This window comes from Euprymna scolopes, chromosome 29 (genome assembly GCF_053919585.1).
Source record: "Euprymna scolopes isolate OS-2025 chromosome 29, ASM5391958v1, whole genome shotgun sequence".
Taxonomy (NCBI): domain Eukaryota; kingdom Metazoa; phylum Mollusca; class Cephalopoda; order Sepiida; family Sepiolidae; genus Euprymna; species Euprymna scolopes.
In genome coordinates, this window is record NC_136510.1 from 87850684 (window position 1) to 87922772 (window position 72089).

At 32.6% G+C, this 72089-nt stretch overlaps 1 long non-coding RNA gene and 2 other non-coding genes across 6 annotated transcripts; all 3 read right to left on the reverse strand.

Moving 5' to 3' along the window:
• Nucleotides 1–9472: 9472 nt before the first annotated feature.
• LOC145252777 (uncharacterized) lies at nucleotides 9473–39302 on the reverse strand. 4 transcript variants are annotated; one of them, XR_013863673.1, is made up of 3 exons: nucleotides 39059–39302; nucleotides 15643–15917; nucleotides 9473–10958 (listed from the first exon to the last, which is right to left on the reverse strand). It is a non-coding gene; the product is annotated as an uncharacterized LOC145252777 (long non-coding RNA). The 4 variants fall into 4 exon arrangements; XR_013863671.1 differs by having other exon boundaries at nucleotides 15853–15917; nucleotides 39059–39290; XR_013863672.1 differs by lacking the exon at nucleotides 39059–39302 and adding an exon at nucleotides 28123–28301 and having other exon boundaries at nucleotides 15853–15917.
• On the reverse strand, nucleotides 11462–11657 carry LOC145252947 (U2 spliceosomal RNA). Its single transcript, XR_013863695.1, has one exon. It is a non-coding gene; the product is annotated as a U2 spliceosomal RNA (small nuclear RNA).
• Nucleotides 39303–57080: 17778 nt separating the features above from the next.
• On the reverse strand, nucleotides 57081–57152 carry Trnad-guc (transfer RNA aspartic acid (anticodon GUC)). The gene has a single exon. It is a non-coding gene; the product is annotated as a tRNA-Asp (tRNA).
• Nucleotides 57153–72089: the final 14937 nt, after the last annotated feature.

Below are 72089 nucleotides of genomic sequence, written 5' to 3' on the forward strand. Positions count from 1 at the left end.
TGCTTTAAATGGCGAATGACTGCTGAGTTGTTGACCTCGAGTTCAACAGCAACTTCTCGTGTGGTTTTGTAAGGATCAGCTTCAATTAAGGCTTTCAAATGTTCGTTATAAACCGCATTCGGCTGCCCGCGACCATCTTCATCTTTGAGGCTCTCGTTACCATTGTGAAATTTCTTGAACCACCATTGTGCCACATGTTTGTTAGTGGTTCGTGGGCCAAATGCATTATTGCTATCATGAGCTGTATCGGAAGCTTTTCGTAAGAGTTTGAACTGGAATAAGAAAATCGTGCAGATTTTAATTTTGTCCATGCTGTTGAAAAGCCTGCAAAAAAATGAATGAAGAGATTGAGGACAGTAGCAAATAATATGATTCGATAGAGGGAAAGCCGCATACCTAATACTTCTCCTCGGAAAGCTTGCTCTGTCTAGGATACTGAGCACGGTTTGATTACTTTACTATGTACCAATTACCCGATAATATATAGCATTATTATCATTATGTTTCCTGACCATGCCGAGCAAATTTTGTTGTATAAAATCCGCTAATAAAGTGAATGAGATTGTTTTTTTTTTTCTGGGCAATGTGGGCCTTTTAACACATCTGCTCTACCCAGACTATTGAGTACTTTGGATTACTTGACATATACGATAGTTTTATTATAACATCTGGGTAACACTATCTATTTTGTCTGGTATACAACATCAAAAAGGCAAAGAAGTTTCTTTATCTCGAACAAACAACCAGATATGATATTGGATTATTGATATTATAAATACCATGCAATGCAGAGTAGATTTTGTTGTATTAAACAGTTTGTTTTCCCTGGGCAGTGCGCCCTTTAAACATACCTGCTCTACCCAGGATATTAAGCAGTTTGGATTACATGATGTATACTATTTACCATATATAATCTAAATATTAATTTACTTGTCTGACGTCCATCTAGCGTCACAAAAAAATCACTGCAAACATTAAGAAACAAATTACCTCTCTTTATAGTGGCTCTTTATCCATTAAAAATCGTTAAAACCATTCCCTCCCAAAATTTTCTAAACAAAAGAATGTTATCTCCTACCATTATCATCTTGAACATCCCTTACATTGAAAAATGAAATATTCCAAATTGCTCCAACTGTTATAATGCTTAATTGCCTTAGAATGAAAATGGATTAAAAAATCCCAATAAACAATAGGGCAGGTCGATTTGCAACTTTTTTCAGAAAATCAACATGGCACTGGTGATGATAGTTGGGGTTTGATGTGATAAAGAACATATACCAAAAATTAGATTCCCATCTTGAACAGAAAATTGAGCATTTGATTTTAAAAATTGTGTAGAAAAATGCTGAAAAATGCTTCATTTTCATTGTATTTTTCACAACACTTTGAAATTTCACTATTTTTATAAAATATTCAATTAAAATTGATATATTTATATGAAATACATTGAAAGAAAAATAAATACATGAATTATAATTTTAATTATGAATCACAACTAGCAAAATATCTCAACTTTTACTGCATTGATTAAACAAAAATTGTAAAAAAAAGCTAATTAGCAACTAAGTCTTTTAAATTTCACAATTCAAAAAGATATGTGGAGATGTATGACACAATATAACAACTTGATACAAGTTACAGAACCATGTATTTTAATTTTTTATTAGAGGCAATAATATAAACTTAAAGAACTAAATTGTTCTATATAATTTCCTTTTGAGGAAAATGAAGGCCTAATTTGCTGGCACAATGACTTTGTAATAATGTGTCTGTGTCTTGCTTCCTGCCCATATACAACTTTTTGAGAAAAATCAATCAAATTTGATCAGTGTTTGGCTGCAAAATTGATTTTTTTTTTTTTTTTAGTTGTTCACTATTTCTGGAAAAACAGCACAAAAACAAAACAACTATTTGAAAACACTTTTTTTTTAAAAATATTTTTGCGACATAATTAACTATTGTTTGGGTAAATTAAGAAAACTAATAAAATTTAATGGATTTATTTACCTAACGGACAAAATCGTTTGAATGCCCTCTTCTCTCACATCATCTGAGTTTATCATCGATATTATATTTTCTGGAAGTAGTGCAAAAGCACTATATTTTGAACAGTTTAAAACAGTGATTTGGATTTCAGTTAACTGTTTTGTTCTCTGGTTGGTTTAAAAAAAAATATTGTCGGTTTTGATCTCAAACTGCATACACTTGGATGATAAATTTGACCAGAATGTTTAATTTATCAGTGTTTGAGGATAGACAACTAGTCCATAAACACATGCTTCTTGGGACTTATGTTAGCCATCTTCCTTGATTCAAGGGCCCAATTTTCTAAGTTAACTTCTCCACAAAAAATGCCAACAGCATACTCAAAAAGTAGCCTCTGGTCTTCACACTTAAATTATTTGTTTCTTCTGCTGTCAGATAATGATGATCGGGAGGGACACTATTCTTTTAGGATTCTACTTGAGGCAAATCTTGATAATTATTGATACAAAGTTTCCCAAAGGACCAGTAAATGTCGTTAGGCTTTTTGTTGTTCCATCAATTAATTTAAAAATTGCTGTAAATAGCAGTTCTAGTTGAACCTGAAAATTAGAAAATTTGCATGTTTAATAATAGAGCCAGATTACATAATAAATACCAATGTATTATTTTATTTTCCACAAAAAAGAAACATAATTGCAGGTGAATCTATAGAATTAATTTTATCTCCTTGTTAGGAGGACAAGTGCAGATTATGTGCCTTGTTTGACAATTTTCAGTCCTACACTTTACTGCAAAGTCATCACATCTGAAGACAGAAAGTTTACAGCTACAAGAAAATATATCAAACAGTCTGTCTAGCTGTTCCTTCATTCTTTTCACTTTGATTGCTGCAAGAGATTTCCTGTCAATCTGTTTGGCCCTCTTATAGCAAAATATATTGACCTTCTGTCCTATATAATGTTACCTTAACAAGGGTACTTGTGGATTAACTGTTTGTCGAATACTAATTATTTCCTGGCCAATTAACTTAGAAATCACACTATTTTTTAAGTTGGATAACTTTTCAAGGAAATAACTAAACTGGATGACTTGTGAAGTTGGGGTGCTGTTTCATCCAAATGACAAGGTGGACCAGCAAATTTTGTGAACCATGGGTTAAAACTGAATGTCGTGCTTTTATTGACATTCTAATCTGAAAAGTAAAATAAATAAATGGATTATAGCTGAAGGAAACTGTTTTAGGCTATGTTCCAGTTTCATACGTAAAAAATAAGTGCTAGTTATAAGAAATAATGAAAAACTTTGTAGGGTTGAATTAGATGTATTGAAGAGAGAGGACCAAACCAAATCAGAGGCATAGTAGTGTTTAGTTTAGACATTTTCAGCAGATTTCAGCTCCTCCTTCGATAACATGAATTCATCCATAAAGAGATTTATTCTTGCTGTGCCATTTTAAACGAGTGTTTAGAGTTAGAAAAACCAGTGCTTGTGCATTTATGTTACTATGCTATTTTTAATAGTATTTTCAAGTTAAATTTAATTTTTATGATATTTTTGTTTATTAAATTTCTAGGTGAAAGTACAGAATAGTTACAATACAACCTCCTTCCCATATTAAGAATGGCTTTCTAAAAGTTATTTTAGCACAATAACATAGATGCACAAATAACGAAAACCCTTTAAAGGAGTTTCCTTATTTACTCATATTAATCTTTGTGGGTTATCTGATTTTAAAACTATAATTTTAGAAAAACACTGCTTAAAAACAATTACTCCTTAAAAATAAAAGAAATTAAAATTTGATACTAATTTTCTGCAAAGTATTTTTTTATTAAGTAGAAAAACTTGAAAATTTACGTGGTTATGTTTCGTAAAGAATGTGTAGAATAAAATTGTATGGACCATTTTTTTTCATAAATATAAAACTGGAGTATTACCATATTTTAATAAAAATTTCAAATAGAATTTCTATTAGGTTGGTGCAAAAATAATGTTTTTGACATTCATTTGAACGTCAAAAAATGCCATTATTTTTGCACCAACCTAATAGAAAAACAAATTAAAAAAGATAAAACAAATATGTTTAAATTCACTGCAGACACTTGAAATATAATACATATTTTAAAGTCTTTTTCGTTTTTCCTTTCGAAATAATTTAGCCTAAATTGTAATGTTTTCAAATTAAATAATAAACAAACGTTAATTTTCAATATCAATAACGAGCGTGTTTGCGACAATGAAATCTAAAATGTTTCCACTCCAAAAAAGTTCCTGAAATGAAAAAGCGAACTTTGGTAGTTATTTAAAAAAACATAATTTTGCCTTTACACTTAATATTTTATTAATTCATTATCCTTACTCATTTTATTTAAAAATGTAGTTTAAAACATATTGCAAATAATAATTCCATTTTCTTAACAGTACGGATTGTTTTGATGATGGGACGTTCGTAACAATTCACCAAAAAACTTTAAATCGCTTCAATTTTTCAACTTTTAAAGTCATTTCCTTAAGCAAAGATAACGATTTTGAAAAAAATATTTCGTGTGGGTCTTTTCTATGTCAACCCCCAACTATCATCACCATTGCCTCACCAGGGTTCCAAAACAGACCCGTCCTAATAAACAATTGTTTAAGATTGACTAGCTATCTCCAGCATTGCTTGGTTGCTGCAGACCACCACCACATCACATGTACATAACATAAAATTAACGCATTTTGGGTGATAACATTATTACCTATTTAAGTGCCATGCAAAAAATAAAATTAGGTGCTGGTGTAGACTGTGGATCTTTTAACCCAACGCATTTCAGGTGAAAACATTATGATGTATCATGTTGAAATTAGTATAAATTTTAATATTTTTGGAAAATGAATCAATAGAAAAATATAGGAAAACCATTAAGTGCTCACTCGCGACAATTATAGCCGATTTTGTCTCTTAACTGCTCAACCCCTTTTGGCGATATTGTACAAGATAATTACGGTTGACACCTGACCCAAAGAGCCTGACGCCTTATTCCGCCTGACGTAATCGTATTTAAACATTATGCAACAATTATTGCAATTTCCGTTTTTTGTCATATGGTTTGACCTTATTTTTTCTTCAGCAGCTCTTCTAACACGAGCACTCTTTGTTCACTTATTACTTCTCTAATTTTCGCTATTTTCAAAGCTACTTTCATTCATACACCCGAACCATCCAAACTCCAGTTACTAACTTCTGATTGCTAAATTACGTTCCATATCCGCAAAGTTTAATTTGTTGTATGTTTTCGTTTGGCAGCTTTTGGACTGTCTCCAGACAACTTCATAATCTATATCCACAATTTCTGAATCAGGGGATTATAAATACCTTAAACACTTAGTGGACACTTATCTTTCTACCACATATACTCCTTACTGATGCATTCCATTTTCTAAGCATTATGAAAAAATTGCAAAACGTTGACACATAACATGTATCTTATTACTTAGATGCCCAATTGTCAGATTATCAAGTAAAGATGGTGACATACTTATTACTGATTTACAAGTCATTCTGATTAAATTATAATCTCTACAAAAGAAGTGATGGCTTGATGTTCTATTTCTTATATCTCAAGCAGTTCTCCAGATTTGGCTACAAAAATATTTATTTTTTGATTCATGGTTTAACCTCAACTGATATTGCACTGATTATTCTTTTAAAAGACATTCTATTTGCTTATGTGATGTTTTCAACTACTATGGAATTTCCACAGGTTCTGCTAGTGCTGTATTATTACTCTTATGGCAACAATATCTGCTTCGGAGGACAACGTTACTTTTAAACACACCTGCTCTACCATGAGTATTGAGAACCATTTTATTACTTTATACCAGATATGATCCTGTATTATTTTTTACTATGAACTCCAGGCAACACCAAAGTTTTCTTGTATAAAATAACAAAACATGGTGATGTGTTTTTTCTGGGTAATGCAGCTTTTTAACGTACTTGCTCTACCCAAGACATTGAGCAATGACATAGGAACAAAGAATTTATTTCATCGGAACAACACTTCATTTAAACACATCAAATCTATCTAGGGTATTGAGCACTATTTTCATGCCAAGTAGATTTTCTTTCACAAACGAGAAAATATTTATAATATAAATATACCTGCTCTATCTAAGATACTGAGCACATTGTATTCATTAATGTATACCATTTATGAAACTAATAATAATTTCTATTATTTTTTTTCTTAGAAATATCAAGCCCGAACGCAGACCCCACAATTTCATAAAAATGTATTAACGTTAATTCCTTATATTGTCCAGATTTAATCGTCCACTTCAAAACTAAGACTGTCTTTAGCTCTCATAACCATAATCCACTGTATCATCATTTCTCTTCATGCAACGCATGTCCTCGACCCTCATTGGTCAAGTTTCACTTCCATAAATTATCACACTGAATACACATTCTCAATAGACGGTTCCCTTGGTAGAAAGGAAGACAACCCATTTGGTGAAAACTGTTATAATCTAGTTTAATGTTCGGAATGAAATATTTGAAGACATTTTTTTTTTCTCTTAAGAGGATAAAATTGTATTTATTGTGATACTTTTCTTTCTGAAGTTGCTATAATACACAAAGTCACCATAAAATTGAGTGTATTTGGTCAGCTTGATATTAACAAAGATATGATAAAGTATCAAACTTGGATTTGCTAACAACTTTAAAAACTGCAGTCAAAGGGGAGATAACTTACCTGTCAACAAGTTAACACTGTTGGTCAGAATCTTTATACATTAAGCAAACATTTTGGTTAATTGGTTTCTAAATCTAAGTTTCAATTAACTTCTTGCTGTATATCTACAAATTCAACCTTTCTCCAAAATAAAAATACAGAAAAATCTTTAATATATGTACCAGTCACAGGACAAAGATGTCATATTCTAAAATTCATACATTGATAAAATATTTTTAAGAAAGAAAGAAAAAAAAAAAAAAAAATTCATATTTAATAATGAGCGAGAGGAACCCATGTTTTTTTTTTTCAGAATGTCTTAGAAATCGAGGAATACAATTCAACTACTGAGATTTTTCTTTTAAATAATAAAATAAAATTTTGATAGTACATTATTCAAAATAATTAAAACTGTGTGTGTGTGTGTATATATATATATATACACACACACACAGCCATGGTCAAAATTATGGAGCACAAATGAAAAATCGAAATTATGATTCAAACTTATATATTTCAAGGTAAAGAATAGTGGAGTAAACGTTAATAAATCTATTTTAACAACAATCAATATTTGGTATGTCCTACTTTTGCCTTTATAACAGCTTTTATTCGTTTTTGCAAAATATCGGCTAAAGTGTTGCAGGTGGTAAGGTTCATTTTCTCCCGCTTTTCATGAAATTCGGCTTCTAATTCTTTTTTTTTATGAACATTTGTGCATTCTCACTCTTTTCTCTAGATGGGACCACAAAGTTTCAATCGGAACCCGTTTTTTTCTCATACCAACTCATTCAAACTTGACGTATGACATGGAGTAGTCTTGTTGAAAGATTACATCACTTGAAATGTTATTAAATATTTTAGTCATAGCGGTTTGGTAAACCTGGTCCAGCATGTTAGTATAAATTGTGCAGTTCATTATGCCCTCGCATGTGTACAACAGTCAATGCCTGAAGAAGTCATGCAACCCCAAACCATTATGCCTTCTCCTTCAAATCTGAAACTTGGAGCTACACAATCAGGATGAAATGTCTCTCCTTGCCTACAACAAACAAACCGCTCCAGGGTGTCAAAAATCTGATGGAAAAAAAAACAAAAAAAAAAAAACAGAATTTGCAACAACTTTTTAATAGGCGTTATGGATGAGTATTCACATAAAAATTTCAATTGTTCTTTTTAAAATTTAGAAAATAGAAGCTATTAACTTACCTCAAAGTTACCAAACAATTTTGTCTCAATCATCAGGTGTTTAATTTTCATGTTTATTTTGAGGTTGGTTTTTTGCAAATTCCAGTTGTTTTTTCTTGTTGGTCTGAGATAAATGTCTTTTTCTTTACATCCTTTTAATCCCACTTCTAATACCTTCATCTCACTGTTCGAGCCGATATGGTTTTGTTTGCATCCTCACTATGTTCAGCAGCCAACTCTGAAGAACTTTTCTTCCTATCTGCAAGGGTTGCTGTTTTCAAAGATCTGTCTTCCCTGGCAGTTGTAGACTTATGGTCTTGCCTTTTTCCGTTTTTGAAAGACTGTTTCCATTGTACCTTTTAATCGTTTGAATTTCCTTCCTTGAACATTCCATTTTCCTGACAATTTCTACCTGAGAATATCTTTCACCAGATGAAGCAACAATTTGTGCCCTTTTAATCTCTGCTCCTTTGGAGGCGTTTTCAATTAAATATACTATTATAGCAATGGCAGGAATCAAATATTACTTGAAAAATAAGAAACAACCTTTAGTATAACAATGAATCATTTTGAATATTTAAATGAATTTATGAAACTTAGCTAAAACTCTTCAAAGATGCTTTAAAGCAAATAAATACTACAATCTACTGTTAAATATTTTACATTTATTCTCAACTGTTCATTGTACAATTCTTAACATGTTTAAATTATCTAAGTTTTTTTATATAGGTGATCCATAATTTTGATCATGGCTCTATATATAAATTAAAAACAGAATAAGTAAAATAAAAATATATTTAGAAAACCAACATTAAAAATTCTTAGAATATTTCTGATATACGTTTGCACTTGTGTAGTTTACAGACAAATTTTTGGGGGCAGAATTTTCATTTTTGTTGAGAAAGTCTGTCTTAAGGTTATTTCAGCAAGGTCTGTAAACTGCACAAACACTAAAAATCTTGGGGGAAAAAACACGTACATACAATATAATACAAAATAAAATAACGTGATAGGTTTAAAACATACATTTTCAGAAACAATATTTGTACAAAGGCCATTTTATAAAACTAAACACAAAGGGGGATAAATTTCTTAGTTATCTGGAAATAAACGTTGAAATTTTTTAAAACTTTTGCTGCCACATAAATTCAGCCAAGAATGAATCTACCACATATATACACATACCAAACTCCCATTTTATTTCTTTTCTGCCTCTGACCACATTCGCTCTACATGGTTCATAGTGATATCTGTTCTTGGGTTCACAAAGGTATTTGTGGTTGATGCACAAATCGTTTTACTTTTTGGTACCCAGTTTATCACGAGCGTGCAAAAAAATTAGATACTATCATTGTGCAAGAACGATAAACTTATTACAGGTAATAGTAGCAACTGTTAGGGGGGGGGGGAATTTGGTCGAGTGTTCATATCTTCCAAAAACATGCAATTATTTTTGTCTAAACCGAGGTCAGAAGTCAAACATGAGAAGATCATAGCTCACACATGGAAAAGCGATGATCAAAAGAATAGACCATCAACCGCATATAAGAACAAAGAATTAAAACATGTTAAAAAACTTTAAGCGTTAAAAACATTTAATTTTCAAAAAGGAGACACAAATTAAGCGGATTGTCATAATATATAAGGGCACTTACAGAGTTTGAGACAATTTTCATTTTTAGTTCCAGGACTATGCCCTTGTGGAGACAAGATTTTTTTTTTTTTTTTTTTTTTTTTTTACTTGAAATTGTTTCATTGTTCCGGCAATTATTTTAGCATTTTAAATTATCTCCCACAAAAATATATATTTTTTGCTTAGTTGATGCATACATAATCGTCTCAAACTCCGTAAGTTTCTATAAAAGACATTCTATAATTTCCTTGATTGCTTATGAGAGCACACATGCGCAGAGGTTTACCTAAATATCAGATGGCATGAGGAAATCTTTAACACCTATAACTAAATGCATAGTAGGTAATAAATAGCTTTTAATCAGACAAAATGAAATTATTTGGATTATTCGCACAACTCTTATCTTGGATGTTATTCACACAATGTTTCGACCAGTGTAACCTCTGACCTTTTTGAAATCAAGAAATTTACACAGAATTTCTAACAGAACTCTTTATTTAATCTAAGGGAGTAGCATGCTCTTGTTCTGTCAGCCATTACTGGGTAGAAGTCACAAGTAATTCACAATTATATTTTTGAGTATTGCCCCCACTGAAGATTGAACCTTCAACCTCCAGAAGAGTAATTTTACAACTGAATTTTATCAAATATTTTATCCACTACGCCAAGATCTGTGGCATAGTGGATAAAGTATGTAGGACTTCTGTGGATTAAATAAAGGGCGCCGTTCAAAACACTCCATACGAGACCAGTAGTCCGGAATAATCGAAATAATCAATCCTTATTTCAAAAATTCAGAAATGGAGAAAAAAATTTTTTTATATGGCAGGGGCGCATCAGAAAAATTAACACAAATGAACCATAATAGTTGATTTATGATCAAATTTTAATTCAAACTAGAAATTACTGATTGATCCTTTAAAAGTTTCAAATCTTGAAAGGTTACAATAATAAGCAAATGTCGAGTAAACTTTGTATTTTATCCTAATCTACCTCACATTCTATTAGTAATGCTTATGACAAAGGAGGAAGAATTGCTGTTTTCTGTGTCAGTTGTCATTTTTGAAGGAGTCTGACAAGATTTTTAATCTTCATCAACCTTAGTTACAATCAGTTACGTGCCCAAAAGAACAACCTCTAAATAAAAGCTCTGAAAACCCAGCAGTTGTGTTTTCGTGCATGAGTTTTTAGTCTTAAGTTCAAAAGATTAACAACCATGACATTACAGCCCACACGTGTGCATTTATTATGTGGTGACATAAACGATGATGTGCTTTGTCTTGTTTAATGCAAAAATGCTATGGTTTCCTGTATTTATCTGTGATTAGAGTCCCCTGCACTGCCACTGGTTACTCTTGTTATTCAACTGAGCTTGAAGCTGCTATCCATAATAGCATTGAATGAAACCAACTTTCATCCATAATGGCGCACTGAAAAAAAAAATAAATAAATAAAAAAGTAAATAAATCATAAAATATAACTTAATTAAAACAATTTTTTTTCTTTTCTAAATAAAATCGCTTCTTCTGAACACTATATCTGATACAAACAAAAAATAATTCTTAGGAATTTCAAGAATTTTTGGTTATTTTTTGACATTTTGTATATTTGACAAAAAATAGAATTGCATTTTCACGATGAGTGTGTGGGAAGTTTAAAATTTTTACTATTGCCTTTCAAGTGTAAATTTTACAAAATAGATCAAATCTAATTAAAACTGAATCATTTTATAAAATCTTATTTCTGGAAAAGTTTTATAAATTTTTGCCATGATTGAAATGACAGTTTATAAGAATTTGCATTATTTATTTCTAAAAATAAAAACATTTTTACAAGATGTTCTGTTTTTAAAAGAAACGGTGGGGAGGGGGTGGGGAGAAAAAAAAAGGGAGAAGATAGTCTGTTTTTAGATTTAATTATTGTTTCCCTGGTGGGAAACTGGGCTGATAATCCTGGAGGTACTGCAATACCAGGCCAACCCGTGGCAAAGGTGGAGCAAGCCCCTAACTCTTCGCCATGTTGCAAAAATCAGTTTAATATCGTAGTCCCCAAATCGGGGACGTATCAGATATTAAGCTGATAAGAACAGATACTACACTTTGATCTTAGCCAAAAGGCCGAGAAGCGATACCACATCAAAATTTCTCTGCCATTTAAAGAACCCTCAGAAAACTTTGTGTAGCTCCTGACAAAAAAAAAGATGTACAAACAAAATTCTATCTGTAAATATTTTACTTGTAATTTATTCAAATTAATTTTCTACAGTATGGGAAGAGTTTTTATATGGAAACAATTTCATATTTTGCTCTAAACATTAAAATAATTGAAATAAACAACAATCTCTCGGCTTTTTCACGAGTGTGACGTCAGACACAATCGCAGTTCAATCAAGAGGGTAAACAAACTATAAAATCGTCATGTAATTTGTAAAAGTAAAAAAAAAAATATATATATATTTAATAATTTGGAGAAAATTCTTGCTTTAAGCAATAATTGGCCAAAGTTTTTATTCGATCGAAGATTTCTAATTTTTGTAAAACAAAAAAAAAGTAAACAATGCCAAGGTCGTTTGTTTTTTCAAGTGTAAAATCCGGTGTTAACCCAAAAATGTTCCTACAAAAAGCAATACAAACGTTAAATGTTTTATTTATTCTTTTATTAGTTTTCTTTAAATTTAGGTTCATAAAATTAAGGTTTATATAAATTATTTAATGAAAATAAAAAGAAATCAAATAAAAAAAACGTGTCAACCACGACAGTTTTTTTGTTTTTTTTCTTAGGGTGAAGACATCAATCGTTTGTTTTGTTGAGTCGTTTGTGGTATAATAAATAAATAAAGTAATAAATTAGTAAATAAATTAAATAAATTAATAAATAATAAATAAAGTAATAAATTAGTAAATAAATTAAATAAATTAATAAATAATGAAGTAATAAATAACATACTATAAAATATTCGTTAGTTTTCGTTCGCTTAATTTGTTTTTCGTTATTAATTATCGTCAACTTAGATCGTTAGTTTAAAAATCGTCATGAAGAGTTGTTTCCCTTGGACCAGGAAAAATTGACACAAAGCAATTCTAAGTAGAATTTTTGTTTTTGTTTTATTTAAAAGAGCCAATTTACCGAGATTGAACCAAGAAAACGGAAAAATTTAGAAGTTATAAATGCTGCTTCGTCAACGAACATATGGAGTGCCCCCCCTCTCCCGCCGCCCCCAACAATCTCGGCATGTTGATATTTGTTGCGCTTTCACAAATGACAGTTATTTGCAAATTTTCACTTTGGACAAAAATATATATATTTAACAATATATATATATATATATATATATATATATATATATATATATATAATATAACAAATATAACATTCTCTTCAAATTCTAAGGAAAATCTAAAAGAAATCTTATACAATTGTATAAACATACAAGTATGACAAGCTAGACTGAAACATTTGTGGAGATGGAGAAAGTTTTTACGTAACTTGCTGTAGGTATATTATATTACTACTAAATCATCACCTTATTAAAGTAAATACTGAAAATTAAGAATTTTTTTCACTTTTATTGTACATGAAAAAAAAAGCAACAAAAAAACTAAGCTTTCTCAACATCAGATTGGAAATTATAAATGTATTTAAAAATGAACTTATATTTAATTTGCATATATTAGACTTCTTAGCCTATTAAAAACTTGCTAAACCATGGAATTAAGGATTGGTGGTTGAATATGGTTAAATTTCTGCTCAAGTTTGCATTAATCTAAGTGTGAATTAAAAAGATACTGTAATACTTAGTTTGTTGCACCTTATAACTAAAGTCTATAAAAAAATTTCAGCCAGATTGGCCCAATAGTTTCCGATAGTTTGAGAAAAAGTGGAATGGACTGACGGAAATATTGGGAGAAAAACTGCATAAAAAAAAGAACACACGTAAATAAATTATCAACAAATTGGGACTGGTTGGCCAAAACATAGTAAGACAACAACTATGAGAGGCAGTAATTGATTCAGCCTTCCTATCCTGTTGCAGTTAACACCCGGTCAGAGGAACAGTTGGCCGAAATGTCGTGGGACAACATGATGAGAATAATAGTACGCAAATAAATAAAATGTATAAATTACTCCTCTTAAAAAAAAAAAAAAAAAAAAAAAAAAAAAAAAAAAAAAAAAAAATTCCAATAAGTAAATATAAAAAAAAAACTTCAATATTTTAGAAAATATCCATTAGATCTGTCCATTCTCCAACCGTGTGGTAAATATCAGCTTTATTATGTAGGGAAGGAAGAAAAAAATCTTTGGCAAAGCATGTCCTTGATAATGGTCTTGTTGTTGGGTTAAGACGTGGCTTCAGAGAGTAAAGAAGGCCGATGCACATGACAGCGTAACATCACTTCCTGATTAACTTGTAGGTATAGACAGTTTCCGGTATTCAACCATGTGGTCACGCTAACAGGCATAAAAAAATATGGCTACCGATTGTTCATGTATGTTCTAACGAGAAAGAACAAGTCTCCATTTGGATAATAATTATTATAATTGCACATTGGGATAATTTTAATCTAACAAAATATAGTAAGTGAACTAGTTTTTGAACCTTTAATTTCGATCGGAGAAAGTAAAAAAATTTTTTTTTTTTTTTTTCACTGTAAAACAAACAATTTTTATATAATATTTTTCATTTCGTTCTTTTAATAAATAAAACTTTTCACTGAGTATTTCAAATATTTTAAAGTTAGCATTTTTCACGGCAGTTTTTTTTTTTTTTTTTATAAACAATCTGTGAATTTTCAATATCTTAGCACCGGGCGTAATTTATTTCTTTGAAATATATTTAAAACTTCAAGTTTTTGTTTTTTTATAACATTTTAACTGTAAATAATTTACATGACGAGTTTGTTTTACTGTACAGATTCGAAAAAGTTGCCAAAAAACAAATATATAACAAATAAAATATATCGATCAACATTGTATGATTTTCAAAGTAATTACACGTTTTAAAGTGAGTAAAACCACTAAAAACCTTTCCAGATAGATGTCTTGCCTTTGATAACATCTATTTGGTACATATTTGATTTTTGACCACTTTTTCGAATCGATGTGTATAGTAATATACAAACCCCTAAAAACATATCCAATTAGGTAGAAAAGTAATTTATCTTTGATGTTATATATTTGTTTTTTGAATCTATGTGTACAGTAATACAAACCCAAAATTTAATTTAATTTCGAAATAATATTTAAAATACACATGCGTACATTGCACAAGCACTCTTATTATTATCATAATAATAGTAATAATAAAAAACTGGTGTAGATGACATCAACTGGCGCCACACCAACTAGTTGTGAAGGGTCAGGGAGGATGGAAAGACCGAGGTGGGAGAGTTACTAACCAAATCTCCACTGGAAGTGTGCACTTCAAATCTGGTTCCAACGAGAAATCAGTGACAATGGCTGTTGCGATAACATACAATCATCTGCACAAGAGGTCAAAAGGTGGAGAACACTGGAAATCTGGAGAGACTTGTCACTTGGTCTCCAGGGAACACCACAAGTTACTGCCAGTGAGGGATCACTGATGATGGCCTGTGAGACAATACGTTACACATTTTGAAGAAAAACATGGGGGAAAGAATGGATATAGAAGAACAGAAAACCAAAACTTTAAATATAATTTCTGTATTTAAAGTAATAGTTATTTAAATATTTCAACATAATCTTGTGGGCAAAATCCAGCTTCCCAATAAGGGGCACTCTGGATAGGAACAAAAATAATCTGTCATAAAAGATTTCTCTTCCACTGACCGAGGACAGAAAAGATTAAGTGTAGCATCAAAAAAGATACTACACTGATTTTGTTCCGAAGGCCAAAAAATATGTTTAATATTTCTTTAATTGTTTGTTCTCTAAATTCATAATTCAGTTTTATCAGTATTAAATTGTATATTGCTTTAAAATTACTTAATTTTACATAGATATTATTTATATTTTATATTGAATAAAGTTCAGTTTAAGTATTAATCGAACTGTATTCCTTTTTCTCATTAAAAATGTTTTATTGCTCTTTTTCAAATGGGCCTCATATAGTACTGACAGTCTGACAAATCTTACCTACATTGCCTGCAGACATTTTTCAGTTAACAGGCCTTCTTACTCTTGGTGGCCGTGGTTAAGGTAGGGTTCTGTTTAATCCTAGACACTCCCAGCTTTACCTTCTTAGATAAAGAGTTAGTTTATTTCTGATTGACCGAAGTAACCCAACCGATGAATGCCAACAGGACTGCTCAGGTATTTTTTGTAGACAAGAGTGCAGTTGTTTACCTGGTGTAAAACCGCACTTTATCTTGTGTGTAACCTCCTGCAGAGGTAAATAAAGTTCTGTAAATCTGAAAAACAAAACAAAAATTAAAATGTTTTATTATAAATGGTTTACTTGCAAAAAAAAAAAAAAAAAAAAAATACAAGCCTACAAGAAACCACGTTAAAAAACCTAAATGTGAATGAAATTAACCAATCACACATTGAATTTCTTTAGCAATTGGTTGTTGTCTATGTCATGATATCCTGGGAAATAAACGGTTCCATGATTGTTTCATTGAAGTTTTTTTTTTTTTTTTTTTTTACAAAGGAGGCACCAGTTATCAAGATCCGGAGGCCACTCGAGGATAAGGGTTAATTAGTGTACAGTGGTCAAGAAGAACATGTCAGTCATTGTTAGTAGTGAAAATTTGATAAATTGGATTAAGGGAATGGCTCATCAAGAATTTGTTCACGTTGGACTTGCAGACAACCATATTGTAGTCAGTTGGAAAACAGTTCTAAGAAAGAAGCTTTGTTCATGGAATCTATATTTAGGTTTAGACACAGATAAAGAGTGGGGGAAATTATTGATAATGGTTTCAACTAGATGAGTATTTTTTTTTTTTTTGTCAAGGCAGAATAAGTCACTTCTAGCAGCTCCTGCCCAGGTGTGGCAAGAAAACGCCATCCTTGGACGCACCTGGCTCTTATACATGTAGAGAATATTTCATCAGGAGTGAGATATCTACTGAAACGGTAGAACGGTCCCACCATTTTCCCAGCAGTGCTGGCAACGGATTTGATGTGCGTGTTCCATTTCAGATAAGGAGTAACGGTCAACCCCGGAAGTTTGTCTAAACATGGAGCCTCTTCAAGATGAGAACCATTCATTTTAATTGATGCCAGACGGGGATCAGTGTTGATGATGGAAAGATAGAAGTTTGGTCTTAGTTGCATTAAAAGTAACCAGCCACCTCTTTCCCCATTGTATCACATGCTTAAGATCAGAGGAGAGAAAATCAGAGGGACTTCAGTCGTTTACGGCCTCTAAAGTGTTGCCACAGATGGTAGTGCCCTCAGCATAAATGCCTACAAAGTCACTGAGGAGATTATTTTTGCTGAGGTGGTTGAATACTTCTATTTAACACAGATTCTAGCAACTTACTCATGACACAGGAGGCCGATTGGTCTATATTGAGAGGGAGATAAGCGATCACCTGAATTTTTAAATATGGAGCATACTGATGAGGTTTTCCAGGGTGTTGGGAAGCAATTCTCCTTAAGACAACGCTTAAATAGCTTTCTAAGTATGGGAGCTAGTTCTGGTTGAAGCTTTTTTAGCACTATAATAGAAATGCGGTCAAGGCCAGTTGCTTTATTGGAATTGAGGGTTTTTTTATTAGCTTGGCAACATTATGCACAGATATTTGTATGTCGCATAGGGGTGTCAAAAATTCTGGCACACCTACCTAACAAAAAACTGCGAATAAAATATCAAAAAAACTTGTAATTTCTCTTTTTAAAGTGGGTTGTTTATTTTCTTTATGGAATATACTTCCAAAATAAACTATTAAAGTTGTTTAAAAAATAAATATTTTTGATTTTTTCAAAAATAGTGTTTACAAAGTGCCTGCGCGCCTTCATGCAGCCATTTTGTTTACGTAATGAAATCAATTGAATTTTACAAGTTCATTTTTTTCTCCAATTTTTTCACTTTAAAAATTTATCAAAATTCTCCGATTGGTTCAATTTTTATATTTTCAAGTTCAATGTAAAATTTTATGCTCTTTCCAATAAACTGAATATAATAGTCTAGAAAAGTTTTTTTTTTTAAAAAGTCACCCCCCCCATTTTGAAATGTCTATTAAAATGTAAATAATTTTCTCACCTCAAATTTATATATCACAAATTGAAGATAAAAGATCAATAAATAAAATAAGCTAATTTAAAACAAAAAAAAAAAGTTATTTGCAAATTTACCTGTAAACTCCAAAGTTTTAAACTTTTTTAAAAAACCACGTTGAATTTTTTTTTTTTATATAATCTTATACTGCACAGAAAGTTTTGTTTAAATTATTTTTTTTTTATTCAATATTTTCTTTTTTTTATATATTAAAAAAAAAAAAATAAAAAAATCAATTGTTAAACTTTAAAAATCTCAAAATTTTTCTATTGGTTTTATTTTTATGATATCTGCAGGGTCAATGTGAAATTTTATACTCTCTCCAATAAGCCAAATATAATATTTTAGACAAACGTTTTTTTTAAATTCACCCCCCCCCATTTTGAAATGTCTATTAAAATTTAAATAATTTACATACCAAAGTTTTATACATCACAAATTTAAGATAAGATCAAAATAAAATATTATAATTTAAAACAAAAACAGTTTTTTTTTTTTTAAATTTACCTTTAAAGTCCAAAGTGTAAAACCTTTTTTTTTTTTAAACCATGTTGATTTTTTTTTTTTGAGTGGAAGCTTATGTTATGCTTAGAATGTCAAATAAATATCTGACGCTTACGACAATTTTTTCTATTTCATTCAATGTTTTTTTTAAATATAAAAAATTCACTCGATAAAGAAGTATTAGAATATATCAATCAAAAACTCATGTATTAAGAGACAAAAAAAAAAAAATAAATAAATAAATAAAAATCGGTCGACTTGTTTTTATGTTTAACGGCAAAACTTATAAATGAATGTGTTTATTTTTCACATAAGGAGGCCCAAAAATACTAATTTTGGTTTACAGCACGCAATAGAAAGAGACATTAATTATGTCTTAGAAATCATCGAAAGATAAACGTGAAGAACATCAGATATTTGTCTCCCTTTATTTGAACAGTGAAAAAAATTTGCGTTTTTCTTTATCCTTGTTTAAAAAAGTATTTTATTTAAAAAGGACATGGAATATAAGTATAAATATGGATAAATTCTTAATGAACAATGGAACTACTCATTGGATAGTATTTTTTATAGGCAAGTGATTTTTTGGAATTTATATATATTTTTTATAATCGAAGCAAGTAAAATTTTGTTCTTTCTTTAAATCTTTTGAGCTGAATAAACATGTTACATTAAATAAAAACACTAAACATACCCAGGTAGGTAGAAAACTTCTCTTGCCTTTGATAACATTTGTTTATTTAACAAATGTCATCAAGGGCAACATAAATTGCTATTCTTACTATTCCTTATGTTAACACTGGTGGCAATTTCTGTACGTGAAAGCGCACATTTTTTACCACTTTTTTGTACCAATGTGTATAGTAAAACAAACTAAAAAAATAAAAAGTTGGCGGAGTTGTACAACAATCAACCCCCATGCATATTTCTTTTTTCACTGGATTATTATTGATAGGACACTAATTAACCAGATTATGAAAAAAAAAAAAAAAAAAAAAAAAAATTATTTCAACATTTGAAAGGAGTGCTCACATTTTAGTTACAGCGTTCTGATAAATCAGTCACCCATTTTGTAACCAATAAAAACGTGGGTATATCAAAACCATAGAAAGTAAAAATGACATGAGCTTCTACCGCATTTGTAAGTCAGAAATATTTTTGTTTCTCCAAAAATAGAACGAACATGAAATTTTTTTGTTTTTATGAAAATTGAGTTTTTTTTTTTTTTTTTAACTTGTTTATTTTTTTATTACTGTACACATAAATTCGAAAATGTCAAATATAACAAATAAAGGTTATCAAAGGCAATAACAGTTACTTTTCTACCTAACTGGATATGTTTTTAGTGTTTTTATTCAATGTAGCAGGCTTTTTCTTTTAAATTTTTAAGTATTATAAATTTTTATAAATTTCACTAACATGCTGGAGAAATGTTTCATAATTTTCCATCCTGTTGTCAATTTTCATATTGTACGCCTCTCGATACATTGCTTTGTCATCATGGGACCATTTCATATCTTCAGAATATTTTATTGGAAAGAGCATAAATTTTCAAATTGACCCTGAAAATATCGTAAAAATTGAACCAATAGAAAATTTTTTTTATAGATTTTTAAAGTTTAAAACTTGAAAAATATTTAACTCGTAAAATTTCATTACGTAAAAAAAAAAAAAAAAAAAAAATGGCTGCATGAAGGCGCGCTGGCACTTTGTAAACACTTAAAAAATAATATTTGTATTAATTTTTAAACAACTTTAATACTTTATTTTGGAAGGATGTTCCATACAGAAAATAAACACATTTTAAAAAGAGAAATTACGAGTTTTTTTAATATTTTATTCACAATTTTGTGTTAGGGGTGTCAAAAAACCCTCAAAATTCTGATACACCTACCCTTAGTATGCGCACGTAACTTTACTTACGTTACGTTTCGCACTTCGAACATTTATTTACGTTTACTTAACTCTTTTCATGAATAAAAAAAAAAAGTAATTAAACCATTTATTGATAATTTGTCACTTTTACAAACATTTATTTATTCACGTTGGCATAACTCTTTTCATGAATATTGAAAAAAGTTTCTAAATAATTTCTCACTTTTACAAACAATTTGTAATTCATTTATTTACTTACGTTTGCTTAACTTAGACACCACCAAAAATGGCTGAAAAATCAAGCTGTTTTTTAAAACGAAATTACATTTATTAAAATCCATTATTTCTGAGTAACTTTTTTTTTTTTCCAGAAAGATAAAACCCTGAATTTTATCATAGAAAACAGAAACTTTTTCTACTATTTTTAATTAAATTTTAAAAGTTAAATTTTCCCAAAAAGTTAATTGACATTCGTTGTCTTGCACAAAAAACGTACATAAATATTTAAAAAAAAAAGGTTTTTGAAATAATTTATTTATTTGTTGTCTAAGGGTGATTTTCTATGAGAATATGCAAAAATTTAATATAAGTCCCTGGATTTCAAATAATTCCACTTATTCATATCGGCAACCAGTTACTTCGCGTCGATCTAGACAATGTTTACGTTTGTACGTGACCATTTGTATGAGTTTGGTTTTTAATGTGTATGTGTGTGGGGGCCAGGCTCCCCAAAATGCGGAGAGGGGGGGGGGGACAATTTAAAGCAGAATAAAAAAAAAAATTATTTCAGCGCGTTTGGTCCACCGTAGTCGAAAGGCGGCAAACGTTTTCAAACGGGATCGAAAAAAATGCTATTTTTAAAATAAAGGGCACAATATTTATCAAATTTTTTTTTTTGTATCGATTCTTCAAAGCATGGCCTGTTTATGCATTATTCGGCTCGCTAAAAAAAAAAAAAAAAAAAAAATTGTTAATTTATTTATCAAAAATTTTAAAATGGCTTTTTTCGTAATAAATATTAAAAAAAATTTTTTTTTGTTTAACTTAAATTAATTATTTTACTTAACATATTCACTGAAATTCACACTTCAAAACTCAAAAGCGGGATAATTAAACACAATCGAAGTTCTGATATTCAGACGTCAAAATAAGGTATGCAAACAAGTGTTTTTTTTTTAATCTATAATTCTGTCCCTTACAACAACACAATATGTTGTGTTCAGTTTCAGATGATTATTTTAAGCATATTTGTACCCCCCTCAAAACAAGGGGGGGGGGTTGTAAGCAAACAAAAAAAAAAGAAAAAATATATACATAAATATCGTTTATGAAAAATAAGTACACTGTTAGAAAGTTCATCCTTTTCTTAATAACTGCTGAAAATTTCGTATTGATCGGATAATTACCTGATTTTTGGTAGATTTTTAAATAGACGGTCCGTCAAAAAGTACTAACCTGCCCCCTCCCCCAGTTTTGGCGGTGCCTTAGCTTAACTCTTTTCATGAATATATATATATATATATATATATATATATATATATATATATACACATAAGAACTAAACCATTTGATAATTTCTCACTTTTACAAACATTTTTAGTTTACATCAGCGGATAACTTTTTGGTGAATATTTATTTACATTTAGGTCCACCTCCAGAATTTTCTTTTTAAATGACTTATTGATAAGTAAATCTACGGTACACCTTGGGCGTTGAGTTCCATGGCGACCAGCAGAAAAATTTAATCGTCGCTCCGGCTCCGCATGCGCACGTAACATTTATTTACTGACGTTGCCGTAGTAACTAAACGATTATTTGTCACTTTTCCAAACATTTATTTTGAAAAAAAGTTTTACTCTTTATGAGTATAAAATATGAAGAATTGCTCCATCCTCGAAAATTCCTTTAAAATTACCACTCTTATAGGTTTTCGGGGTCGCTGAAAACGAAAATAACGTTTAAAATTACGGCAAACGAGTAGTTTCCAAGATATGAAATGTTAGCATTTAAAAAGTTGGGGAACGAAAGCCCCCCCCCCCCCCCGGAAAAATCGTGGCCACAAAGTGGGTGCTCATTTTACGTTAAATTAATATAGAAAAGTGATCAGACTTTAAGGGTTTGTATTACTGTACACAGATTCGAAAAAGTTGTCAAAAAACAAATATATAACAAATAAATTATAAAAGGCAAGATAAGTTACTTTTCTACCCAACTGGATATATTTTTCATTCATCACTCCCTCTTTAGCACGGTAAGTTTGAGAAAAGGTGTTATAAATACAAAACTAGACAAAATACTATCAAAAACCCGCCGAATATATGTCAACCTATGTCACGGTACGGGTAACATATATTGAACGAGTTTTAACAGTATTTTATCCAATTTTTTTTATTTATAACACCTTTTCCCAAACTTACCGTGTTAAAGAGAGAGTCAGACGCCATCTTAAATTTTCCAATACATCGGTAAACACTGTATGGTTTGAGCTGAATAAACATGTTACATTGAATAAAAACATGAAAAATATATCCAGTTTGGTAGAAAAGTAGGCACCGCCAAAACTGTTGGGGGGGGGGGGCACGTCAGTACTTTTTGACAGACCGTCTTTTTAAAAATCTACCAAAAATCAGGTAATTATCCGATCAATACGAAATTTTCAGCGATTATTAGAAGAATGAACTTTATAACAGTGTACTTATTTTTCATAAACGATATTTATATATATATATATATATATATTTTATTTTACTTACAACCCCCCCCCCCTTGTTTTGAAGTGGGAACAAATATGCTTAAAATAATCATCTAAAACTTAACACAAGATATTGTGTTGTTGTAAGGGACAGAATTATAGATTAAAAAAAAAAAAATTGTGGTACTAGTGCATGAGTCATGCACTAGTACCACAATTTTGCATGACTCATGCACTGCATGAGCTGGCGGCCTGGGCGTGGCTTCACTCGCTCGGATTTCTCCGTAAAATGACGTCACATGCTGCCATCTAACGAAGAAAATGGACGAGGGGGGGGGGGCTTACAGAGAGAGAAAAACCCGGAAAAAAAAATGGACGCGGGTAGGGGGGCTTACAGTGAAAAGGTCATTCCTTTTCTTATTTCTTATGAAAAGTTCTTATTCATGCACTAGTACCAAAACTTGTAATGTTTTCAAGGTGAAAAGCTAAACAAATTTGTTTTTTTTTGTCAAATAAATTAAGTTGAAAAATTTATTTCTTCTTTCACAAAATTTAATTTAATTTTTTTCAAATAAAATACTTTTTTGAATGTCTTTTTCAAAAATAATTTAAAGCAAAGTTCAACGTTTTTTTTTTGTAAAATGAATAAGAACTTTTACAAATATTTTTAATTTACATACGCGGATTGTTGAATGGTGCAAAAACAAAGCGTTTTTGTAATAAACTTCGGGTTTGTTTTACTGTACATTCGAAAAAGAGAAACAAAAATACAACAAATAAATGTTATAAAAGTCAAGAGAAGTTACGTTTTTAATTGGATAAGTTTTTGTGGGTTTGTATTACTGTACACAGATTCGAAAAAGTTGTCAAAAAACAAATATATAACAAATAAATGTTATCAACCCAGATAAAATACTGTTAAAAACTCGCTCAATATATTACCGTGACAATGTGACATAGGTTGACATATATTCGGCGGGTTTTTAATAGTATTTTGTATAGTTTTTTTTTTATTTATAACACCTTTTCCCCAAACTTACCGTGTTAAAGAGAGAATCAGACGCCATCTTGAATCTTCCAATACATTGGTAAACACTGTTTTTCGAGCTGAATAAATATGTTACATTGAATAAAAACACGAAAAATATATCCAGTTTGGTAGAAAAGTAACTTATCTTGCCTTTGATAACATTTATTTATATATTTTTTTGACAACTTTTTCGAATCTATGTGTACAGTAATTACAAACCCGAAATTTTTTCACTCGACTATTATTGATTGGACACTAAATAACTAGATTATGGAAAAAAAAAAAAAAAAAAAAAAAAATCATAGTTACAACGTTCTGGTAAATCAGTAACCCATTTTTTAAATTTTTTCTTCTAAACACGGAAGATATGAAATGGTCCCATGGCGACCAAGCAATGTATCTTAGGCGTACGATATGAAAAAATTAAAAAAAAAAAAATGCTACATTAAATAAAAACACTAAAAACATATCCAGTTAGGTAGAAAAGTAACTTATATTGCTTTTGATAACATTTGTTTTTTGACAACTTTTTCGGATCTGTATACAGTAATACAAACCCAAAAAACTAAATAAGTAAAAAAAAAAACAAAAAAAAAAAAAAAAAAAAAAAAAAAAAACAACAACTCGAAACTTTATTTTCATAAAAAACAATGGTGCTAATGCACTTACTGATCCGCGCTATTTTTTTTAAATCGTATTTCTAAGTTTAAAGCTTTTTTAATTCAATTGTAAGGTTTTTAAAACACCCCATGTTAAGAATGGCTTTTTAAATAATAACGTTATCAGCACGGATCAGTAAGTGCATGAGTACCAAAACAAGTCATGTTCATTCTTTTTCTTTGAGAAACAAATATTTCGGTATTATTTTACTTTAAGGCCAGTCTCACGTTCGTATATAACATTTTTGTGTAGATTTCGGTGTGCTGAAAACCGTTCCCGTCGCAAAAAAAATATTCATGATATGAAGAAATTTCTCTTTCGAAAAGCGGGTTATCACTTTTCCATGTAAATTTAACTTAAAATGAACACCCACTTTCTGACGACCTGAGAGAGGAAGCATTTTTTGTGTTTATTGGCTAAAAAGTTCTTGGTTTCTTTTGCATGGTATTAACCCCCTGAACTCTGGAACTATTTTCCATTTCACAGCCTATCCTTCGTTTACGCTACGCGCGAGCATAAACGAAGGCTGTTAAATGTGCACTCGCGTACCAAACTGCTTTGTCACAGTGTAGTATTGGCGAAAAATTAAAATTAGACGAAAAACTAGTTTTCTGAATATTAAACGATGTATTTCTGTTATCACGGGTGGCCATTTTAATTTCCTCGTGTCTTTATTGAAAGATGAAAACAAAAAAATCAATGTTTTGGCCAATAAACACTAAAATGCCACTCTCGGATGGCCAGAAAATGGGTACTCATTTTAAGTTAAGTTTAGATAGAAAAGTGATCACCCACTTTTCGAAAAAGAAATTTCATATCATGGAAACTTTTTTTGCGACGAAAATGGTTTTCAGATTCGTTTTTAGCACACCAAAATCTACAAAAAATATTTCGTTATATACGAACGCGAGACGGGCCTTAATGTAAAAATTTTACCAATATTTCTGACATGCGGTAAGCTAGATGTATCAGAATTTTTGTAGGAATTTGACACCCCTAACACGAAACTGCGAATAAAATATAAAAATATTTTATTTATGGATTATATTTCCAAAATAAACTATTAAAGTTGTTTTAAAAGTAATAGAAATATTTTTATTTAAAAAACAGTAATGAATTTTACGAACTCAATATTTTTTCAATTTTTAAACTTTAAAAATCTATCAATTTTTCTATTGATTCTATTTTTACGATATTTTCAGGGTCAATGTGAAATTTTATGCTCTTTCCAATAAACCGATTATAATATTTTAGACAAACGTTTTTTTTTTTAATTCACGCCCCCCCCCCATTTTCAAGTGTCTATTAAAAAGTAAATAATTTACTCACCAAAGTTTTATATATCACAAATTGAAGAGAAAAGGTCAATAAATAATATATTAAAATTAAAAAAAAAAAAAAAAAAAAAACGCTTTTTTTTTTTTTTTTTTTTTTTTTTTTTTTTTTTTTTTTTTTTTTTTTTTAGAAATTTACCTGTAAAGTCCGAAGTTTAAAACTTAAAAAAAAAAAAAGCGTTTTTTTTTTTTTTTAAAAATGAAACCTTGGTCCTTGCTCCTTTAATTGAAAAAAAAATTAGGGCTTGAATTATATTTTTCGAGGAGTTATAAGCTTAGAAAGACGGTGGAATTCACTATTTTTCACGAAATTTCTGACACCTTGCGGTCGCTGGTAGGCTTGTCATTTTTACTTTGTATGGTTTTGATATACCCGCGTACAAAATGGGTGACTGATTTACCAAAACGTAACTAAAAAGTGAGCACCCCTTTCAAATGTCGAAATGATTTTTTTTTCATAATCTGGTTAGTGTCCAAGGTATTTTTTTTTTATTAGGTCCACCTCCACAATATTTTAAATGACAACTTTTTCGACTATGCTGAATACGGAAATCGCATTGAAATTTTGCAGAAATAAGTAGTTAACGAGATATAAAAAGTTGTATTATGCATTGTATTCTTTGGCAGACATTTTTGTTACGCACGTAGATTTGTTTATAGCGCGCACGCGTGTAACAAAGATGGCCGCCAAAGAATACAATGCATAATACAACATTTGGGTTTGTATTACTGTACACAGATTCGAAAAAGTTGTCAAAAAACAAATATAGAACAAATGTTATCAAAGGCAAGATAAGTTACTTTTCTACCAAACTGGATATATTTTTTGTGTTTTTATTCAGTGTAACATGTTTATTCAGCTCGAAAAACATGCAGTGTTTACCGATGTATTGGAAAATTCAAAATGGCAGCCGACTCTCTCTCGGAGAGGGTACGTTTGGGAAAAGATATTATAAATAATAAACTAGACAAAATACTGTTAGAAAACAACCGAATACATGTCAACTTATGTCACGGTAACATATATTGAGCGAATTTCTAACAGTATTTTGTCTAGTTTATTATTTATGATACCTTTTCCCAAACGTACCCTCTCCGAGAGAGAGTCGGCTGCCATTTTGAATTTTCCAATACATCGGTAAACACTGCATGTTTTTCGAGCTGAATAAACACATTACACTGAATAAAAACACAAAAAATATATCCAGTTAGGTAGAAAAGTAACTTATCTTGCCTTTGATAACATTTATTTGTTCTATATTTGTTTTTTGACAACTTTTTCGAATCTATGTGTACAGTAATACAAACCCCGATTTCCGTATTCAGCATAGTCGAAAACCTAATAAATCATTTAAAAGAAAATTGTGGAGGTGAACTTAATCTAATTATTTACCCCAATCAATAATAATCCAGTGAAAAAATTTCAAAAACCTTACGCAGAGGGGGGGGGAGGGTGATGGTTATACAACACCGCCAATAATTCTGCTGGTCGCCATGGAACTCAACGTCCGAGGAGTACCAAGTTCTGGATAAGAACACGCACATTTTTATTTAATACGCCAACTTCTAGGATTAAAAATTTCTGGCAATGAACCCAACAAAAGTAATGGAAAAATCTATACTCACATATAGACAAAAAAAGGGCCCGTCAATTAAAAAGTAGAAGTTTGAAGTTGTTAGTTCAATGCAAAACAAATCCACGGGTCAAGTTATTCTTCTGAAAATATCTCCTCAAATATGAAGTAACAACTCCACTCCCGCCATCTCTCATCTCCTCCCACAGCCATCCATCTCCTCTCCCTCCGTCTTATCGTCACCCCCCCCCCCCGTCTAATAGAAGGGAAATAACTTTGATAAACTTTAGTTGAGTGTGAGGAAGCAATTTGTAGTTTTAGTTTATTAAATTTATTAAACGTATAAATTTCGACGGTTTCGTCAATAAGACCAGATCTCATAATGCTTATTTATATTCATACTGACGGCGATAAACAAAAATGATTTTTCTAAAAAAATTTTATTTGAAAAAAATATTTTCTGAAAAAAAGACGACTTTATTAATTGGTTTGGTGCAAATATAGTTGAACGTCAAAAACATTTTTGCGCCAATCTAATAAATGTTGTTCGGTTTTTAAATATTACGTTACGATTATTTTTTCCGACATTAAAAAAAAAAATTAAACTGAAAATCGGTTGTCTGCTCTTGATTCTACTATAGCCGTTACTCCCCCCCCTCATCGACACTAGAAAATGTTATTTTCTTGAAAATAAAAAAAAAACTACTGAGTCAACTTACGTGATTTTTGGAATATGTCATTTTTTTCCGTGACTTATGTAATTATACAGACTTATTTTTTTTTACTTTGAACTGCCACCATCAGTGCAAAGTAGAATAAGTACCGTCATACGTGTATACAAAACTGAGGTACTCCTTGGGCGTTGAGTTCCATAGCGACCAACAGATAAAATAATGGTCGCTCCCTTAGTCCCCCCTCCCGCACGTAAGATTTATTTACTTACGTTGTCGTAGTAATTAAACGATTATTTGTCACTTTTACAACCATTTATTTTATTTTGAAAAGTTTTACTCTTTATGAATATTAAAATAAAAGTTATTAAACATTAGTTTCTCACTTTTACAAACATTTGTTTTTAAATTTCTTTCTCAATGACTTATCGGCATTTTTTTTTTTCTTTAATATTTGCGGATGGGTATAACATTTATTTATATTTTTATGTAACATCTTTTTCGAATCTGTACAGTAAAACAAACCCGAAGTTTATTACAAAACGCTTTGAGGTGTGTACTGTACTGTATTACTGTACACAGATTCGAAAAGGTTGTCAAAAAAAAACAAATACATAAATAACTGTTATCAAAGGCAAGATAAGTTACTTTTCTACCAAACTGGATATATTTTTCGTGTTTTTATTCAATTTAACATGTTTATTCAGCTCGAAAACCATAGTGTTTACCAATATATTGGAAAATTCAAGATGGCGTCTGACTCCCTCTTTAACACGGTAAGTTTAGGAAAAGGTTATAAATAAAAAACTAGACAAAATACTATTAAAAACCCGCCGAATATATGTCAACCTATGTCACGGTAACATATTGAGCGAGTTTTTAACAGTATTTTATATGGGTTTTTATTTATAACACCTTTCCCAAACTTACTGTGTTAAAGAGGGAGTCAGACGCCATTTTGAATTTTCCAATACATCGGTAAACACTAGGCACCGCCAAAACTGGGGGGGGGGCAGGTAAGTACTTTTTGACAGGCCGTCTTTTTAAAAATCTACCAAAAATCAGATAATTATCCGATTAATACGAAATTTTCAGCGATTATTAAGAGAAGAATGAACTTTATAACTGTACTTTTCATAAACGATATATATATATATTTGCTTACAACCCCCCTTGTTTTGAGGGGGAACAAATATGCTTAAAATAATCATCTGAAACTGAACACATTGTGTTGTTGTAAGGGACAGAATTATAGATTAAAAAAAAAAAAAAAACACTTGTTTGCATACCTTATTTTGACGTCTGAATATCAGAACTTCGATTGTGTTTAATTATCCCGCTTTTGAGTTTTGAAGTGTGAATTTCGGTGAATATGTTAAGTAAAATAATTAATTTAAGTTAAGCAAAACAAAAAAAAAATTTTTTAATATACGAAAAAAGCCATTTTTGGCGGTGCATACAAACTGTCTTTACAACTGTTTTCAAATTCTATTTTTATTTTCTTTAATAAATATTTCTTACCTTATCGATTTTCGTAATTTTTTGATATAATACGAGGAATACGTAGATACTATTGTTTATGTGAAATTCAGTTTTACGATTTCCGAAATTTCGTCCCAATAGTGCAGAAGCGCCAATTTTTTTTTCTCGCCAAATTGTTCATGTGATGTTATCGGGAGGACGATGTTATACACTAGCTCAACAATTGTTGCTTTATAAGATAAAGATAAACGTATTGATATTAAAATTAATTTGTATGTCTAGGCGGGTTTGTATTACTGTAAACAGATTCGAAAAAGTTATCAAATATAGAACAAATAAATGTTATCAAAGGCAAGATGAGTTTATTTTCTACTTGGATGTTTTTCGTGCTTTTATTTAATGTAGGTACAGGCAAAATGAATGCCGATGCTCAAAATGTATAAACATTTTGACCCCCTCCCTTTACTTAAAAATTCACTAAAGATCAGGAAATGAACCAATTTTAATGTAATTTTCAGTATTTATCAAATAATGATCGCGGAATGCACTGATTATTTTTTTTTATTTAATCTTAGTGAAAATGTATTTGTTTAAACAAAAAATACCATACTAAAATTATGGTTTTCAGTAGTAAATAAAAAACGCAAGAATTTATTTGTGCTTTTAATATAATAAAGCATCGTAATTTGTAACAATAAAATAAAAAAAAAATTTACATGAACATTACGAAAAAAGCCCCTTAAGTCCGTATTAATGAATTCGATATAACTCGAAGAAAAATGAATTTTTCGAACTACCAATATTATTGAATTCAGCATTGTTTATTTAATATTTTCACAACAAAAAAAGGTAAATGTTTCGTTTAGGTCCACCTCCACAATTTTCTTTAAAATGACGACATTTATAGGTTTTCGACTATGCTGAATACGAAAATCGCATTGAAATGTTGCAGAGATAAGTAGTTATCAAGATAGGAAAAAATGCATTATGCACGGTAATTTTGGCGGCCATTTTGGGTTTTTTCCTTCGTGTAAAATTTTGATTGCTTAGGGCGCGCGCATGCGCGTAAAAAAATGGCCGCTAAAATTACCGTGCATAATGCATTTTTTTTCTATCTTGATAAATACTTATCTCTGCAACATTTCAATGCGATTTTCGTATTCAGCATAGTCGAAAACCTATAAATGTCGTCATTTTAAAGAAAATTGTGGAGGTGGACCTAAACGAAACATTTACCCAAAAAAATTATAATTCCAAAAATTATTTCTACTTTTTTTTTTTTTTTACGCTTACATTTTTAATGTAACATTTACATGTAAGATTCTAATATTTCCATTGCACGCAAGAACGTATAATTATCAACGTAAAATAATGTTCATATAATCTTGGAAAATCAAGTAAAAAAAAAAATTAAATTGAAAAACAGGAACATAAAAAAATAATTTAATTAAAAAATGGCACAATTTATACTAACGTTCCAATGCGCAGAGTTGAAAAGAAAACCAGTCTGTTTTGCCCATACTCCTCCTCTTTTCAATTACATGCCTGTTTGTGTTTATCAACTTTAGATTTAACTTAACCATTATGATAAATTTTGACGTAAGTCTGTATTTTTTTTTGTGTGTAATTTTTTTCAATAATTATAAATTGTTTTCTTAACAAATTTTAATTCTGTAATATTAATAAATGGTGCTAACTTTTTTTTCAAAGAATAAATTGTCGGTAGTATAATTAATGAATTGAACTTTTATGCATTAAATGAAGGAGGGTCCGACTAAAAAAAAAAAAACGTGCTCGGTATGCCGAAATAAATTATGTCTAATTTGTCCTTCCATACATATTTCGGGTTTGTATTACTGTATATATTTTTTGTGTTTTTATTCAGTGTAACATGTTTATTCAGCTCGAAAAACATGCAGTGTTTACCGATGTATTGGAAAATTCAAAATGGCAGCCGACTCTCTCTCTCGGAGAGGGTACGTTTGGGAAAAGGTATTATAAATAATAAACTAGACACAATACTGTTAGAAAACAACCGAATATATGTCAACTTATGTCACGGTAACATATATTGAGCGAATTTCTAACAGTATTTTATCTAGTTTATTATTTATAATACCTTTTCTCAAACTTACCCTCTCCGAGAGAGAGAGTCGGCTGCCATTTTGAATTTTCCAATACATCGGTAAACACTGCGTGGTGCATGTTTTTCGAGCTGAATAAACATGTTACACTGAATAAAAACACAAAAAATATATCCAGTTAGGTAGAAAAGTAACTTATCTTGCCTTTGATAACATTTATTTGTTCTATATTTGTTTTTTGACAACTTTTTTGAATCTATGTGTACAGTAATACAAACCCCATATTTCAATTTTGCCGCCAGTGTTTATTTTGATACGATGAACGAGTCTCGTTGCTACCAGTGATAAATTTTTTGATAATTATTACTTTTAGCAAAAGTTAAGTACATTTATTGTAATAATTCATTATCTTAAGACTTTAACTAAATACTTAACTTGGAAATAATTCCAGAAAAATGTAAACGCGATTTTTTTCAATGAATTTTTTACGTGAAATGTAGGGTTTTCAGATTTGAGATAAAATTATTCCAAGTATTTTTTATTTCACACTTTTTATTGTAGTTTAACTTTAAACTATAATCTTTCAAATATAATAAAAGTACTCGAAAATTTTAAATTAACCGGCGTTAAAACCCCTACCCCCCCCCTACCGAAGAAGCAGTCATTAATTGCCCGTATTTAATTTAATGTAACATGTTTATTTAGCTCGAAAAACAGTGTTTACCGATGTATTGGAAATTTTAAAATGGCGCCCGACTCTTTGACACGGAAATTTGGGAAAAGGGGTTAAGAATAAAAAACTAGATTTTTTAACTCCTTTTCCTAAATTTACCGTGTTCATCAGAGAACGTGCAGGCATCGTCGTGCGCCATTTTTGATTTTCAATACATCGGTAAAGTTTTTCGAGCTAAATGAACATGTTACATCAAATAAAAACACTAAACACATATCCAGTTAGGTAGAAAAGTAACTTCTCTTGCCTTTGATAACATTTATTTGTTCTATATTTGTTTTTTGACAACTTTTTCGAATCTGTGTACAGTAATGTAAACCCGTATTTTTATATATTTTCATAAATTTTTTGGTTAATATATTTTTCAAACATATTTAGGTTTTGTTTTTAACCCCCCCCCCCCCCATAGTTAGTTTTATTACGTAAACCTGCGTAATCTATTCGTACTTATTTTGTTTGAATTTAATGTTTTATTTTAACATGTGAAATATTCACATTTTAAAACTTAAACTATTTTCTGTTGCACGTTCACCTTTTTTTAAACTGTTAAAACTTAACTTAAAACTGACAAATGTGACAATTTTCATGTTTCTGTAAATAAATATGTTTAAAATTAAATAGTCTGACAATATATAACACTAACTTTTATAAAGTTATTTTAAGATATGCGATTAAAAATTTTAAAAAATTGAGGTACTTATACAGTTTAATGACGACATTAAAAAATGGAAATATTGAAAAAAAATTTTTTTTGTACATACCTGTTATAGACTGAAGTTCTTCGAAAAAAAATTTCACTTCATTTGATCAAGTAGTTTTTTTTTTTACAGCGAAAAACAATTATTTATCACGGCGACGTCAAGGTGGCCATTTTGGAAATGTTATTGCAGCGCCCAGGAATTCCCCAAGGGCAGGTAACTTTCCCCAAGGGCCGGTAACTGCCCTACGTAGCAGAATACCTCCATTTTAGGCCAATCTAGCCATTTTTTTTTTCCACCAGAATGAGAATTTTTTTTTTTTTTTTTTGAAGACAGATGCCATTTTTGGAGTGTTTTTTTTTTTTTTAATTTGTAACAGAAGAAAATAAAAAGAATAAAATATTAGAAAAATTAGAAATATGCAACCGAAATTTTCGAATTAAAAAAAAACAAACTTAGGGTTTGTATTACTGTATATGGATATGTTTTTAGTGTTTTTATTCAATGTAACATGTTTATTCAGCTCGAAAAGCATACAGTGTTTACCGATGTATTGGAAAATTCAAAATGGCGCCAGTCTCTCTTTAACACAGTAACTTCAGGAAAGACGTTATAAATAATAAACTAGACAAAGTACTGTTAGAAATTCGCTCAATATATATTACCGTGACATAAGTTGACATATATTCGGTGTTTTTTAAATAGTATTTTGTGTAGTTTATTATTTATAACACCTTTTCCCAAACTTACCATGTTAAAGAGAGTGTCGGGCACCATTTTAAATTTTCCAATACATCGGTAAACACTAACTGCGCATGTTTCGAAAATAATCGCGTAAAAAATTCTTCAGTTCTTTGCATTCTTCAATTTCTTGGCATATTCAATAGTATTCTGCTTTAAAAAAAAAAAAAAAAAAAACGGAAAAAAATTGCAGATGTGATGTGCGCATCTCATTCTGGCGAAAAAAAAAAGGCTAGATTGCGAAATCTGGCCTAAAATGGAGGTATTCTGCTATTCAAACGTAATAGATGTATGGAAACTAAAGCCGTTTTCAGGACTGCCAGCAACCATTGTAAGAAAGTAATAAGGAACGCAAGAGAGTTGTATGCTCAATCTGTTAAGTCCAAAGTAGCTGAGCAGCGGCTTGGTTCCCACCAGTTTTGGCAAATAGCAAACAGAATCCTGAACAGAAGCGTGTGCTCCATCCCAACTATTATCAATGGATCTGAGGTAATCTCGTCAGCATCAGACAAAGCCAAACTCTTTGTCAAGAACTTTGCAGCTAATTCTACCCTTTGCGACCAAGACCGCCAACCCCCAATATTTCCTCTTGTATCAGAAAACACGCTATGTGATATACGTATATCTGTACGTGATGTTGCCAAACTAATCAAAAACCTTGATTCCAGTAAAGCAACTGGCCCTGATGGTATTCCAATTATAGTACTCAAAAAACTTCAACCTGAACTAGCGCCCATACTTACAAAACTGTTTAAACGTTGTCTTAAGGAGAATAGTTTCCCATCTCCCTGGAAAATCTCATCAGTATGCCCTGTATTTAAGAATTCAGGTGATCGCTCATCCCCCTCTCAGTACAGGCCAATAAGTCTCCTGTGCGTCATGAGTAAGTTGCTAGAATCTGTATTAAATACAGAAGTAATCAAACATCTCAATAAAAATAACCTTCTTAGTGACACTCAATATGGTTTCCGTTCTGCTAGATCTACAGCAGATGTCCTTACAGTTATATCGCATAGGATTAGCAAATCTCTCGACGGTGGCAATCTTTCTAGGGCAATTGCTCTTGACATATCTAAAGCCTTTGATAGGGTATGGCATAAAGGTTTACTTCATAAGATCGCTAGCTATGGTATAGCTGGAAAAGTCTTCTCAATTATTAAATCATTTCTTTCTGATAGATTCATAAGAGTAGTAGTTGAGGGGCAAAAATCAGAAGCTCACAATATTAATGCCGGTGTCCCTCAGGGATCCATCCTGGGCCTAACTCTTTTCCTGATCTACATTAATGATCTTCCAAATCATATCCTTACATCATTTGTAGACATTTATGCTGACGACACTACCATTTATGGTACCACATCTAAGACAGTAAACGAGCAAGTTCTCTCCAATTCTCTCTCCTCTGATCTTGAGCACGTAGTACAATGGGGAAAGGAGTGGCTGGTTACTTTTAATGCATCTAAAACCAAGCTTCTCTCTTTACATCATCAACATTCTAATCCACATTTGTCATCAATTGAAATGAATGGCTCTCGTCTTCAGGAGGCCTCAAGTTTTGACAAGCTTCTGGGCTTGACCATTACTCCTGATCTTAAATGGAACACGTATATCAAATCTGTTGCCAAGGCCGCTGGAAAAATGGTGGGATCTTTCTATCGATCCAGTAGATATCTCACTGCTGATGCTATTCTCTATCTATATAAGAGCCAGGTACGTCCAAGGATGGAATACTGTTGCCACATCTGGGCAGGAGCTGCTAGAAAGAACTTGTCCTGCCTTGATAGAGTTCAAAATAGACTTCGTAGCCTCGTAGGAGATGTCCTTTTCTCCTCCTTGCAACCTCTATCTCACAGAAGAGATGTTGCGAGTTTGTCTCTGATGTATCGTTATTTTCATGGAAAGTGTTCAACTGAGCTTCAATCTATGGTCCCCCCTCGCCAAACTTTCACAAGAAACACTCGTCTAGCTGTAAACACTATCAATAATTTCCCCCACTCTTTATCTGTGCCTAAACCTAAACGTAGATTCCATGAACAAAGCTTCTTTCTTAGAACTGCACGCCTGTGGAATTGTCTTCCGTTTTCCTGCTTTCCGGCTGACTACAATATGGTTTTGTTCAAGTCTAAAGTAAATAAGTTCTTGATGAGCCGTTCCATATAAGTTATTAAATTTACCAAATTTTCATTACTAATGATTACTAAATTGACCAACTTCTACTGTACACTCTTTAACCCTTATCCTTGAGTGGCCTCTGGGCCTTGATAATGTGGTGATGCCTTTGTAAAAAAAAAAAAAAAAAAAAAAAAAAAAAAAAAAGGTACATTTCCAAAATGGGCACGTTGACGTCGTCGTGATAAATAATTGTTTTTCGCTGTAAAAAAAAAAAAAAACTACTTGATCAAATGAAGTGAAATTTTTTTTCGAAGAACTTCAGTCTATAACAGGTACGTACAAAAAAATTTTTTTTCAATATTTCCATTTTTTAATGTCGTCATTAAACTGTATAAGTACCAAAATTGATAATATATCGTAATAGATTACGCAGGTTTAATAAAAAAATAAAAAAAACGGTACTCCTGCAGTATTTTACCCACCGATTTCACGATCTTAGCCGAGCGTTGACGAACGCTTTCGGCGTTAACGCCGACGAAAGCCGAGAATTCGGATCTACTACGGTGCAAGAACGCTAAAAGTATGTGAATAGCAACAACATTACAAGGAAAAGATATTACACACACACACAACAAAATGGATAAAATTAATACAAAAAATTTGGATAAAATAAATCACAAACACTTACCGTAAGTTTTTTTAAAGTAAAATAAATTTATTTTGTTGAATATATTTTTTTTTTTTTTTGGTTCATTTTGTTTTCCGATAGCTTTTTTTTTTGGGGGGGGGGGTAAGCAACAGTAATAAACACTTCAATGTTTTTTTTTTGTGTTTTTAACAAAACGTTATTAAACAGTAACAACAATGTTTTTTTTTTTTTTTTTTCAGTAATGTTTGTAGGGGGGGGGGACAACAATTACTGTTTATCTTTAGTTCCGACTGGAAGATTTTCTACTGACTGTAGAGAGGCAAAGTAGGGAGCAAAGGGTTTTCAGAGGATGTGGAAAGAAGCTCCTTCCCAAACCGGGTAGCCTTCCGCGATTTGATTTATTATGGAGACAAAAGAAGGGTTGTGTCCAAATTTTTGTCTCCACATAAATTCGCATAAATATGTTTCCAACAGCTCCCGTTTTTTTTTGTTTTTTTTTTATCGCTAAATTAAATAGCTGAAATGAAAGGCTGTGTATTTTTACTTTGAACAATAAAATAACTGAAATGAAACGCTATGTGTGTAATTTCAATGAAAATTATTCGTCTGCTGCGCGTTCGTTTGAAGCGCCCTGATTGGCTGATAGAGTATCGTACCGCTCGCCATGTTCCGGCGTTTTCCGACGGATGTCGATCAACGCTCGGCTAAGATCGTGAAATCGGTGGGTAAAATACTGCAGGAGTACCAAAAAAACTAACTATATTAGAAAAAAAAAACTTTGAAAAATATTAACATAAAATATATAAAAATAGAAACTTTATCAGTTTTTTTAAATCGCACAGCTTTTTAACTGTTAAATTAAGTTAAAAAATAAACATAAAATATAATCATAAATTTATCGAATATTCTGTGCTTTTAAATTGAGACGCGTGTGCCAACTTCCGGTGTTTAAAAGTTAGTGTCTCCTTTTATGCACTTATAAAAGCATATTTTTACACTTTTTCGAATCTCTGGATTATAATCCACAAACCAACACTAAACCAAACACTATTTAGTAATTTTTTTAATGTATGCTAATTTCAGCTTCGAATGACTCGTAAGTATGTCATGTTTTCACCTGAAATGCGTTCGTTTAAAAATCACTAATCTACACCAAGGAAGTTCACTCAATATAGTTCCCTCACTTTAGTGAATTTATCATGACCTTAGAGACCGGGAAAATATTACCCACCACCCGCTCTGCCGCCTTAAAAAATATCAGTTTTTCACACCATTCTCCCAAAAGGATCGGCGCCGGCCAGTCTTTAAAAGGGCGATCAGATGAAAGGTCATAAACGTCCGTACTAAACCAGGAACCACCGGCGAGCCTTCGTCTCCTTCAGAACATTTTATAACCATTTTTAATAGCTTCTTGCGAATGTGCGGTCTTTTATTTTAAATCTCATTTTAGGCGCTTCCCAATGCCTCCCCACCTAATTCTATATATTGGTATTTATTTGTTTGCTCACGAAAATGTGACGGAAAATCAGCTGCCTTAAAAGGAGCACTCTTGAAGTAGACAAAAGTAAATTTTTACGACGTGCCCTAGCGTATTAGCGCATTATAAACACCTCAACCTCCCCTTGTTAAGAACGGCTTTTGGAATAAACACCCAAATTCGAAAGCCGTTCTTAAGTGTATTACGTTGGGGCAGATCGTTAAAAAATACCGACAAAAATGAAATTTGGGGTTTGTTTTACTGTACACAGATTCGAAAAAGTTGTCAAAAAACAAATATATAACAAATAAATGTTATCAAAGGCAAGATAAGTTACTTTTCTACCTAACTGGATATATTTTTTGTGTTTTTATTCAGTGTAACATGTTTATTCAGCTCGAAAAACATGCAGTGTTTACCGATGTATTGGAAAATTCAAAATGGCGCCCGACTGTCTCTTTAAGTTTGGGAAAAGATATTATAAATAATAAACTAGACAAAATACTATTAAAAAACAATGTCACAGTAACATATATTGAGCGAATTTCTAACAGTATTTTGTCTAGTTTATTATTTATAATACCTTTTCCCAAACTTACCCTCTCCGAGAGAGAGTCGGGCGCCATTTTGAATTTTCCAATGCATCGGTAAACATTGCATGTTTTTCGAGCTGAATAAACATGTTACACTGAATAAAAACACAAAAAATATATCCAGTTAGGTAGAAAAGTAACTTATCTTGCCTTTGATAACATTTATTTGTTATATATTTGTTTTTTGACAACTTTTTCGAATCTGTGTGTACAGTAATACAAACCCACACTTTCTTTAATTTCCGAGTTTTGAGCGATTGTTGAGGGTTAATGTGGCTTTAATAAAACCGCCGTTTTTTTTTTTAACTCAACAGATAAATGTCACCAAATTCAGTTCAATTACATTTGAGTTGTGCTAATGGTTAAAACTAAAATTGGATTTTAACAATAAAAAAAATAAAGAATTAATACTTACGTTTTTTTATGAACAATGACATTAAATTTTCGAAAAAAAAAAATACGTGTTTTAGTTATAAGAAATCATGCCATGCAAATTAACGAATTAAAGTAGAATTTTGAATTTTTTTTTTTTCCAAAAATGATCCAAATGAAGGAGAACGCGCTTAGAACCACCCTCCTCCCCTCTCATTCTCTTTACTTTCAATCACCTCCTTTTTCACTTCTCCTCCTCCTCCTTCCCCTCGTCTCCATTTCCTTACATGCTTATGCACCTCCTACTCCCATGATCAAAGGGAAAGAACTCTGATACATTTGAGAATTTTTTTCTAAATAGAATTTTTATAAAACTATAAAAGAAAAAAGGAGCTTGTGTAGATAGTGATCTTTTAAACTAACGCATTTCAGGTGAAAACATTACATACTTATGTGTCGTGTTCAAAGCGAAAATTCCAAAAAATGATGGAGTAGAAATTTTTTTTTTTTTTTTTTTGACATGGGGGTCACCGCTTATCAAGGCCCAGAGGCCACTCGAGGATAAGGGTTAATAGGTATACATTAGTCATTGTGATTTTAGCGTAGTAAACATTAGTGGGAATTTTGTAACTTGGATTACTTAGGGGGATGGTTCAATAAGAACTTGTTCACGTTGGACTTGAAGACAACCATATTGTAGTCAGCTGGAAAGCAGGTAAACGGAATAGTTCCATAGGCGAGCAGAAAGAAGCCCTGTTCATAGAATCTACGTTTAGGTGTAGGCACGGATAGTGTGGGTAATTGTTGATAGTGGTTCTGGCAAGACAAGTGTTTTTCGTGAAAATCTGGCGAGGGGGGGGGACTATAGATCGAAGTTCAGGTGAGCACCTGGCATGAAAATAACGATAAAGCAGGCACTGGCTTGCTACGTCTCTTCTGTGGTGAAAGAGGTTGCAGGGAAGAAAAAAGGGTATCCCCACTAAGCCACGAAGTCTATTTTGAAATTTGTCAAGACGGGATAAGCTGCTTCTAGCAGCTCCTGCCCTGATGTGGCAACAGTATTCCATTGTTGGCCGAACCTGGCTTTTATATATGTAAAGAATTGCATCAGGAGTGAGATATCTACTGGAGTGGTAGAAGGATCCCACCATCTTTCCAGCGACTTTGGCAATTGATTTGATATATGTGTTCCATTTCAGATTGGGAGTAAAGATCAAGCCCAGAAGCTTGTCAAAACATGAAGCCTCCCTCAAGATGAGAGCCATTCATTTCGATTGATGGCAGCCGGGCAGCAGGGCATTGATGTAAAGATAGAAGCTTGGTTTTAGATGCATTAAAAGTAACCAGCCACTTCTTTCCCCATTGTACCACGTGCTCAAGATCAGAGGAGTCACAACTTGGTTGTTTACGGTCTTCGAAATGCTTCTAAAGATGGTAGTGTCATCAGCATAAATGTCTACGAATGATCTAAGGATGTGGTCTGGAAGATCATTGATGTAGATCAGGAAGAGAGTTGGACCCAGGATGGATCCTTGAGGGACTCCAGCATTAATACTGAGAGCCTTTCATTTCTGCCCATCAACCACTACTCTTAAGAACCTATCAGAGAGAAATGATTTAATAGTTGAGAAGACATTTCCGGCTATACCATGACTGGAGATCTTGTGAAGTAGGCCTTTATGCCATACCTTATCAAAGGCCTTTGATATGTCAAGAGCAATTGCTCTAGAGAGGAAGCCTCCATCACAAGTAAAAATAAAATGGCGTTTCTACACTGTTGTAAAGAAATTTGAGTTGATAAATGGAGTTTTCAGATAAAAAAAAATGGTTTCAGCTGATTTCTTTTTTTTTTTTTGTCAATTCTAATAAGTTATAATGGTAGCTTTCCAATTATGCAGTCGAAATTACTTGAATTTTATCTGAATTATTAAAAAAAAAAAAACTTTAATCGTGGTTACAGGTGAGAAATTACTGCAATCTTGTTTAAATCGAAACGGAAAATTACCTCCCCTTTAAACTCTGTGTCTTATGATCGTTTTCATAAAATTCTATTTTTTATTTTGAATTTTCTACCTTATCGATTTTCGTAATTTTTGGATATAATCATCTTAAAAATACGAATATGTAGATATTGTTTTCATGTGAAATTAAGTATTACAATTTCCAAATTTTCGTCCGAATAGTGTAGGAACCGCCAGTAAAATTTAGCGAGTGTTATCGTATGTTTTTGTTTTTTACATAGAAGTCATCACTTAAGGCCCGAAGGCCACTCGAGGATTAATGAGTGTACGGTAGTCACTGAAACAACAGTGTATCAATAGTGGTGGAAATCAGTGTTGCAAACTGATTTTAAAACCCTGCTAGATCAGGGAAAAGAAATCCCCAGAAAATCGCTAGATCAGGGAAAAGAAATCCCCAGAAAATCGCTAGATCAGGGAAAAGAAATCCCCAGAAAATCGCTAGATTTTTAACTTTCGCCATCTGAAATTTTCACAAATCGCTAATTAAAAAAAAATAAATAAAAAAAAAAAAATGAAAACACTATATTTTAACTTCCTACCCTACATAAAAATATGATGAATACACAAACCATTCCGTATTTTCTCACTATATGTGCTTGGAATTATATTGAAGTGGTTAGCTCCCTAGAAGGCTTCCAAATTTTATCGGCTAATTCTATCATAAAATCAAACAGTGTTTATAATAAAAGTTAAATCAAAATGTTACAAATTAAGCATCACAATAATGGCGTACCTATATATTGAATATTGCCGGATAAATTCTCCACAATTATCAGAAAAAATTATGGCATTTCTGCATTATTCGCATGGCGATAACCCAGTTTCTTCTTGGTTCAAACAGCACAGCAAATAACGAACAAGTTTTTTTTCTGAACAGAAAATTATTTGAAAATAAAAATATTGTATAAAAATGTATCATTATATAATTGTAAAAACATTTGTTGAAAAGTCTGTAAGAAAATATAATTTTAATAAAACAATTTTTGAATTAAATCAACATTAGATTTTTTTTTTCCGAAACATTGTTTGATTTGAAGAGAAAGTGTCACTGTAACAAAATAGTTTTAATTTTTATAAAAACATTCATTGAAGTCTGCGTTAGAAAATATAATTTATAATAAAATAATTTTTTTTAATTAAAGCAACATTGGATTTCTATAAAATAAAATCGTTTTTTTTTTTTTTGTTTTTAAACAATTTAATAATTTAAATGAAAGAATTTCCCCAAAAGTATGAGTTATCATTCATGCTACGTATAACCAAACCTCCACTACTGCTTTCCCTAGCCCTCTCCCCTTTGTACATAACTCTCCTATAAAAAGAGGACTTCTCATTTGGAAGATGGCCGCTCAATGAAGCTGCAATTACACTTAGTTTTGTGTCGTGTTCATTCTGATACTAACCTGTAGCAGCTGAAACTCGCTACAATCACAGGCAGGAGCTAATTCTCGCTACTCGAGATTTGAAATCCATTTTCTCCCTGGCTTGTCCAATCACAAGCCAGCTCTCAATCATGTGACCGAGTACATAAAAGGTAAAATCTGAAACTATTAACCCTCTTTCTCACTTACTCCAGCTGGCAGCAGACTTCGCCTAGAGCTTTGACCCCAGGCTGAACGTGAGTACAACAAACTAAAATGGCGACCTTTTAACTCCCATTTGTTTCCACGTGCAGTACCCAAACAAACATTCTTTATCATGCTAAAGAACATACACCAACACACACACACCCTTTGTCCTATCTCTGCTATTGGACGCACGCTCCTACAAACGTAAATACACTGAACACCTGTCTCTTTCTGTTTCAACAGGCCTGACTAATTCTAATCTTCGTCTCCACATCAGAAACTCTTTTCACCACTACTATAATACAAGCACGCATGAACGCTGGATTCTTCTACTAATCTGTTCCTCTCTTGTACACGCTACTAAGGAGGATGACAAATAAAGTTGTTTATTAAATGTTAAAGTGAGACTTCCTTTCTCTTGTCTTCATTTTTTTAACTAAAAACCATGCATGTAACATGGAAGCAGCGCGTTTACAGAATTCATACCATCCAAGAATAACAGATCGTCAAATGTGTAAGCAGTATTCCTTTCTTTTTTTTTTTTTTTTTTAAATCACTCGGTTGCTCCCACGTTGATATATTAATGATGTTCTCTCACCTCATGGTCCTCGATTTTCGTTATACACGTTCAGAAAATTTGCAAACATGAAACAATATCACCAGGCAATAGCACAAACAAATGGTGCTGCCAAAGCAGCAGTAAAAATCATCAAATGCCCCTTCTACAAATGCAAAGCATCAAAAGAAGATCCATTCTTAGGGCTGTTGAACCTACGCAATACGCCAATCGAAGGACTAAGTAGCAGCCTACACAAAAACTCTTTGGTAGAAGGACAAGGTCAACAGTGCCAGCTGTTGAATTAAAACTTAAGCTCCTCTACCCACATTCAACTGATGAAGCAACTAATGGAGAAAACAGAAGAGGAGACTTAGACACCATGGGAAAGAGATGAAAGACCTCAATGTCGCTGACAATGTCCGAGTCCAGCCATCAAATTCCTATACAATAGTGGTGGGAAGCAACAGTCCGAAAATTAATGACTGGTAGGTCCTATGAAGTAGAAGCAAGAGACAAACAACTATACCATTGAAATAGGCGATTCCTGCACAAAACACTCCTTCCCAGGACACCATCAAACTACATGCACAGCTGATGCTCAGCCTCAGTCCCAAGTACAGCCTGACAAACCCATCCTACAAAGAAAAAGGATTGCACAGGAAAACAATTCGGCTGAAGAAAGCATTTATGAAAGGAATGACGGCCAACAGCTGACTATGCGTTCAGGATACATTATTCAAAAACCTGCAAGCTACAACTAATGAACAATCCACCCTCCCCCATGTTGCCAATGAAAACCTGTCCCTATACCTTCCATCAAAGAAAACAATGAACAAACACCCTCCCTAACGGGGGGGGGGAGAGGGAGATGTTCCGTATAACAAAACCCCACCACTGCCCTCCCTAGCCCTCTCCTATAAAAAAGGAAGACTTCTCATTTGTAAGATGGCCACTCAATAAAGCTGCGATTACACTTAGTTCTGTGTCATCTTCATTCCGATACTAACCCATGAACATAACAGTCCCTGTTCTTTGATCGAGAAGTGCCACCTGGAGGCAGTTTGGTGAAATGCACCAAAAAAAAACAAAAAAACAAATTGCCACTGTGCGTATAATGCAGAAGTACCAAAATAATATTTGCAAAATAAAAGTTAAAAAAGAAATCCGCAAAATGGAGGCACCAAATTTATACATGAATTAATTTATAGATTTTAGAAGCATTTTGAAGAGGAGATTGGGGAGGTTAGGTAAAAATGGCACAATTGTATAAATGGGAAAAACAGCACAAAATGCAAGTCTTTGCGAATAAATAAATATATATATATATATATATATATATATATATATATATATATATATATATATATATAAGTGAAAACATTAAGAGGTTTGTCAGGGCCCTTAGCTATTCATCTCCACAAAATGAGATTCTTGTTTTTTAGTAGATTACGTGTGCATATTCCGAGAAATTATTTTAGAATTTAAAGTGGAGGATCATTTTTTTTTTTTTTCATATAAATTTATTAAAATGATCCCTCATTTCTAGGAAATTCTAACTTTTGGGGACAGGTAACTAATCTTTAATATCTGTCTAACCCTTAATCTGAGTCGCAATGTTGTAAATCACCTTAAAAAAAATAAAAGCATGCAGAATTTTTCTCCCGTAAAAAAAAAAAGGAAAAAATGCTTAAGTCCTAAACCGTTTTAAAAACCTTGGAAATAAGGATGTTACTTTAGATTAAATTGGGCAGCACTGTTCTTGCCTATTTACAATTTGGCAGCACTTTTTCATGTATATTTTAGTCTGTTTTGAATATTTTAAAAATGGAGAAAAAAAAATTACCATTTAAATATTTCCTAATTTTACAATAACTTTTTATTTTCCGTTTATTCGTATTTTATTTTTCTAATGATTTTTGATACTATACTTTATTTTTTCTGTCTTTGGTTAATGAACGAGAAATAAATCTTTTGAGATTAAGTATAAAAAAAGAAAATTTGCCCCAATCCCGAGTGCTTTTTTTGGAGAGTAGCAAGGTTTTCATTACATTAAAAACCAACCTTGTGTCTAACTTTGCCATCGTAGGAAGGCAAGTAAATGTATCTTATCACATGTGAAAAACTCTTTCTGTTTTTAATGTTTGCTCAAAAATAAATGCAATAAACTTCAGTGAGGTGTTAATAGTTTTTGCCTTTGTAATTTCAAACGATTTTTTAAATTTTGAGTTTTTTCAAGGTTTGTGGAAAAAAATTTGGAAGATTCAGACTTAAAGCTTCTTATGAATAAACATAAGCTTAATAATAAAAAAAAAAAACATTTAATTGATACCGTTTTTGAATAGTGTATAAATAAAAAAATATTTAGGCATCAAACGTGAATAACTTTTTCTACAGATGGCCGATGACGCAGTAGTCTGTACTTTGCTGATAAAAATCGTAGCGTTACTCATTTCTTTTGTCAGAACAAAAATATAATTTCTAAACAGAGTAACTGAAACAATTATGATTTAAGAGTTAATTAAATTTCTTTGTGCATGACACGTTTTATAATCTGTTAATATTAAATAAAAACGTGACTTTTAGTTTATGTCCATACAAAAATTCCAATAAAGTTAATTAAAGAATTTAAGGTTTAAAGATTGGGGCACATTTTTAGGAATTAAAAATTGATATTTCCTAGAGGAATTTAATAAAAATAATTTAAATATTACTTTTTTTTCTTTTTTTCGAGCTACAAATTATGATATTGAAAATTAATATTAAAGTAAATTCTGTCAGTTAACGGGTTCCATATCAAACCAGAAGTTAATAGTTTTAGGTATTGTCTGTTTAAAATATAACATTTTTCTTGATATACATAGCTATATATCTTTTTCATAATATTTCAAACCAAAGGTAAGTTTTTTACTTTTATATTTCACTCAAATAATAATTGAACAAAAACTGTAAAAAGATATAATGGTAAACTTGTCTATTATCTAGCTTTGTAGTAAATTTTTTCCCCTATATTTTTAATGTTTTATAAGACCTGTGTTTTGTATATCTGCGACACCATTGTTAATTTCTTTTTTTTTTTTTTTAATGTTTTGGTTATTTTGTGACGTTCAAATCAAATTTCATCCATTTTCTTCAGTGTAAAATAAAGAATTTTATATGCGATTTAAACACTGATCCGTCTTCTTCAATATGTTGCGTTATCTAACATGAACGGCACCCATGTAAACGAGTGTATACGTTTCGTGTTTATTTGTGACGTGTCCTAAATGTGTTACTAAATGTCTATTAGTGGTTCTTCACTTTCTGAACCCATTATTTTCCGTGATCGTCTAATGTTCATATGCGTGCGTGTGGGTGTCATATGTGTATCTTAGACATAGCTTTATTTTCTCTGCTCACTAAACCTGGTCCATCTTGACTTCATCTTGTTCTTGGAGGGGGCTGGAACCTTTTGGACGAAACACATTGACAATGATTGGTTTTCATATTAGTTTTTATTTCACTTTCCAAGATGTCGCGCAGAAGAATAGAAAGTGAGTTTCTTTGCTTGTGGTCTTAACAGTCTACATTGAGAGATACATCACTCCCTCCCAAGAGGGACGAGAGACAACCGTAAAACCCAACCACTATACTTCAATCCCAAGTTCCAACTCCTCTGATCTCCAGCTAACCTGATCACATGACTCACACAAATTCGATCAGTTGACTAGACCTTCTGGTAAACTTGTCTATGATTTAGCTTTGTTATATTTTGACAGTTTTTTTTATTTTTTTTAATTGCAATTTCACCCCCAACAAGGCACATTGCCACTTTGCTGTAGGGGGCTACTATCAGGGACATAAGCTACAAAGGTACTATGTGGAGAGTTGGGCAGCAAGATGTTGGTTCACGTTACACTTGAACTTCTGCATGTCAGTAAAGTTGGGGAAGCAGGAACTCTGAAGGGAATTCCAAAGTCCAGCGTTTCTGGGGAAGAAACTACTGGAGTAGAAGGCTCTCTTACATCTAGGGATCTCAACTGAAGGGGTGGGATTTTGTTGCTTGTTGGGTTTGTCGGGGGTACTTATGTCTAGGGGCATAAGTGCTTGCAGTTCGTCAGAGCATTCACCATTGAAATACTTGTAGAAGAGGCAGAGGGATGCTACATTATGTCGATGGGACAGAGGCTGAAGCTTAGATGACAGTTCAGGACTTATTAGGTTGGCGACTCTTTTGAACCCTGTCCAGGAGTGAAAGACTAGTAGCAGATGTGACAACAATACTCCATACATGGGCGAATGTTGGCCTTATAGAGGTACAGGATACTTTCGGGTGTTAGTAGCTTTCTAGCACGGTAGAGAGAACCTACCTTTTTCGCAGCGTTTCTGACAATGCTTTCAATGTAATTTTTCCAACTCCTATTTCCTGTGAACGTTAGGCCGAGGAGTTTAAAAGATGTACTTTCAGATAGTCTTTGGCCATTGCTAGTGGTTGTCGAGAAGGTTTCTTGTAGTTATTGAAGGAAACAAGTTTAGTTTTAGCAGCATTGAATGTGACCATCCATTTTTGTCCCATTCCACTACAGATCGGAGGTCATCCTCTAGTGTTTTTGCCATTTCTCTAGATATGTGTTCATTTGTTTTCCTGTCATGTCGGTTATAGAGAGTGGTGTCATCAGCATATATACCCATCTCAGACAATTTTGTCAGGGAGGTCATTTATGAATATTAGGAATAATAAAGGTTTAAGGATAGACCCCTGAGGCACTCCCACATTTATATCATATTGTTTGGATGTACGACCAGCGATGACAACCTGGATTTTTCTCTTATCTAAGGATTTAATTATGTTAAAGATTCTTCCAGTGATACCGTATGAGCTGATTTTCCTGAGAATACATTCATGCCATACCCTGTCAAACGCCTTAGGTATATCTCTACCCTCCCTGCTTTGTCAAGTGAATGGTATATACGCTCAGATTAGTTAGGATGTCTACCATGGAATGGGCTTGCCTAAATCCGTATTGTTGGTTGGTCAGAAGTTTAGCATCTGTAAGGTGATGGATTAAAGCTTGGTTAATAATGGACTCAAATATTTTGGCGAAAAGTGGGAGGAGACTAATGGGGCGGTAATTTACTGGGTCAGTTCTTTCACCAGAATTCTTGAAAACTGGTACCACAGAAGCAGTTTTCCAGCAGGCAGGAAAGCAAGATTCCTTAAGGCATTTGTTGTAAAGTTTGGAGAGAATTGGCGCTACTTCGGCAGAGCACTTTTTTAATAGCACAGCCAGGATGAGGTCAGGTCCACATGCTTTTGAAGTGTCAAGATTTTTTTATAATGGCATACACCTGAGATGGGGTGATTTCCAGATCGTCTAGTGTGGCGTCTGTCCGCAAAGGAAAGTCAGGGAGGAGGTGGTTTGCAGGGTCCAGTGGAGTTGGAGGCGAACTGACTGGCAAGCATGTTAGCCTTCTCGGTTGCTGAGCAAACAACCTCGTGATTGTTGGATAGTGGGGGAATTGTTGATTGCCCATTATTTACTAAACTGTTGTAGATTTTTTATAAATATTCATCATATCCATCTCTTGTCTACCTCTCCAGTTAGATAGATATATAGATAGATAGATAGATAGATAGATCATGATGGACAGATAGCTAGATCGATGGATTTATTCTGTTCTACCTATTTTATAACAAATATAGAGTAAAAATTATAATGAATTAATTTCCTTTTACTAGTTTTTACTTGTATTTTTTGTTATGGGTGTCGACAATTAGTATAATACCTAAGTAAAATCATGAATGTTGGCTCTTTGAGGAGGCAAGTAAGTAGGAACAACAGTCATTCGTTAAAGTGTAGAATAGTTAACAGAAACTGTAAACAATAACAAAAATTAACAAATACCTAATACCAAATGCAGTAAAATTAAAATTTCTTTACTGGCTGCATGTTATTTAACCGTTGGGGACTTCATTCTTGAAAAATTACATATAAAAACATCTATTGCTACCACTAACTTTTAATTTGGTAGTGCAACTCGAACTTAGGATTAGTGGTAGAATAAGTTATTTGTTTACAACTTTTCATTTTAATTTTTACAGAAAAATTAATCTCATAAGGTGCAGATCTGCAACTGCTTTTGTTTGAAGTCATTCAACACAATCCTGCAGCTAAAACACTAAAATTAGACCTACCTGAAAAGGAAGCATTTGCCAAAATAAGACATCCTTGCCGAAATATCTGCATTGACATACCTTGATTCAAATACCAGACATTACCACCAAATCACAGATAGCTCCAATTATGCGTAGGTGCAAATAATAAATAGTGACTGGATCCCTATCAGTTTCTACTCATGGAAACTATCAGAGAGCCTAAAATAATGATCCCCCTTTAACAGGGAAGTATTAGTGACATGCCAGGCAATCTTGCATTTCAAACCACAAATAGAAGACAAAAATATCACCCTGTTCTTCAATCATAAACCACTGTCCCTAGCATTTCAGAAAAAGACACCAATGAAATCAGATATACAACATAAATATCTATCATGGAATATATCGTAGATCTGCAGTTTATCAGAGCGAAAGACAACATTGTTGCTGACTGTCAATCTCGGCCAGTATGTACAGTCAATATAGATCCCTGTGTTTTACCAGCCATCTTGCAAATCCATGAAATGCAAGGGTCATCCATGTTGTGTGACTTATCAAGACCTACTCCCAGACCTTACGTACCTGAACCGCTACGCAGAAGAATCTTGACATGTTTCACAACATCTCACATCCAGGACCTACACCAACAACCAAATTATTAAAATCCAGATATTTTTGGCTAGATATAGGCAGAAATGTATAACTTGAGCAAAAGGCACGCTTTGATGTCCATAATGTAAAATTTCTAGGCCCACCAAAACAGAAACTACACCATTCCCTTTACCATCTGGGAGATTTGAAACAGTTCATATTGACATCATGTGCCCATTACCACCCACCACTACATATGACAGTGCACACTAGTCTAGAAGTGTAAGCCATGTTTAGTTTCAGAACAGTTTCAGATGATTCGTTGTTCTAAACAAGTCTTGAAAGGTGACTGGTTTGCAGTAGACAGAACAGTTTCCGATGGTTCGTTGTTACACACAAGTCCTGAGAGGTGACTTGTTTGCAGTAGACAGTTCCACAGAGCAAAATATTCTTACCGTGTCGAGACGGAAAAAAACATGTGAAATTGGTACAGAAAAGGTTTAATATTTATGCAGCAATTCTGGTTTCTGATTGGTTGGTAGCAGAACGTGAATTAATTTGATTCGTCAGTTCCTAGCAGCATCGTTTATAAATAGAATCGTCCGACTGTGTGGGATCATACCCCATTATAATTCCTTTATGATGGGATGTGTCTCCTAGCGGCTTCGGCTGCAGGGAGACAGGGTAGTACATGTCAAGGATTCGTCACTTGACACTCAGCCCAACAGGTGAGGGGCCGGGAACCGGCCCAGCACCTGTTGAACTGAGGTACACCGCCTGGGTAATACCTAGGAGGTCCACCCTCCCAGGCCTTGCCACCGGGCTTTCCGGTGGGGCAAGTTTATTGCTTGCTGCCTGAGGCGCCCCGACCGGGGAATGCCGACGGGGTTACTCAGGCAATTTTTAAAATTGCAGGAGTGCCCCTCCTTTAGGGGAGCCTGTGGGGTTCCCACTTTCCGGCCTTGTGCCACATAATGCTGAGGTGGGCAGCATTTAAATAACTACCCCATTATACTTCCAAAATATTGCAACACATCTCAAGCTAGATATATACTTATATGTATTAATAAAGCAACAAGATGGGTGGAAGCCGCATCTCTACAGAACACATCTGTCTCCACCATCGCATTAGCCTTCCTAGACACATAGATCTCCTGATTTGAAGTTCCAGTAGACATGGTAACAAATTGAGGAAGCCAGTTTGAAAGTGAAAACTATATGATAATTGGATCCATAGGCTCCATATAATGGCATACGATCTTAAAATGGACAAAATTATTGAAAGGCTTTTTTTTTTTTTTACACAGTGATCACCACTTATCAAGGCCCGGAGGCCACTCAGGGATAAGGGTTATTGCAAGTACATTACGTTAGTGTGGAGATTTGATGAAGTGTTTACTTAAGGGGGCGGTTCATTAGGAATTTGTTAACGTTGGACTTGAAGACATCCAAGTTGTAGTCCGGTGGGAAGCAGGCAGACGGAACAGATTTTGGGATTTGTGGAATAGGTCGGCATACTTGGTTAGGCAGTACAGAGAGGGAAAGTAATACTTGGTTTGGCAGTACAGAGAGGGAAAGTAAGAGAGAAAAAGACAGGAATTTTTTTTTTTTTTTTTTCATTTTTGTAGCACACAAAAAGGTAAAGCCGTAACAATTACCCACTAGTATGGCATCGAGAGGCCCCACCAGAGACTGCACGAAACCTTAAAGATTGCAATCATGGCACGAAAGCAAAGTTGGCTGGATGTGCTACCACTAGTACTATTTGGGATTAGAAATATGCCCAATGACCAACGATTTTCCCCAGCTGCCACAGTTACATCTATTCTATTTCCAAAGCTCACATTGGACCAAAATATTCAGATTTAAATAGAAATTGACAAAGAAATTGACAAAGAAATGCAAGAGTTATGTATAGCTCTACTCTCACAAGGATATCTACACACAACACAGAAAGCATTTATACCAGAAGATTTAAAATCAGCAAGCCAGATAGAACTCAAAAACCACTGGAAGCTTCATACTCAGTGTCACATAAGGGCATCCAAAGACAAAGCAAACATTTCCAAATAGAAACACCATTCGAAGAAAAACAAACACTCTAAATAGAAAGGCTAAAACTGGTTAGATTCACCAGTGTCAATAATAACAGTAACTTTTATGGCAAAAACACTAAACAAAGAACAGCAGATGACAATGCATCCAGAGACGCGTCATCTCAAATGTAGAATGCACAAGGCACCCCACAAGAACCTACTATTACATGTTCAGGAAGATGTGTTCGCTTAGGGAAGCACAATGACCATGTTTACTACAGATAAAGACGGAAAGAACAAAATCTTATATTTTTTTTCTTTTACAAAATGTTCACATCTTAACTTTACAAGAAAAGCATTTCACAAAAAGTTTAGGAAATAATAACAATAATAAAAATAACAATAATAATAATAATAACAATAATAAAAACCTTAACACACCCCAATAGTTACTAACATTTGTTGTCTATTAAGCTAGGCAACGCCAGAATTGTCACTGATTGTGCACACACAGTGGATTCTTGACAAAAATTCCAAAAACCAGGAAACCTTCCATTCAGAAATCAAAACGGTGCAAAGAATGTGCAGGCATTGAGAAATCAATATTCTTGACATTGACCAATATTTAAAACAATCTACAATCAGGATGTTTTGGTCGGTTGGGAAAATTGTATGAATTCCTGACGGGAGTATTGTCAATATAAACAAATGCCAAACCAGGGTAAAACAAAGAGAATGAAAAGAGGACAAGAGGAGCTGACTGATTTGTCATTTGTAGTCACTAAGCCACTTCTGCCCTACACCTCTCTCTCTCTGCGCTGAGCCATTGATGAAATAAACAAAGTTTTGTATAAACAACTTGTCAGCCTATTTCTTTTGTAAAAAATAAGTTGATTATCGATGTATATCTCCATGCACTTTGGCACTCAAGCTAACAGAATTATATAAACTACACGATCACCCAGAAAAGTGCAGCAATAACGCAACACATTTTCAACAGATATTCTTACAATTGCGAGTGGCGATGTATTGTGGGGACTAATAAGTCATTTATTTTGTTGTTTGGCTTACATTTCTTTTTTTCTCCACATCTTTTGTAGTTCAACTTTCTGAAATGTGTGAGAACTAGTAAATAAAAGTACACTCGCAATCGGATGTTTAAATGTTTAAAAATGTTGGTACAGACAGGCTCTGTGCATTATTCTGATCAAACAGAAATGTTATAAAATTAATTTCAAGCCAATAAAGTTTTCACGCCTAAAATAAACAAATGGATTTTTCTTCCGAACCTAGAGATTGATAAAAAAAATGCAACTATGAGTTGTAGACGAAACACGTCAGTGGATAATTATATTTTAAACACATATATATATCTTTGATTGAGCACTATCAACGACCTTTGTTGGAAGTCAATGATTCTAATGTTTTGAATGTTTTCAACCTGGGATAAATATATATATATATATATATGAAATAAAATGGAGGTGGAAGGACCTGGATACTCAACGTTTCGCCCGATTTATGCGGGCTTCTTCAAGAGGGATGGTCATATTTTATTTCATATCGTCGGATTTAATCCAGCTCAACAATCATATATATATATATATATATATATATATATATATATATATATATATATATATATATATATATATCCAAAGTCCTTATTCCAGTTTCAAAGAATGCTATCCTTGTTATTCCTATCAGGACATAAAGAAATCAGCAAATTATATTTGTAGCAATGCTAGAATTTGGTAGTTATGATATTAAGTGAAACCGCAATTTATTGTTATAAATTGCCAAGAAAAGAAGTGAAAAAATGTTGGATATGTAAAAAAATATAAAAACAAACCTTCTTTAATATTAAAGGTGTAAGTTCTGAGTGTGTGTAATCTTACATCCACTTTGGTTGATGTATTAGTCATCTTTATCTTGATATGACTCTTATAGGAGTTGTTCGATTTGATGCTTCTAAATTTAGAAGCATCAAATCATATGGTTGATGAATCTGATTGGATAAACTGATTGTGTCAGAGTAAGGTTATGATGCTGGCATCTTTGAAGAAGATACTGACAGTAAGCGTCGGCAGTTTTGATATATTTTGTTATTATCCATTAGCACCAAGTATGATTTGAGTACAATTATCTATCACTCTGCTTATCCTGAACAAAGTTTTCTTCATTTTGTCTTATCCTCAGTGGAACTAGATCTCACTGATTGCTACTATTTTTTTATTTTTTTTTTTACTTTCTGTTTGATATTTGAGGATTATTTGCCAGTATCAAGAGCATATTTTCTCATAATTGGTAACAGTGTTCTTAGTTCATGGTCCATTGCTGGTGAAAGAGTTATATTTGCCAGGTGTTGTATGCAAAGTTAGTACTGAAAGGTATGGATAATCTGTTTTGGAAGCATTTGTGCAATGTCTTTTTTTTTCTTTTTTTTTTTATAGTTTGAATTGTCCTATCCACTAGGCCATTAGATTGTGGATACTGTTGGTGCATGGGAAAAGTCCCATTTTGTTGCAAATTTTTTGCCTTCATGGGACTTTAATTGGGGGCCATTATTGAAGATTACCAGTTTAGGTATTCCAAGCCTGGAGAAAATGTTATGTCCGGCTTATCACTGTTTGTGCAGTTGTGTTGGTAAGTTATGTTGGTAAGTTGGATGAATTCAAAATATTTGGAGTAGTAATCCACTACCATTAGATAATCATTCTCCAGCAGACTGAAGAGGTTTGCGCCAATCCTCTGCCAAAGTTGGTCAAGTACATCATGCGACTTCAGTAGTTCTGAACTTTGTTGATTGTTATAAGGTTGGCATCTCTCTTTCTTTGATGGAATGGTCATTACTGACCAGCCGTGGCACGTTTCACGAATCGTTGCCATTGACTCCAGTTCTGTGACATTCTGAGCAACTCAGCCATGCTAATGTTTACAAGGTTGGCATAAATCAGTTTTTAAAATCATATCTTCTATTTCTTTGTTAACAAAAATAAAAAGCTTGCCTGGACTTATTTTTGTTTCAATTCCCAGATGTGTCTGATGCAAGATCTTATGTATTTCTACTCGTATATTGGTTGGTACAATGTTTTGGCTTTTTAATATTTTGGTATGATAGGTCATTTCAATGATTAGAGTAAGGATGGAGACTGACATTTAGGTTATGCCGGTGATCTGGCCATCTGACCATAAATTTGTTGTTCCAATGTTTCATCATTGGATGTTTTAGCTGTTGGCTGTTGTCAGCATTTGTCACTAATGGATATTGAAGACATTACATTGCCTTGAGAAATACACCCTTTAAATACAGGGTGAGTCACAGGAAACGGATGTTTTTAGAACATGCCTTGCTCTCTGTGAGTAAGGGATAGGGAGTGAGGAAGGTAGTCTTTAAACCTGCTTTAGATGCCGTTTAGTTTGACGTTGGTATTTGTGTATCTTTTATGTTAAATTTTATTTTAGTTATTGATTTTGCATTGGTTTTTTCTCTTCAGTTCATTGCCCTCATGTTGCCGTGGACTTGTGAACACCGTGTGTTGGTTTATGACACTTATGTGAAAAATGGTGAATCAGTGATAAAAACCCAACGTCTCTTCAAACGAAAATTCAACAGCGGTTGTCAGGGTAATGTACCAAGCCGCAATACCACTTAGATGGGTTAGTGCACTAAGAACGACTGGTTCATTATTGAAAACCAAACCATCTGGCCTTGCCTTAACCGCCAGAACACCAGGAAATGTGGATCGAGTGAAAGAGGCAATCACCTGAAATCCCATGCGTTCTGCTAGGTGACATTCTGCAGAACTGGGAATAAGTCAAAACACTGTGCAGCGAATCTTACATAAAGTCTTAAGCTTTCAGCCACACAAAATTATGATCGGCCAACAATTGAATCCGTGGGATTACCAACAATGTTTGTTTTTTTGCCAAACAATGTTCAAAATTTTTGAAGAAAACCAAGATTTGATCCTAATAAGTGATGAAGCCCATTTTCATCTCAATGGTTCAGTTAACAAGCAAAGCCTTTGATACTGCGCTTTAGACAATCCTTGTGAATTACATCAACAACCACTATACAGCCCAAAAGTGACTGTTTAGTGCGGTCTGAGAAAGTGCAGGATTTTTGGTCCATTCTTCTTCTTTGAAGAAGAAACAGCAATGGTTACTTCAGACTGCTATATTCAAATGTTTGAAAACAATTTCCTTCCTGAAAAGAGGAATCAATGTGGTTTCAACAAGATAGGCCACTGCTCATACAGTGAAAGCGTCCATCACTACTGTTTGAGCTGCATTCCCTAATCACGCTTTCGGGATCTCCTGTGGCCTCTGCACTTACCCGATCTTTCCATGTGTGATTTTTATCGGTGGGGATTTTTGAAATCGCGCATCTATGATGGGAAACCTAGCTCACATGGAGAATTGAAGACTGCAATAAGTGAAAATATCCAAAAAATAGGTGTAAAAACTTAAATGAAAGTGGAGGTCAATTTTAGAAAGTAGCTTCAAATTTGTGCTCGTGAAAAATGGCCATCATTTGTCAGACATAGTTTTTCGCTTCTAAATATTCCATAATGACATAGTTTAGTAAATGTTTTTATGTACATTATAAAAGTTTTGAAATATTCGCAGAGTTTTGTTTTCCTTAAAAACATCCGTTTCCAGTGACATTTTGTAAAATTATCCAATCTGATCCAAATAGACGGCCATTTTGGATATTTTGTTATTCATTTCCTAATGTTTACATATTTAAAGTGTATTTCTCAATGCAAAATGTGTATTTCTCTATAGATTTTAACTCAAAGATTCCTCATATAATTTGGGTATCTGTTACTATGCTGAAATAAGAACGTTATCATTTAGAAAGCCATTACTAACATGTGGAGGAGAGTATGTTTTGTAAGTATCCTGTACTTTCACCAAACAATTTGATAAAAAAGTATCGTAAAAATTGAACATAACTTAGAATGCTTATAAAAAGAGTGTGGTAACATAGATGCACAAGCACCTAAAATTTACCCCCCCCCCCTAAAAAAAAAATCTTTAATGCTTACACAGATTATTATTTTTTATTTGTTTTTATACTTAAAATAAATGACTTTAGTCAAATAAATATTAAAATCATAAAATATAAACAAAACTGTGAAAAAAATATGTCTCCCCGGCGGGGAATTGAACCCCGGTCTCCCGCGTGACAGGCGGGGATACTTACCACTATACTACCGAGGAAATCACGAAGAACCTGAACTCATAAGCAATTAAATACTTTACAGATCGATTATTATCTACACGAAAATATATATTTTTTTTAATTTATGCATTTATTACGAAACGTAAGTCAATACTAATTCACGTCTAATTATCGCAATTTTGAATAAAAGATTAAATATTCCTTTAGTTTTATTTAATAACAAATAACGTCCATTTTGATGCCGTATCGCAACGAATAAATTCTGTTGCTTACAACAAAAACGTAAACATTGCCTTCGTACGCAAACAGTGATTTACTATAGTACATTTTTATCTTTCGTTATTCGATATGAATAATCCTAACTATTGACGACAAATCATTTTTAAGAAAATACAAATTTGTGATATTCTAAACCAACGCATTTCAAGTAAACATTTTATTGTTACTTATAATTTTTTTTTTTTTTACAGGCTTTTCATTTTTTCGCTTTTTTTTTTTTTTTTTTTTTTTTTAAATATGCTAATTTCGCCATGTCACACGTAAGTAACGGGTTTGTATTACTGTATAGATTCGAAAAAGTTGTCAAAAAACAAATATATAACAAATAAATGGGGTGTCGTGTCGTGTACACATAGACTCGAAAAAGTTGTCAAAAAACAAATATATAACAAATAAATGGGGTTTGTATTACTGTACACATAGATTCGAAAAAGAAATAAATGTTATCAAACGCAAGATAAGTTATTTTTCTGCCTAATTGGATATGTTTTTTGTGTTTTTATTTAATGTAACATGTTTATTTAGCTTGAAAAACATACTGTGTTTACCGATGTATTGAAAAATTCAAAACGGCACCCGACTCTCTCTTTAACACTGTAAGTTTGGGAAAAGGTGTTATAAATATAAGACTAGACAAAATACTGTTAGAAATTCGCTCAATATATGTTACCGTGACATAGGTTGACATATATTCGGTGGGTTTTAATAGTATTTTGCCTAGTTTATTATTTATAACACCTTTTCCCAAACTTATCGTGTTAAAGAGAAAGTCGGGCGCCATTTTGAATTTTCCAATACATCGGTAAGCACTGTATGTTTTTCGAGCTCAATAAACATGTTACATTGAATAAAAACACGAAAAATATATCCAGTTTGGAAGAAAAGTAACTTATCTTACCTTTGATAACATTTATTTGTTATATATTTGTTTTTTGTTTTTTTTTTTACAACATTTTCGAATCTGTACAGTAATACAAACCCTAAGTAACTAATAAGGTTTTCACCTGAAACGCGATGGTTTAAAACGTCATTAATCTACACAAACATTGAAAATAGCGTTGGGAAATTATTAAAACGAACAAACAAAAAGAAACAGTTTAATCTGTTTTATCCAACCATTTGTGGCCTATTTGCGTTAAAACAAATAATATGAAAGCTTTTAAGGGTACGTTGTACAATGTACAGTTTAATCAAGACATTAAAAAAATGAAAATATTGAAAAAAGGTTATATTGTACGTATTCGTTATGGAACGAAGTTCTCCGAAAAAAAATTCAGGTAAATATGAAGAATTACTTCACCCTCGATAATTCCTTGAAAATTACCACTCTTTAAGGGTTTCGGGGTCGCTGAAAACGAAAATAACATTCAAAATTACGGAAAACGACTAGTTTCTAAGATATGAAGAAATGTTGGTTTTATAAAGTGGGGCCGATCACTTTCCTGTATTTTTTAACGTAAAATGAGCACCCGAATTGTGGCCACGATTTTTTTCGGGTGGGGCTGGGGCTTTCTTTCCACACTCGGAAAATCCTTTAAAATTACCACTAACTTTTAAAATTCCAAGAAACAAGTAGTTCCCAAGATATGAAGAAATGCACTCACTTTATGGTCATCTTTTTTTTAGGCGGGTGGGGGTGGGGTGGGGGACTGCGTATTTGTTTTTCGTTCTTTTTTTGGAGGGGGATATTCAATTATAGAACTCGTATAGTTTTTTAACAAGTGCTTATGCAGTTTAATTAACTGTTTTGAGCAGAAGAACTGTTTAATATTTTACAAAAATTCTGTTTACATTTGGTGGGAGGCGGTGGAGGGGCGGGAGGTGTAGTAGTTTTTATTTTACAGCGGAAAAACAATTTATGATACCGAGCAAAAGGTTCGATTTTTAGGAAGAAAAGCTAGTAATAAAGATGGGGAGGAAGTATCGGCGCTTTAACTGGAGTTATCTCCTCGTGGCGTGTTCAACAAATTTCATAATGGCTGACTTCAACGCGCTCTCATAAAAAACGTGTTTTTCTGCTGAAAAATAAAAACTAAATCAAATTAAATGGATTTTTTTTTTTCGGATACGTACAAGAACCTTTTTTTTCCCGATATTTTCATTTTTTAATGTCTTAAACTGTACAAGTACCCTTTTAAGATGTCATAATTATCTATGTTGAGCAAATAACCCTTATCCTTGAGTGGCTTCCGGGCCTTGGTAAGTGGTGATCACTGTGTAAAAAAAAAAAAAAAAAAAAAGTAGCCGTTTTGTTTAATTACAACACTTGGGTGCTCTGGTCGCAGAACGGTACCAAATTGAAAAGTGAATTTGTGACGCTAAAACCGTGCAGCGTGCACAATCGAAAATGATCCCAGTCAAAATGCTGGTGTGTAAGCCTTACCCTTAAAAAGTTGAATTTTGAAGGAAGATCATATTTAAAATTATCGCAGACAAGTAGTTTTTTTTTTATGCCCATTATTATCCAATGTATTCTTTAATAGTTTTCAGTGGATGTGTTGCGGACCAGGATATAAATATCCTAACTTGCTACAAAAGAAAATAATGAAACGAATGGAATGAAGGAAACAAAACTCTATTGCTGTATAAAAAAACGTGTCGTTAATTTACTGTTGAAAAATGAATGTTTTAGGTATAACACGTGTTCATGTCCGCGCGGGTGTCACCATCGTTTGTTGCAGGACTGGTAGTATAGAAAGAAAAGGAAATGTGTGTTCATCTCACTATCGTTTGTTCGCGCGTGGAAAAAAGTGAGCAATATAGTGGAACGAGAAATGATAGTCCAGCGTGTAGACAAAGAAAAAGATAGAGGGTTGACATCAGTAAAACTGTGCGCCATGTTAGCAGTCAACTACGTGAACGTATTCTCAGGCACAAGTTGTATATATAGAGAGAGAAAGAGTGAGAATGTCAATCCAGTTCATGGAGATAGAAAGTGTATAAGGTGTACGTACTGTTTGTTAGCTTTTTGCCCCACATGGTAGCAAGTGACGTGAGGTGCATGCGCCTGCCGAAATGGCGGCGGCTGGTGTGCCGACCACTCGGCTCGGAAAGCGAGTCGGAAAAGAAACTGCTTATTGCTCTTGCTTTTATAGTTGTTTCCGGTGGTCTTTTGCGCATGTGTGGATTTCCTTTGAAAGGGGAAGTGGCGTTGTCCATGTGCGCGTATGTGAGTACATGTGTGTACGTTAGCGTGTGTGTGTATACACGGGAGTGTATGTACGCAAACGTGAATATATGTACGTGTGTGGACATGGCGCGTATGTTTGTGTGTGCGTATGTATATGACGTAATATAGCTTGAGATGTGAACGCGTATTTTTGTGTGAGACTAGAAAAGGCTTGTGCAGATGTCATTTTTACCACTTAAATGCTCATGTTTGCTTCGATTTGTTATGGTCAACCGGTAAAAAAAATGGAGCTTATTGTAAACTATTAAAGAATACATTGGATAATAATGGTCTTAATATCATAAAAACTACATGTCTGCGGCAATTTTCAATGTGATATTCGTTCAAAACAGACACAAACATCTTTAAAAAGGGTACATCTTTAGTTGGTACTCAGTAGCATTTTGACCATGATTAGGTAGTCACTCACGACGTGAGATAATTAAAAAAAACAAAAAACAAGACCGATAGCCATTAGTCGCATGAAAACAAATAAAAAAAACTTAGGCACATGGCCAACTCAAAAGGAGGGGGGGATTGTGGGGGTCGTTGGTCATCCTTGTCACTCCAGAACTAAACAATACGTTTAAACAGCCTTTATAAATATGAAAGAAGAAATTTAAAAAAAAAACAAAAAAAAAAACCCCATAAAATTTAACATTTTAGAGTAGGAGATCACTTTCCAACATAAATTTAACGTAAAATGATCACCCACTTTTTGGCCACCTAGCGTTCAACGATACATGTAACCCCTAGCAATCTTTCAAGTTTGGTGTTTTCACAAACGGTATTATACATTGCAAGGAGCGATTCGTAATCATGCTCAGTGGTGACTAAATTATCCACATAAAAATTGGTCATTACGGAAGAAATCTCAGCATGAAGCTGACTATGTAACTCAAGATGAAGGGACTGGCATTGAACCCAAAAATGGTTGAATTGTACCTATAGGTGCACAATTTCTCATTTAGAAAAACAGATTCGGTTTCTTTCTCAAAAAGAAGGAAATAAAATCTATTTTTATTCTGCTCAGTATGGAGGCGAATTTGTAAGAAAGCCTTACGGAGGTCTCCCAAAAAGACAGTTATTTTTTCTGAAGGCCAAAAATAAGTCAAGCAGCAGTCCTGTTACCAGTCTTTGCTGCATTTCACTTTCCTTTGTATTTTTAGTAATCGGTTTTATTATTCAGTAAAATCTGCTTTATTGTTTTCATGCCATTTTTATGGGCATAACCACTCCTCGACCATTTAATCAGGCGCTCAGATATGTTCTGTACTTTACTTTGCTTTTTTGTCCCATGAATGTATTATAAACAACTATAAATGAAATAGAAAAATAAAAGCTTCAAAAGCGCAAACCAAAAGATTGTGAACTAATACAACAGGCTATTACAATGCTGAATGGACATAATTACCCTATAAGTTCGATAAGACTGACTTTACTTTTGTATTGCACCAATTATCTCCCCTTTGTTCATTACTAAATACGATGGCTTATAGTTCATTAAAATCATTGGTACGTATTAACTAAATAGTAACCTGGTGATTATAGACGTGTGGAAACAGCTGTTATGTGCAATGAGTTTGGTAATGTAATAGATTGTTATTATACTTTACATTTCTAGAGAGGAAATAGATTCTCCTGAGCAAACCCAAGCAATTGACTGAAGCAACGGTATGATTTAACCCTAACCCCCCCCCCCACTGCTTTTTGAAAAAACAATTAAATACACATCTATGAAGAATCCAACAGTATTTGTTGTACTCACCAGGAGTAATAGAGAAAGGTTTAACGATACCTATTTGTTCATAATCTTCGAGCACTTGTAAATATTCATTATATAAACCTTGTTTCTTCAAACAAACGACCACCCTCTGCATAATCTTCAAGGAGGGCAAGTAGTTTGAGTCTACCCGTGCCAACTTTTATAGTCACAGGACAGATCCGCATAATATTTCTCATCTTTTAGTACAATTTTTTTTGTTTTTTTAATTCAGCTATCTTCACTTCAACATACAAAGACACTTTAGCATTTTCATGATTCCAACAGAATCTAGGGAAAGAAAAGTTTCTATTCTTCCTGTTCTACGGAAGATTCTTCAAAAAATGGACCAAGCGGGTCGGAATAAAAGGGATAGGATTTAATACGCTATCCACCAAATATGAAGAACAAGCAGTTAATGATTGGCAAACTTGATCAAAGGGAGGCAACTCATTCTGAGTTCCCTTATTTGATTTGGGCTTCAAAAAATTATGCCCATCCCCGAAGCGGATAACTGTATTTTAAATTTTCTAAGCGGTCCCATTAAGACATGGAACCACACAGAAATTTTTATTTGCTGACCATGTCATTTAGAGCTTTCTATCCATGACAGACAGATGAAAACCTACCTCAGTTATGTTAGCAGTAATCTTGTCAAATTTGTCAACTTAAAATTTCAAGTTAAGGCTGTCCATGAACAGGACAACAAAATGAGATTTTTGAGAACCCAGTTTTATAGAGATATTGAGCTCTAGGAGGTCCATAGACCTCATTCCAATAAACGTATTTACAGGCATAATTACAGGCCTAGGTGCTAATTTTTCCCTAGATTTCAGTTTCTTCAAAATAGTCTGGGAGAAGAAAATTTTTGACTCTCAGTGTCTAAAATGCAATAGAAAAACACTGGGGATCCTTTACTTTTCAAGGACACGCTGATAACAGGGAACATACAATTTTCACCATCAATTAAGGAAGTCCTTCCTACAAAGGATTTTGATGTCTTAGGGCACATTACAGAAAAATGAGTCCTTAACACACAACTAGCGCATGCGTAAGGAAATCCCTTCTTCCCCTTACATTCTTATTCTGAGTGACTACCAAGGCACTTGATACATAATTGAAGCTCTTTGACTCTTAAAACCTACGAATAATAGAATATATATATATATATATATATATATATATATATATATATTTATTTATTTATTTTTTTTTTTTTTACAAGAGTCCACTCATCAAGGCCTGGAGGCCACTCAAGGATAAGGGTTAATAGGTATAAATTAGTCAATGGGATTATAGCGTAAGTAGTGGAAATTTTATGAATTTGATTACTTAGGGGGACAGTTCATCAAGAACTTGTTTACGTTGGACTTGAAGACAATCAAATTGTAGTCAGCTGTATGAATTTCGTTTAACTTCTACTCGATAAATTTTCGGAAATTTTGGATATATTTTTGGTGTGTCAATTAAGTATGTAATATCGTTTTTACTTAAAACGACATGTTTATAAAAAAGAATTTGTCGACTCAATCTCAAGAAGCAAAAAAAAAAAAAAAAAAAAAAAGAAAAAAACTATTTGAGTTGTAACCGGTTCCGGTAGCAGTCATACAGACATCTTGTAATGCGTATCCTTTTATTGTTTATTTCAAATCTGTCGCATCTGATTCAAAAGCAAAATTAACCACAAGGATGAGATTCGAACTCACGCAGGGTAACTCATAGGATTTAGAAGTCAATCGCCTGAACTACTCGGCCACCTTTCCAGGTCTCCTCACGCACTTAATTATGATAACTATATTTCCGACGTTACAATTTTGCTGTTAAGTTAGTTTCAAATCTATCACGTCTGATTCACAAGCAAAATTATTAGCGACGAGGATGAGATTCGCACTCACACGAAGAATCTTCAATGGATAAGCAGTACATCGCCTTAACCACTCGGCACCTCGTCAAGTTATCTCTCCCGAGTAATTATCATAATTTAATAGATTTCCGACTTTACAATTTTGCCAAAGCATATAGTTTTTCCTTTCGGTTTAAATCTGTCACATGATCCTAAAAACAAAATTATAAGCGACGAGGATTATTTTCCGCAAATAAGCAGTTATCCGGATATTAAGCAATAAGTGGTGGCCATTGTTGTACGTGCAAATTAAATTAAAAAATATTTCTGCACTAATAACTGTTATTGTTTGTTTGTATTTTAATTTTGTTTGATTTCAAGTTTTTGTATTTTATCTTTGGTTTTCATTTTTAAAATTATTTATTGTTCGTTTTTACTTTAAAAATAATTCATTGTTGGTGCTTAATGTTTTTTTAATTATTTGTTTCCTAAATTCTTAATGCATTTTGTTTTCACTATTAAATTGTATATTTCTTTAAATTACTTAATTGTACATATATATAATATTTATATTTTATATTGAATAAGATTCAGTTTCAGTATTAATCGAACTGTTCTTTTTTCTTTTCAAAAATGTTTTATTGATCTTTTTGAAATGGCCCTCATATAGTACTGACAGTCTGACAAATTTTACCTACATTTCCTGCAGGCATTTTTCAGCTAACAGGCCTTCTTCTTCCTCTCCGTGACCTATGCACGGTCCAATGTTTACTTACTGTTTTTTTTTTCATTCTTTAACAAAAGGAGATTATAGGTATAATTTTTTTTTTTTAATAAGCAAATTTCGTTTTTCATTATCCAACATATACAATTTCTAAAACAAAAATAAACATATTTATGATAAATATGACAAATCTCAAGTTTTTGGAAAAAACATGTTTTTGAACAATTGAAAAAAAAAATTATTATTAAAACAAAAACAGTCGTTTTCACGTCGAGCAGATTTTTTTTTTTATTAAAGAAAAGAAAATTTCACTGTTTTTCGATAAGTGAAAAAACAGCGACGACGTTAAAATGAAAACTCGGTTTGACAAACCATCTTCATTCCGTGACAAGTAGGTACATGATAAAGGTTCTTTATTTTTGTTTATTTAGAAATTGTATATGTCAGATAATGAAACTCCAAAATTGCTTATTAAAAAAAAAAATCCAACTATAATCTTTTTTTTTTTTTTTTTTTTTTTTAAGATAAAAACGCAAGTAAAAAGGCCCAGGGGCTGCCAAAATTCACCACAGAATTACCCCACCCTATACGCGATATAACTTTATTATAAATTAATATTATCAGTATAACTTTTGTACCATTTAAAAGAAGGGCAAAATAAACCAGTAATAATTAAAAAACTTTTTTTTCATCGAACGAAATTAATGAAATTGCGAGACGAAAATCGCTTTCACATAATTGGCGCTTTAAAATAACGTTCACATGCAGTAGACATTCCGAACGTGAAAACATACTCGTATTTAATAAATCTATCAAAAATCAACTAATTGTCAGATTTTCGTGAAATTTTCAATACTTATCCATTTTAGAATTAAATTACATATAAAATGCAGTTTTTATAAAATATACGGGGGGAAATATTTTTTAGTGCGTATCCCCCCCCCCCTACTTATTTATTTTTTCGAAATTCGAACAAAATATATTTAAATCTATCGAAATTTCTATTTATTATGAAACATAAGAATTCAAAGAAGTAAAAACTATTTATTTTTAAGAAATTTAAAAACACATATTGAACAAAAATTTACCTTGAAGTTGCAATTAAAAAATTGATATAAACTTAATATTGTTTTTTTTTTTTTTAATAGCGTTTGTGGGAACATGATGAGAATTGGCAACCAACCGGATGTTAACGCATCCACCATGAGACAAAATAAAAAATCGTCGTTTGCACATGGCTCCACGCATCGCTTCCGCTTGGGAAGAAAAAATAAGATAACCACAAAATAATTATCGACTAATGGCAGAGCTCCGCGCCTAAAATAAACACCTCAAATATCACAGTCGCTGGGAGCCAGTTTGCGACTATAAAACGAGGGCTTTGAGGGAACAAGAGGAGAGGGAAGGAGAGATTCGCCCTGCTGCGCCAGTGAATACACGGACAGATTCTCCCACCAGACCTAAAGAGATGAAGAAGAAAAAGAAATAAGGCACCAGTGAACTGAAGCCGACTACACTCTCATGTTATGGGCCAAATGCCTTCAATTCTAAACAATGCCTAATTCACACAAACCAAAGAAGAGAGGAGGAGAAAGACGATGAAGACGCCAGGCTGCTAGCGCTGATGAAAGAAGTCACTCGCTTTCCAGTTACAAGCCAGGACACGCATCACCGACAGCAGGATGACCGGCCTACCCTAACCCATTCCATCGTCTAAAAGATAAGTTACATTTTACGAACATTCATTCCTTGTCAATTCATACATACCTACAAACATTTTACAAACATTCATTCCTTGTCAATTCATACATACCTACAAACATTTTACGAACATTCATCTCCTTTGTTAAATCACATTCCATCCTACGAACACTTTACCTCTCCTAATACAGATTGTTGGTAGTAAATAAAATCGGTTCTCAACCTTCAATATTCGTCTGTCTTTAATTATATGGAGTCAGAATCTACACACTTCCAACGTTATTCATTTCATGTATTCTTGGTTGTGGCCTCTATGGCATCCTTTCCCACCCCTAATCCTTTTTCATAAAAATCCAGGCCATACGTTTTTTCGAATTAATATATACTATAATCAGTTGAATTGCCAATAAAAAGAAACTTCGTAAACATTAATTAATTTTTAAAAGATTAAAACTATTAAAATTCCATTATTTCAAAATGTTCCATTACAACATAGATTTTTAATTGTTTAAATTTTTTTTTAAATATTAAGTTTTAACATAAACATGACCCTTGTCAGCTATTTTATCGCCAGATTAAAACCAATTTGAAAATATTATTGCACAAATATTAAGCATTTTGTAGCGCCCCCCATATTGTGTTTGTCTCTTTTGACCGAACAAAATATGGAACCCCGTAGGTAACCAAATAAACATTCAGTAAAACCTTATTTCATATTTAATATACAAATGTGTATAATATTATTAATCACTAAACTGTGTAAATCTTAAAATCTAACAAAATTATAACAAAGATTAATTATTAATTGCAGTTTGAAGATAAACAAAGGTTTTTAAAAAATCATTAAGTCGCTTCTGCTTTTCCATAGTTCGTATAGTTAACACAAACCTGATGTCATGGAAACATGCGGTCCATTCTTCACAATCATTTGGCAGTCCCTAATGAACAGTTTTACTATTCTAGCAGAATAAGAAAATAGAATAGCAAAATAAGAAAAAAAACAAAAAAACTTTGATCTTTCTCTCCTCTCGTATTTAAATATTCTGTATTTATTATGATCCTGAACATATTTTTTTAACGGAAAACATATTTATAACGTTTGCCCTCACAGGATACTAAAAAGTTTTTAATAATAGCATCTAAGAGAGAATACATTATCCAGAGTTACTTCCCCTTGTCATTTGCTTTTTTTCCGCGTATATATTACATACTAGCAGTTCAGCCCGGCTTTGCTCGGCCCCCATGTACTGTTCATAACTTTATGTGCATATGTATATATATTAAACAGTTTAACTCCAGGTAACCTACATCTAAAATTTCAAGTGTTTAGACCCAAAATTTGTGGAGGAGTTTGATAGTCTGCAAATGTCAACTGTTTCAACTTTGACCTTTTGGCAGTCAAATTTTTTGCCCCCAAACTGATTAAAAAGCTTGCTGCATGTCTAAATACCCTTTATGTAAAATTTCAAATGTTTATGCCCGAAATTGGCTTAATAGTTTGCTAGAGACCACAAAGATAAATTCTTTTGAACTTTGACCCCTTGGCAGCCAAATTTTCGACCAAAAAACGATTAAAGAGCTTGCCCCGATGTCTGAATAAACTTTATGTAAAATTTCAAATGTTTAGACCAAAAATTGGTTGAGTAATTTGGTAGACTGCAGAGGTCAATTTAAAAAAAAACAACTTTGACTCTAATTTTCACCCGTTAAGATTTATTGTTTTTGGCTCAAATAAAATTAAAACGTTTTATCCATGTCCAAGGAACTTAGATCTAAAATGTCAAGTGTTTAGACCCAAAATTGTCAGGAATTTGGTAGAATTTTCATAGGTAAAATCTTTGATATTTGACCCGTTGACAGCCAAATTTCTGTCCGAAAACCGATTAAAAAGATTTTCCCAAATCTCAATACCCTTTATGTCAAATCTCAAGTTTGTAGACTAGAAATTGACAGAGTAGTTCGGTAGTGAAATGTACCTGCACAGACGGACGGACAGATAGACAGACAAACAATTTCACTTTTATAGATATATAGATTTTTAATCCTGCAGAATCATCTCTCCAATATACCGTGTATTTATCCAGCTTTCGTTAGCAATTATTTCATTATTTTATCAACACAAAATCTTCAGAACATTTTAAAGAACTGAAAGTAAAAAGGATACTTTATTATTATTATTATTATTATTATTATTATTATTATTATTATTATTATTATTATTATTTATTATTATTATTATTTATTTATTATTAATTAGGCACATTTCCACTTAGTGGTCGGTTTAATTTGGGTGCTAATGGAGTTGGTAACGATTGTGCAAGGGAGATAATTAACATCGACTCCGCAAAAGTAAGCATATTTTGCAAGAGATAATTTGGGATGCTAAATAATCTATCGAACAATGAAACAGTTTACGGTAAAAAAAAAAAAAAAAGTCTCCACAAAAACAAAGTCCTGGAAATTGCGGAGGTTGCAAACGACAAGAAAATACACTAAATAAAAATTCGTATGCTTATGCTTGTGCCTAATGCTTATATTTGCTAGTTATCTCCCTTGCATAATCGTCACGAACTTCATTATCACTCTGCTTTGATTTGGGGCCGGATATATAGAGGGCGTTCTAAGTGGTAAGTTATGCAGTAAGATATTTGTTCAAATCATTAAATTTATTCACGTTGGTACAGTTGGAAAAACTGGGAACAAGAAGGGAATTCCCACGGCAAACGAATAGAGAAACAAATTTAGTAGAGTAGAACGTTTTTGACCGATTGTGGGGAAGCCTTTGTTAAAATTCCCCAACGTGTCAGTTTCTTTGGAGTATTTTAAAATGTTTTATAGGAGGCACATAAAATTAAGATATTTCAAATCTACAGCGAATTATTTTACCATAATTATTAGATATCAATTCGCAAGTATCTCTTTTTTATTTTATCTACACAATAGAGATCCCTAGATGTAAGAGAGCTTTCTACTCCACTAGTTCTTATTTACAATGCCTCTCCACGGGACAGTTAGACATCAGGGTCGTTTTTTATGTGGAGAAAAGGAACAAAAATTAAAATTGTCTCAGTCGTGAAGGATTTCTCCTCCACTGACAGAGAACAAAAAATTGAAGTGCAGCATCTGAAGAACAGCTAATACACTTTCATCTTACCCAAAGGCCACTACTCCACTAGTTTCTTCCCCAGAACCGCTAGACTTTGGATTTCCCTTCCGGGCCCCTGCTTCCCCAACTGTACTGACATGCAGAAGTTCAAGTGTAACATGAACCGACATCTTGCTAACCATCTCCCTACATAGTACCCCTGTAGCTTATGTCCCTGATAGTAGCCCCCTACATCAATGTGCCTTGTTTGAGGTGAAAATGTAATTAAAAAAAAATTTTCAGTTTCTTTTTAAGACCCCTTAAGTTTAAGTCTTGAATTCTAGACGTGTTTTAGAAAGAAAATCATGTAATGGATTTTGATCAAAATTAGAATGAGGATTCTAGACATATAGTTTAGTAAAATTATATATTGATTTTAATCTTTGCAAGCATACGTAAATTAAGCAAGATCCTGTGAATTTTAATTTCTTTAGACCCATTAAGCTTAAGACTTAAGTTTTAGATATTTTCTGGAATCCAAATCAATTAATGCATGGTGATAAAAATTAGAAAAAGGATACTAGACATAAGGTTTAGTATCATTATATTATTATTTGAAATTGTTGGTGCATATCTGTCAAAGGAATTAATTATCTCTCTTTCTCTCTCTCTCTCTTTCTCTTTGTCAGTCTGGCTTTCTCTCTGTCTCTCTCCCATCTCTTTCCATCCCTTTCTCTTTCTCTCTCTCATATATATATATATATATATATATATATATATATATATATATATATATTTCTGTGGGAATATTCTTTATTCACTTATATTTCCTTTTTAGATATACCAATCCTCATTTCAGAAGCTCAATGTAATTACAGAACATATAATGAACGAATAAAAAAAGGTTATTTTCCAAATTTCATGATCTTGACCATCTTACAATTTATTCCTTTAATTCAGTTGATACTTACAATTCATGGTGTAATAAAAGAAAAATATAAGGTATTTGCAGCTTCTCTTCTAATTTTCGAATTTTTTAATCATGTCAAAATGCATTTTATTTTCTTTTGGTGGATTGATTGTTGCTATTTCTTCTAATGAGAACGGCAAAATAGATTCACTGATTGATATAATAATTAAGTGATTGATTTTGTGCTACAAAACAGATACTGTCAAAAATTGTAAATGTCAACTGAATTAAAGGAATAAATTGTAAGATAGTCAACATCATGAAATTTGGAATATAAACTTTTGCCATTCATTATATATATATATATATATATATATATATTAGGTTGAGAAGAAACTTCTTGCAGAATTTTTAATTAGATTTCAAATGGTATATTTTCAAATAAGTTTTCGCTATAACCCCTTTATTTTATATATCATTTTAAAGAGCGTTTTTCGCTCTACCTAATCGTTTAAATTACAATCATTTTAAAACTCTTATGGTTTCTTTTCTGAACATTGAATATAAGATGGGAAAAAGCAAATTTGCACAATTTTTTTTGTTTCAATTCAAGCTAGACCGAAAACTGTTGAAACAGCTCACGATATCAACAGGAACCAGTACTGAACACACAGCAAAATTGTGGTTTAAGAAATTTCGTTGCAGCAACAAGAGTCTTGAAGATGATGAGTATAGTGGTCGGCCATCGGATGTTGACAACGATCAATTAAGAGCCTTAGTAGAGGCCAATCATTGCACAACTGTTCGAGAACTTGCTTCTGAATTACACATTACGTTTATGATGATTCCAACCAACTTGGGAGATATTTGAAAGACAAAAATAGATAAACGGGTGCCTCACAAATTGAATGACAATCAAAAGAAACATTGTTATGAAGTATCATCTTTCCTTCTTTTATGCAACAACCAGGTTGTGACTTAAAAAGTGGCTTCTTTACAACTGGCGGCGCTCAGCAAAGTGGTTAGATGCCGACGAAGCTCCACGACGCTTCAAGAAGCTAGAGTTGCATCAAAAACAAGTCATGCTGACTGTTTGGTTGTCTGCGATCAGTCTCATCCATTACAGTTATTTGAATGTCCCCCCCCCTTGCCAATCTTTCACGATAAACACCTGTCTAGTTGAAACCACTGTCAATAATTTTCCCCACTCTTTATCTGTGCCTAAATCAAAACGTAGATTCCATGAACAAAGTTTCTTTCTTAGAAGTGCATGCCTGTGGATCTCTCTTCCATTTGCCTGTTTCCCACCTGACTACAACTTGGATGTCTTCAAGTCCAACATAAACAAATTCCTGATAAACCGTCCCCTTAAGACACTTTATCAAATCTCCATTACTAATGATTACCGTGATATTACCCCATTGATTACTGTACACACAATAACCCTTATCCCCGAATGGCTTCCGGGCCTTGATAAGTGGTGACTACTATGTTAAAAGAAA